The following is a 72,089-nucleotide window of genomic DNA, read 5'->3' as shown; positions in this document are numbered from 1 at the left end:
TAGGGCTCCCCACCCAACCCTCCCACCTTTCCAGTTTTCTTACTTCTTACTCCCTGACACATACTCTTTGATCCAATGGCACTGGCCTCTTGGCTATTCCATGAAAATGACACATTCATCAAGAGCTAGACATTGTCTGGGAATTGTATCTGGCTGTCTCCCATGCCTGGAACACTCTCCCTCCTTCACTCTGCCTATTGGCTTCTCTGGTACCCTCTAAATCCCATCTTCTGCAGGAAGCCTTTCCCAACCCCTCTTAATTCTAGTGCCTTCTCTTTCATGCTTACTTCTTATTTATCCTGTATGTAGTTTATTTGTACATATTTGTTTGTTTGTGTCCCCCATTAGATGTGTGAGCTCCTTGAGGGCAAGGACTACCTTTTGTCTCTTTTTGTATTTTCTGCACTTGGGGTAGTACGTGGAACATTTGTTCAGTCATTTCAGTCATGTTGACTCTTTGTGACCCCATTTGGGGTTTTCTTGGCAAAGACACTGGAGTAATTTGCCATTTATTTCTCCAGCTCATTTTACAGATGAGGAAGCTGAGGCAAACAGGGTTAAAGTGACTTGCCCAGGGTCACACAGTTAGTACGTGTCTGAAGCCAGATTTGAACTCAGGAAGATTCATCTTCCTGACTTCAAGCCTGACACTGTGTCTACTGCCTACTGCTCCACCTAACTGCCCTATGCCTGGAACATAATAGGTGCTTAATAAATGTGTATCAACTGAGGCAATAATTCCATGTTACTCTTCCTTGGTCAGGCTACTTGTAAAACACTATGGTCAGTTCTAAGTTCCACAATTAAGACAACATTGATAAGTCTCTAAAGAAGGTAAGCAAGTTTCTGAAGGATCTCCAGGACAGGCTAGATGTACATTGGTCAAGGGAACTGTGGGTGCTTGGCCCAGAGAAAAGAATAAGGTGGATGGGAGTTTTGGAGAGAGAAGGGGAAGGAGGAAGAGAAGGAAGTAAGCACTTATATACCACCTACTACGTACCAGGCACTGTGCAAAGTGCTACACAAATTTTAATCTTGTTTGAGCCTCACAACAACCCTTCAAGTTAGGTGCTGTTATCTCCATTTTACAGTTGAGGAAACTGAGGCAGACAGAGACTAAGTGACTTGCCCAGTGTCACACAGCTAGTATGTCTGGGTTGGATTTGAATTCAGATCTTCCTGACTCCAGTCCCAGTGCTCTATGTATGTGTGATGGGTCCCCTGCCTGCCCCTCACTGCCCCATGCTGAACATAACAAATTTCTTCACAAGAACCCTACAAAAGAGGAAATATGACTATTACAAACCCCATTTTACAGAGGAGGAGACTGAAGCTAAAATGAGTATTTGAATTCCACTGGCTTAGGTAATAATAACTGAACATTATATAGGACTTAAAGGCTTTATAATGCACTCTAAAAGGGCCTCATATCATTTGATTGTTCACAGCAACCCTGAGGGAGACACTAGGGATATTATCCTCATTTTACATATGAAGAAACCAAGGCTCAAAGACATTAAGTGACTTATCCACAGTCATACAGTCAGAAAGCATCACAGAGGGCTTCAGACTCAGATCTCTTCAGGCATTCTGTTCCTTCTGCTTCACTGGCTTTTTTTAAGGTTGAATTATAAACATTATATGATATTTGATTTTCTGAGCCTCACCATTCTGTATACACACCAAAATAAATAAATGAAAAAGCAAATATTGAAAAAGTAGCTTCCCTTAAAAAAATTAGTAAATGTTATATTTAATGATTGTTTGTTGTTGTTTTTTTTGGGGGGGGAGGGGGCAGGATACTGCAAAGGAAAATAGATTTCAAAATGTAGTGAAATGGGAAATGGATTTTCCAACCATTGGTTTGCATCTGATCCAGCATTCTAAGAGTTGGAAAGGTAGTAAGGCCCTTTTGAGGGGCAGGTAGGTGGCACAGTGGATAGAGTGCCAGACCTGGAGTCAAGAAGACTCATCTTCCTGAGTTCAAATCTGGATTCAGACACTTAATAGCTGGATGACCCGGGCAAGTCACTTAATCCTGTTAGCCCCAGCTTCCTCATCTGTAAAATGAGTTGGAGAAGGAAATGGCAAACCACTCCAGTGTCTTTGCCAAGAAAATCCCAAATGGGGTATGGAAATCTATCTTACCCTACAGGAAAATAAGGGGGGAAGGGGACAAGAGAGCAGGGGGTTGATAGAGGGGAGGGCAGATTGGGGGAGGGGATAATCAGAAGCAAACACTTCTGGGGAGGGACAGGGTCAAAAGAGAGAATACAATAAATGAGGGGTAGGATAGGATGAAGGGAAATATACTTAGTTTCTCACACCATGACTACTATGGAAGTTGTTTTACATGACTACACATCTATGACCTGTATCGAGTTGCTTGCCTTTTCAATGAGGGTGGGTGGGGAGGGAGGAAGGGAGACAATCTGTAACCCAAAGTTTTAAAAACACATGTTAAAAAATAAATAAACAAACAAACAAATAAATAAAAGAAAATCCCAAACGGGATCACTTGAAGAGTTGGACACAACTAAAAACAACAACAAAAAGCTCTTTTGAAGCAAGGTTGCCTTGTATTTGAAATAGAGGGGCTTAGAGTTAATTAGCTAACATGAAGTTGATGTGGAAGAGAGAGGTTGCAAAAACTAACACTAAGGGGAAAAAGTAAGTAACCTCAAATTCCTATTCCCTTGCCTTCCAAGCATTCTTGTGAAATATTTTCAAATTCGTTCTTGGGGGAGAAGGGGAAGACGTGGTGGGTGCTGGTATTTTGATATTTTGATATTTGCCTGTGTAATGAAGTGAAGGAGAAGGAGAGGAAGAGAAAGAAAAAGGTCAAACAAAGCTCTTTAGATTTTCTTCTTTTGTGGGTCTGTCTTAGTCCTTATTACATTCTATCTCCCACTGTGCTTATCCTTCAGTATTCCTTTATCACATTCCACTTTTCATCTGCAGCCCTCCCTGGTTTCAACTGAAACAAGATGCCCCTCTCAGGATAAGCTCATCACTTCTAAACTCACCACCATACTGCTAACTCAAGCCTTGATTGATACCACCTCCCTCAGCCTCCTCTCCTCTCTGGATGCTAGAGGGTGGCATTCCAACCTCCTCCCAATGCCTTTCTTTATAGAGGGCAGGAACTGGTCTCAGCTCCCTCCACTTTGCTTCTTCTGCTCTGTCTGCATTCAACTCCCCTAGAAAAGATGTCACTGCACCAGGCACCCCTTGGTGTCCTATCTCCCCCCTTCCTTTCTTTTCTCCTTTGTTGTGTTGCTATGCATCTTTATTAAAAATGGAAGTTCATATCATTTTATGCACCCATAAAGATGGGTGGTGGGGCTTTGATTGATTGCTCCACATACAGTGAACTTTACAGCAAATTGGACAGTGTAATTCAATTCCTATTTCTGTGGACTTTTTTTGTTGGTTAGCTCCTCGAGGACAGGGACTGTCTTCTTTTTATATTAAGCATATATCCCCAGCACTCAGCACAGTGACTAGCACATAGTAGGCACTTCATAAATGTTTATTGGATTGGATCACATTCTGTCTTATCATACTTATTTGTGTAAACATGTCTCTCTTAAGGTGGAGAGGGGCTTAAGGAGAGACTAATGTATTATGTTTTAATCAAATTTTAAAAAATAAAATAAAACCTCTGTATGTTATGTGTGTGATGACAATAATAATCATGTTAACTGGAATCTTAAGTGCAAAGTGGTTCCAAAATCACTAATTTCATCTGCCTTTTCCATGGTCAATTTTGGCTTCTTTCTTCCTTTAACCGGAGCCAAGCATTTGGTTACCTCTTGGATTCAGAAGCATGAAGTCCCAAGGCCACAAACCATAAAACTGTAAGCTCTTTGAGGTTAGATTCTGTGTTCAATTAACCTCAACAAGCACTTATTATTTGTTATTTATGTGCTCAGAACTGTGCTAGGAACTGGGGATATAATCACACATACACACTCAAAAAATCAGCTCCTGCCCTCGAGGTGATTACATTCTACTGGGCAGCACCAACAGGTGCACAGAAAGGGAAATATAAAATATGCCCAAAAGCAAAGTGGCCTTGGACTAGTCACTTCAATTCTCTGAGCCTCAGTTTCTTCTTCAGGGAGGTAAGATGGGAAGAGAACTTAACTTGAGTTCCAATCATGAGTGAATCCCTGATCTGCCACTCACTACCTATATCTGTAAAAGGCGGAGGAATAGGAGAAATGGGCTGGATGGTCTCTAAAGCCCCTTCCAGCCCTAAATCTTAAATGCTAAATGCCAAGCAATTTTTGTGGGAAACTAATAAGTAAAGAACTCAAGACAGGCCTCATGTGGCAGCTATCTCAAGTGCCTTGTTCATATTAAGCACTAAATATGTTGTTGATCTGAACTTTTCATAACCGACTCTTTTGCTCTATTCCCTTTTCCCACTCCAAACTCTACCTCTCCCCCTCTTCAACTGCAAAGTGGGATGGAGACATCCTAATTGAAATCACTGCACTACAGAAAGGTTCATGGGGCATTTTTATACCTCGAAGGTGAACCTACACAAAGCCCAGCATATTATGTCCTCTGAAATTTCTCCTGTTTCGAGATTCAAAGGGAGACTTCAGAGAAATATGGCCCCACATGAAAGAAGAGTCTTAGTAAATATGTCCCTCAAAATTTTCATTCCTAATGTATCAGTAGCTTTTCAGTTCATTATAGTGTTCTTAGTCAGTCTTCATAAAAATGCTATGCATCTTTATTAAAAATGGAAGTTCACATCATTTTATGTGCCCATAAAGATGGGTGGTGGGAGCTTTGATTAATTTCTCCACATACAGTGAACTTTACAGCAAATTGGACAGTGTAATTCAATTCCTATTTCTGTGGACTTTTTTTGTTGGTAGAAAATTGATATCATTCATATGTAATCATATTGCCTTTGCAAGAGATATTTAAGAAATAATATCCTGAGGTAATGATCGCATGGCTTAATTATTAATACCATACTTTCAGGCGAGACAGTGTGCATTCCTTTCCTCAAGCTTCACTCCTATCAAAAAATGTTTCTTCAGTCTAAACTCTTCAGTATGCCACCAATGTATATGCATATGTATGTATCTGTACATGTATATAGGAAGGAAGAAAAAGGGAACAAGCCTTTATTAAGTGCCTATGTGCCAGGCGCTGTGCTAAGTGCTTTATTATCTCATTATCTCAGACAAATATTATCTCATTTGATCCTCACAACAGCTCTAAGAGGGAGGTACTGTTATTATCCCCACCTGACAGTTGAAGAAATTAAGATTTTGAACTTATCCAGGCCCAGTGCTCCATCCACTGCCCCCACTCTAAGGAGAAGGGGCAATGATGTGTAAGAACTATCTTCTTTGGCTCACTCTTTTCTTGACTGTTAAGGTTCCATTTCTAGGGTAATTGTTTTCTTTTCGTTTTGTTTTGTTTTGTTTTTGCTTTTTGGTGAGGCATTTAAGTGACTTGCCCAGGGTCACACAGCTAGTAAGTATCATGTGTCTAAGACGTAACTGTTGGTTTTAAGAGGTGTGGCAACCTGACTATAAAAATCCAGGATTACTAGAAGGAAACTTGGTAGGTAAGGTTTAACATTCAGAGTGGCTTTTTTTTTTTAAGTCCAAATGTCAACCAAATCAATTGGGTCATTTTCCAATTATACAAATATAAACAAACAGAAGTTTGCTAGCTTTGGATGCTTTTCTAGGCTTGACTCATCTAACTAAATTAGCCTCATCATGTTCTCCATTCAAGTGGCAGAAATGCTTTGGTTTCTTCTTGAGGCCATTTTGGAACTACCCCCAAACTATTCCTCCGACAACCTTTTTTTTGTTTTATTAGAAATTTATCATTTCAGAGACACCCACGCTCCCAGGCATCTCCTCCCCGACCCTCCATGTCCCCTCAACCTTTCCACTTCTATAGCAGACAGCTTGTTAAAGCCAAGTCACAGAACCTGAGCCAGAGCCTGGGATCTTCCATTTACAACCTGTGTGACCTTGGACAAATCACCTTTCCTTGCTGGGCCTCAGTTTCTCACCTGAAAAATGAGAAGGTTGGCCTAGAGGACCCCTTAGATCCTCTTCTAGAAACTCCCTTTTGCTCTCCTTTCTCTGCTCTTCCCCCTAGGATACACCTATTTTGTTTGCCACGGCTGGCCCATGAAAATCAGTGAGACTTAAGGACTGATGAGATATATTTGGCAGCAGCTCGAAAAAGCAGTTCCTCCAGATGCACACCTCGTACGCTTGGCAGCCCTGAAAGGAGGCCTGCATTCTCAAGACCTACTGGACTGCTTGTCTTGGGCCTGGAACAAGAGATGGAGCTGGGCCCTCTCCCAGAAGGGCAGGAGTTTATCCATTGCTCTGGAAGAGGCTGATATCTTTGTCCCTTCACTGCTTCCCCCAACACACACACACACACACACACACACACACACACACACACACACACACTCTTTTTGGCATAGCTAGTTTGGGAAGACACAGTTCCTAATAGAAGTAAAAGGGGAGTTAGTGGGACCTACAGTTCTAATGTTTGGTCGGGGGAGGAGGAAGAAAGGGGGGTGTTGAGAGCCAGTATTCTAGTGTCACTCCAGGGAGACATCCATGACAATTATGGTTGGCTGCAAAGCTTATATGCCTCAGCACCCATGGAGCCAAATTTTAGATGAATAGACCCCTTAGTATTGATGTGTTCAGCACATCTGGCTCCCTTGGACTTTGGCTCACAGACAGTCAAGAATATATTGCAGTAACTAGAAAAAATCATGAATAAAAGATAGCTTGGGGAGGGGGGAATAGATTGATGAAGGACATGATTGTGTGTCCAATATATTTATACTACTGTTTTCTGGACTGTGGTCTTGGGACTCCATGCATCTGACTCCAGGAGGTAGCCAAATGCCTGGGTCCGGTTCAAGCAAGACAGAAGCCTAAACTGGTCTTGGGAAAGGGAAAGGGGGATAGAAGAGGTGATTTGGGAATCTCTTTCTAGTATGAGTTTTCCACTTAAGGTATTCTACAGTTAGTTTGGCCTAAGTGTTTCTCTCTCTCTCTCTCCACACACACACACACACACACACACACACACACCAGATTTCATTGCTATTTTAGTTAAAATATAAAATCCTGGTTGACACACTTACTAGCAGTGTGATCTTGGGCAAGTCACTTAACCTCTGTTTGCCTCCATTTCCTCATCTGTGAAATGGGGCTAATAACAACACCTACCTCTCGGGGTTGTTGTGAGGACCAAATGAGACAATATTTGTAAAGGGCTGGCACATGGAAAGTGCCACATAAATGTTGGATATTCTTAGTGGTAGATTCTTGGGCTGCTGCATTGGCAGCCACATGGGAAACAAGTACTAGGTCAAACCTGATTCCAACTCAATAGAGAAAAAAGGCAAAGTTCTCCACACAGGCCCATTGCACAGATTAAGCCAGCCGACAGGTCAGAGCTTTTGGGAAAAGGGGAAAAATGGACATAGCATATAGAGTTCAGAAAAACCCAAGGGAATAATCCCCTCAAAGGCAGCAGCTTGCAGTAAACCTCCTCACTTTCAAAAATCTACCATTATATATGCCTACTTCATTTGCACTAGGGACAGAATCCAGATGCTACAAAGTCATCTTCTGCATGGCCAATTATCTATTATTTAAAATCTTTAATGCCTCAATATCCGAGATCTTAAGTCAAACAGCCAGTGTCTAAAGTGGAATCTGAACTCAGTTCCTCCTATGTCTAAGTCTGGCACTCTACCATGCCAAGCTATCCCTTCTACACCAAATATAAAAGACTTTTGGATTCTTCTTTACTTTGGGGTTACCCACACCACACCGCCCTCTCCTCCCATCCCCCTTATAACACAATTGAAAGTTAGGTTGTACTTCTCAGCAGAGAGATGTCCTTCCTTTAGGAATGTCTATTGCCAGTCACACAAAACTCTGTAGGTAACACAGCATCACTGATTAATTCCCTAAGATTTCTCTGTTATTTTAAGCATAGGGAACCAGTTTCTTTTTACATCCACCTTAGCCCTCTTAGTTCCAGAATTAGCCTCAATGACAAGGAAACCTTGGCTTCATACCCACAAGCCACCTCTAGGCTATGTGAAGAAGAGATGAAAAATATTTCCTGCTGTTGTTTTTTTGATCTGATCTGAAAAAGAAAACAGAGCAAAAGTCCCAGGCTTTGGAAGGAAGTGTGGAATAGGTCTGTCTTGACTTTATTTTTTGCCTTTGAGGAATCAGCCTTAAACGAAGAGCCCTTCCTTCTGAAGCTCCTGTGGTAATGTGGCTTCTTCTGTGACTGTGTATGTGCATGGGTTTACAAAGTGGATTTTCTCTAACTCCAAATAATGGGCTTCCAACACATACAAAGATGTTGTGGCCATCAATAGGATACTTACTTTGATTTGTTTTTCCACTGATGGGGAAAGTTTGTTCTGATCCACCTATAATCAGGGCTCTCATGCCTGGATCCCTTAGAACAAATAACCACAATAGTTATACCTTGGGAGTACCTGGGATGTAATCTGTGGTCAGAGAATACAGTAAAGATGAAAACACAATGATGCCAGAAGATAGGTATACCAGGCAAGAAGCACCAGAAAGCCAAATATTTTGTATTCTATCTGAATGTCTTTCTTTCCCCTCAGTTTATGAGGCTGGTTATAGATCTGACTGGTAGCTAGCTGGAGCAGTGAATAGAGTGCCAGACCTGGAGTCAGGAAGATTTATCTTCCTAAATTCAAATCTGGCCTCAGATACTTACAGCTGGGTGACCCTAGGTAAATCACTTAACCCAGCTATTCTCCTGCAATCTCTCACCACCCAGTTTGCCTCATTTTCCTCATCTGTAAAATGAGTTGGAGAGGGAAATGGCAAACCACTCCAGTATTTTTCCAAGAAAACCCCAAATGAAGTCACAAAGAGTTGGACACGACTGAAAATGACATATGACTAAAAATGAACAATCTAGACCTGACTCATTGACAGTCAATCAGGAATTTTTTTTTTTGCCTAAAAAATGCTCTTCCTAGTAAGACAAGACTAGAAACAAAGGTTTTTCGTTTTCGTTTTTGTTTTTTTTAATAGTGAATCTGGTTTGGGTGTTTCGGTCATAGAACCACAGCTCTAGAGCTGAAAGGCACCTACCTCAAAGGACATTTAGTCTAACCCTTTCATCTTACAGATGAAGAAAATGAGGCCCAGGGAGGTTAATGATTTGTCCAAAGTCATACAGGTGGTAATCATCAAAGCTGGGATATAGATCCAGGCCCTCTGACTCTGGAATTGGTGCTCATTTGACTATACCACACCATTTTATTTTTTGCCATAATGTGTTTTTTTTTAATTAATTGCTTTTTTGTGTCAACATGGCCATGGTTCCTTGAATTTATCTGGCAGCGGCAAAAAATTAAATTCTGGACCCCCAAGCAAAACTTTCCAAAAGTGATCCCTTCCCCATTATTCATCAAAATATCAATGACTTTCCATTGGAAACTCTACCTCCCCTTCACTTTCGGACCCCTTTCCCACCAAAACATATATACAGGAGGTGCCTAGGAACTATTTATGGCCATGGCTGAAGCCCTTTAAGTGAAATTTTTCCCCATGGTTCTTTTAGATCATGATCCAAAGGCATTTCTTTTTTGTTTTTTATTGCTTTTTTTGTTTTTGCATCACAGCCATTTACCCTGCAACTGTTTTCCTCTACTGAACCCTTCCTTATAAGAAAGAAAAAATTTAATCAAAGCCAACCAGCTCAGCAATTGCATCTGACAACATAGACCATATTCAGTGTCATCCACTTTTTTTCTGGGAGAGGGGATGGATCATAGATCATCATTTTAGAGCTAGATAGGATCTCAAAAGCCATTTAGTCCAAAATCATCATCTTACAGATTAGGAAACTGAGGCCCATGGAGGTTAAGTGACTCATCCAAGGTTGAACAGGGAGTATCAGAAGCAGGAATTGAAAATAGGTTCTCTGATTTGACAGACTATGAGTCATCTTGTCACTGTTTCACATGGTTTCCTCATCAATTTTCTAAGATTGTTCATTGAAATTCATCAGGTTGCCTGCGGCGTAATAGTGTTATTTTACATTATTATAGTTATTGTACATAGTGCTCCCTGGATTCTACTTACTTAAATTTGCATCCCTCCATCCAAGTCTTCTCAGGTTTCTTGGAATTCTTCACATTCATCACTTTTTATAGTGCAGTAATACTCCGTAATATTCACAGACCAAAATGTGTTCATCCATTTGCCAACTGATGGGCACTCACTCAAAAGGCATTTAAGAATCTTTTTATGCAAGACTTCCTATAAAAGCACTTGACAGACTAGATTAGAATATTATATGTATCTAACAAAAAAACTGGAGAGATTCAGTGTTAGTCCTTGGCCTATGAGAGTTTACAATCAGTACAACACTGTGGGAAATATTCATGAAAGCTAAAAAAAAGTGACAAGTAAGCATTTGAATGAAATAAGTAAATAATTAGTGTATTAACATTAATAATATTACCTGAAATATTACAAGAATTGACATTTTTCAAAGTGCTCTCATGTACTTTTTTTTTCAGACTGTCGGTTGTATTTGTTCCATGTGCAAAGCCTGAGTGAGTTTTGTAAGAGAATGAAATGATGAAGACAAAGATAGCAGTGATAATAAAAAAGAAAAAAGTATCATTTGAGTTGAAAGAAACAAAAATGAAGATTGCATACATTTTTAAAATATAGCAATTTTATTTAAATTTTTTAGTCTGTCTTTTTTTTTTCCTTTCAAAGATATCTCATCTTAGAACTCTGGTCTATATTCAGGCCAATACAGTATATTATCAGCATGTGGTAGGTACTTAATACATGCTATATTGATTGATCATCTCCTTTCATCCAAACATCAATCCTGTTAGGCAAACAGGAAAAGGTATTATTCTCATTCTCCAAGTAAGGAAACTCCCAATTACGTAGTTTACCCAAGGCCACATAGATAGCTAGGAATAGAGTTTGTCCCTAGTCTTCTGACTGTACAACTAAAGCTATATGTGAAACCTTTGAGGTAGAGAATGATGAGGCATTGCATTTTTACACAGAGCAGGATTGGAAAACATGACCATCTTTATTCCAATTTATGAAAAGCTTCCTGATGATAACAGTCCCAGGTTATGAGCATACATGTTTAAAAAAGGAACCTTCATGAAAACTAATACAGCCATTAAAATATGTTACTTTATGAGTATCATCTTAACGGATGAGACAACTTAGGTTTTCCCCACCAAAATATAAGAACATTTACTCACTCTTTGTTTCAAAATAAAACACTCAGCCCCTCCATGATGACAAAAATCAAGAGGAAGTCAAATGTGTCCAACCACTTAAGTCCAAGGAGATGATTTAAGAATAGAGAAAGATTTTAGAGGACTTCTTCATGTGCTCAAAGCATCCTTTCTCATAAACAGCAGGTCACCTCACTTAACCAGAAGAGGAAATAAAAGGGTTGGGAAGGTCTTTGTGATTCCTGTTGTTTCCAAGGCTGTTTTGAAAGTCCAGCTGTAAACTGGCTATAAACATTTGCCAATTGCAAGGGGAGTGGTTTCCACTTTGGTCTTTGTGTTTATTGTTTCTACACTGGAAACAGAATTGAATTCATAGTAGCAGCAAAACAAAGACAGCTCTGAGTTATACTGTAATTCACCATGGGAGATTTATGAATATTATTTTCCTGTAAAATCCAGCATTTTTCTCTTTACTACTTGCAACCTGTAAGTGGCATAAAACTGTATACCTGGCAGGATTTCCTATCTCTAGGAGAGTCAAATACCAATGTTAGAACTGCATTACGTGCACATGTGGTTATACGGTATGCATAAATTGTGCCTTTATGTTTAACTTGTCTAATCAGCTCACCATATCAAAACTTAATAAGTAGCTGCTTCTCATTTAAAGGTCTAGTAAAACTGCAATTACTATGGCTGTAAGATGCCTTTGTTTCGAAAAGTGCATTAAATAGTTTTATAGATATGGTTAGAAGCACTTGTGTAGTTGTTTTTATGAAAGTGAATGAGTTCATTAATAATGGCAGTCAGAGACAGAAATACAAGTCGAGGAAGCCACTTGGGTCTTTGAATCCTGTTCCTGGACATAATTTCTCTTATGTCTGGACACCAACTTCCCTCTGACCAGGAGAAGGGAGGCGTGAATCCAAATGCTTCTCTAGTCCAGAATAATATACAAAGCATACCTTTGGAGGAAATGTTTTTGCCCTAGCAGGGAAAGGGAAAATCACGACTGGAAAGTCAGGTGGAGTGTTTGTTGGAAAATAAATAAATAAGTGAGAGGAAGCTTTTATGGCCCCAGAAAGTAATGAGCAGAGCCTCATACTGTGCATGCTTGGGGACTGGCATTTCTCTTCAAACCCGATCAATGAAAACAAGGTCACCAAGAGGGATGCTCTGAAGTGAGGTGGCTTCTCCATTCCTCCTAAATGACTTTAGAAAGTGGTTTGAGGTCCCAATTAAGATTCAACCTCCTCTCACATCCTCATGCATGGTGGTCCTATTTCAAACATTTAGACCAAAGACAAAGGAAATGGCTCTCTTAGAATACAGATGAAGAAGTACATTTCCAAAGAACTGATTTTAACCTTCCCTCTATCCATGTAGGCACTGTTGGCCAAACCTGTACATTTTTTCAAAAATGTATTTTCTGGAAAAAAAAAAAAGGAAATCTCAAATTTACTGTAAATGCAGACCAGGGAGGAAATAGCAGATGGGCAATGTTTAAGTTACAAACCTAAGGGAAGCTTTTTCATACAAAACTCTTAAACTGCAGCTCTTAAAATAAAGAAAGATTTTCTGTTTTCCATAGTGACTCACTAAACCTTTATTTAGACAGTTGGTAAAAACACCACATCACATATTTCACATGTTTTTTTTTTTCACTGCTGCAGTTTAAAACGGTATCTGGTTTTTTTTTTTTTTTCTTCCTTCTAGAGGGAAGCAAGAATATACAGTAAGGCATTTTGCCTTTCATTATTTTTTTAAAATGAAACCTAAATGTATTTTGGAATGGTTAATATTCCCTTTCAGACCCACAGCATAGCACCCTCTGGTGCACATATTAAGGAGAAGGATTAGAACTATTATGGGGGCTTTGTTCATTTGCTGTTCAACATTTCCCAGAGATGAATTTTAATGCCCATTCAAAAATACAACAAAAACATAATGATCTGAAATCCATCATCTTACCATTCAAGTACTTTTTTTGTATAGTTCTTGATAGGTTTCTAGTAAGTTTTATTGTGGCAAAGAAAAAACATTTTTCCTGTGTGAGCCAGTATTATTCACATGTGACAGCACATGTAATGTGAGAAAGATTCCATGAGATCCCATACATATCAAGTACCAGGATCGATGATGGTTAGCCATCTTGCCCTGGAGGTCTGGGGAAAAGAAGTCTCCCTACAGCAAGATAGCCTCTAAATGGCAGAAAATTGGCAGCTCTTTCAATATAACTCATCAGAAGGAGGATAGGAGCACAGAAGACATGAGTTTGACCTCATAGGAGTACAAATGCAGCACCCAGGAAGAGCCCAAGGTCCAGGAAACAGCTTCCATTGTCTAAGTTGGTGGGTATCACATTGTTCCATCTTTGATATCTGCAAAAGATGCATTTTTTTTCATAAAACAAATGCACCAGGATAATACTGGCAGCTTTGCTGGGGATGAGGGAATTCCCCTTGAAAACAGACCATATAAGAATCTTAAGGTGTTAGAGTTGGCAGGGCCTTGGAGAACATTTAGACTGCCTCCCTCATATTCAAATGGGGAAACTGAGTCCTTAACAGACCTACTGGCTTGTCTAAGTGTTCTGCATTCAGCAAATAGCCTACCACGTGACAATGACTTGCAAAGCACATTTGGTCCCTGCTCTTCAGGACTTGCTAATCAGTCTCTTCTTGCTTCAGAAAAGACCGGAAGTAGAATGGGATTAGAATTTCAGGAGCATTTTTCTAATCTGAGAAGAACAAACTTGGAAAATCGAGGTTTTTATTTAGGGATTGGTTAGAGTGGATGGCACAATAAAAGCGAAGGACTTCCAAATATCCTCCTTACCAAAAGGAAGAGAGAAACCTAATATTTATATGGTTAAAAAAATGATCAAGGGGGAACGAATAAGCATTTATATACATCTACTATGTACCAGTCACTGTGCCAAGTAAGCACTTCACAAATTTGATTCTCACAACAACTGTTTGTGAGACAGTAGGTGCTATTATCCTCCCCATTTTACGGATGAGGATACTGAGGCAGGCAGAGGTTAAGTGACTTGCCCGGGGCCACACAGCTCGTAAGTGTCTGAGGCCATACTTGAATTCAGGTCTTCCTCGCTTCAGACCTGGTGCTCCATCCACTGCACCACTCTGTGTGTCAACAATCAGTAACCCTTCATCACCCAGGGGAAAAATAAGCTATAACCTTGTCAAAGATCAGAGTTGAGGGAGAGAGGATGATGCTATGAATTAGACCTTTTTTTTAAATTTTTTTTTTTTATTTTTAGGCAATTGGGGTTAAGTGACTTGCCCAGGGTCACACAGCTAGCAAGTGTCAAGTGTTTGGGCTGAGGCCACATTTGAACTCAGGTCCTACTGATGTCAGGGCCGGTGCTCTATCCACTGCGCCACCTAGCTGCCCCCTGAATTAGACCTTCTACTGTCCATACATCTAAGGTGCTGAATTGCTGAACTACAGCATTCTGTTATATAGAAAAAACTATGTTAAAGGCTCCTCAGTTGGGGAAATACCACTAGCAGCAGCAGAAGCACTTTCTATCAGGATCTTTATCATCTTCAGTTCAACAATATGGGAGATTCACCTTGGTAAAAGGTTCAATGACTTGGTCTGGGACTTCTTTTTTTAGTGTTTTTTAGAAGAGAAGCGGAGCATTGTTTCTCTCATTTATTCTCCATTTTACTTTTGGAAGAACCTCTGCGTATATAACACATAAGCTACTTTCTTTGCAGGAAGCTCAGGGAAGGCTTTTCCTCACTAAGCCGTAATACATATTTGGCCCTGTTACGGCGTGTTCAAAACCCAGGAAAGAAATATTACAGGCTATTTAGTTGCCCCTCCGCTTTTTAGCTCTTTTCTTTTTCAAAACAAAATGGAGACCCCCTCAATGAATTCTGTACAAAATTCCCACACATAACAAAGTCTGAGATGTTTTCATGCACAGTGATTGCCTCAATGCCTTTCTAAAAATGAGTGACCAAAAGAGGGAAATATAATAATGATGATGATGGTGGTGGTGATGATGATGATAGCCAGCATTTATATAGGGCTTTAAGGTTTGCAAAGTGCTTTATATATGTTATGAATATGATGCTCCCAACAGCCCTGTGAAGTAGGTGCTGTGATATATAAAAAGTTTAATAGACATAGTTTCTGGGTAATTAATCATTTTATTAATCATGCTAGGAAGTAATTAATAAAAGGGGTCAGTGGCACTCTCCAATGCCAAAAACCCCTCATGGAACCCACTCAACACTTATGTGCCCTTGGAAGAGTGGATGTTTCTGAGGGTGGCAATCAACTGATTGGTTAACAATTAATGAGAAGAATAAATATTATAATGACAGGTGGATCCATTGTAATGAGGGGCGGGGGGGGGGTGACTTTGATCACTCTGGCGCTCAGACTACCCCCAGCCTTGGGAAATCTAGACAAAGGATCTACCTCTAGCCAAGCTGGAGTAGAACACAATGGGCTTGGGTGGGTCTGAACAAGATTGAGGAGAAAGTTAATCCAGTCTCATTATCAGCAATGTCCTTCAGATGCTGGTTTGGCCTAGTAGAGAATGAAGATCTAGGAAGGGAAAAATCCCGGATCTCCCCAATAATTGGTTATTTAATAATCATTTCTGTCGGTGTCATTATTATCCTCATTTTTACAGATGAAGAAACCTAGGAGGAGAGACGGAAGTGATTTGCCCAGGGTCTTACAACTAGTGAATATCTGAGGCAGAATTTGAATTCAAGTCTTGCTGATTCTAAATCCAATATTATAACCACTGTGCCACCTAAGGTCAGTTCAGTTCAATTCAACGAGATTTCAGTAAGCTCCAGGCTTCCAAAGACAAAGAAACAAAACAATCCCTGGCCTTAAGAAACATATACAAATTCCTTAGTCAAAGGGACAATGTTGGAAAGAAGCAACTTAAAATTCTTAAAGATTAAAAATGTCCATAAATAAATAAAGCTTAGCCCAGTGGTACAATGTTAAATCTGGGCATTTAGACTTTGAGAAGGAAAGAAGGTAAGTTAACCAGAGTCAGGATATGCCATACTGTCCCTTGGTTGGAAGGCAAAGAATTTCACCAAAAATAACATGCTTTGGTCTCATCAAGAGGCTGAGGCAGATGACACATGAAAGGCATGTGGCATAATGAATGACATGCTAAACCTGAGTCGGAAAGACCTGTATTCAAATTCTACCTTTGAAACATACTTGTTGAATGAACCCTTATTATCTCTGAGCTTTTGTTTCCTCATCTGTAAAATGGGGGTGCTAAAATTTGTAGTAATTACCTCACAGGCTTGTTGTGAATGAATGAATGAATGAATGAATGAATGAATGAATGAATGAATGAAAACCCATTTATTAAGTGCTTACTATGTGCCAAGCAGTGTGACAAGCACTGGAAATACAAATGAGAGAATGTATGTAAAGCTAACTATATAAAGATAATCTGTGATTGTGTCCAAGGAAGGTTCCAGTCAATCTTCCTTTGACCCAAGCTCAGTAGAAGCATAGTTTTGTGGAAAGTGCATCCATCCGGTTGTCACCAGCTAGAGAAATAACTTTGCCCAGGGTAAAAAGAGAAATTCAAGTGTATTAGGAGCTGGAACCTTAGAACATTTAAGAAGAATGCAAGTATATTAACCCATTAGCAGGCAACTCCTCCCTCTTTACCCTATGTTGCTTCTTTTTCCCCCCATTTTTTGATCCATTCATTTAAAAATGTTTAACTATTGATGTTATCGATTTTTCTCAGGGCTGTCATCCCTTTGCTTTAATGAGATACCTACTTCAGCATGATTGCCCTCTACTCATTTTTTTTTCTATGATGAGGCCTGTAGGAGGCTGTTCATGGCCATTATCACCTCAGCACAAATGGGTCAGAAACTGGCTGAGTTAATTCTGTGCTCAAACCTGAAGTGTTGTTGAGCCAGAAATTCTATAACCAGACCTTTACAGCTACTGTTCCCTCCAGCCCACCATGTCCCCCTATGACTCAGTAACGTACACCCCAATTCCTTCAAACAGAACTGTTGAGAAGAATTAGAAATTCCAGCCCACTCCACCCCACCACCACCACCACCATCACCACTGAGAGGCTTAAAAAGTGCTTTCTATGGTCAGGTACCTGGTTTAAGTTGCTTCAGGGCAATTCATATTCCGGGGGGGAAAATATTCACTAGGCCTCCAGAGAACAAGAATAGTTCGTGCTTCCTTGAAAAAGGAGTCAGCCATCTTATTTTAATAAATAATTTTTTAAAATAAATGTCAGAGCCAATCTTTATGTTTTAATGGAGGAGGGGGGTATAATTGAAGTCAGTTAAATCTCCAAAGAGTGTTTTCGTTATAGGACTTCAAATGATTAAATCTCTTTCAAGGTGTCACTTCTTGTTTTCTTGTGTCCAGAAAACTGTTTTTGTTGCATATGCAGTAGGGCTGTGACATGGGAAAGCTGGCCATTTTCCTTACTTCACTATTTTCTATAGGTCTACAATAGCCATCAGCAAACCACAGCCTGCATCTGTGCCTTTTCCTATGCTGTAGCATTAATCTGCACTACGTCAAAATAAAGAGGAACTTGTCCCTTGCCTTGAGTGTGGTGGAAATGAATCCCAAGTAGCTCCTAAAGTGCAGGGACAGGGCTCAGAAATCAAAGTGCTTTAGCTTCATTTCTCATAAGTTGTAACCCTCAAATTCAATGAGCCTGAGCAGCAGCTGCACAACTCCACCCATCCCCAGCCACCCCCAGCATTCTTCACCTCATCGTGGGTCATTCAGGAAGATCTAGACACCTTGGTGGTCAAGCAGAAAGAGCCCTCCCTCTGGGGTCAAAGGCTGTAGGTTCAATTCCTGCCTATGGGGCTTCCTGCCTGTTTGACCTTGGATGTTGCTTAACCTTCCTTGGCCTCAATTTTGTAAAATGAAGGAGGGAGTTGGATGAGATGGTCTGTGGAGTTCCTTCAAGGTTTATAGCAATGATCCATTGAACAGAAGGTAACATTTAATTCAACCCCAAAACTTTAGGAATAGAAAGCCTGGTTAGCTTCCTGGGACTTCACTCTTTTTGCTTTGTCCATTTTCTCATTTTTACCTCTTACTCTCCCTGTCCAAAAAGTTATTCCAAATTATTCCTTCATTTTTATGTTTGATTTTCTGGTATATTTACTCTGTTAGTTCTGAAGGTAAAAGAGTGAAAACAGAGTGATGTTTCTGTTACAGATATTACAGTATTGATGTCTGCCCAGGTATTATTAAAGGAGTTAACCTTAAACCCTTGCCTACCCCAATGAATTGTGGCCTTCTTGCCATCGTCAATGGTATGGACAAAGATTTAATCATCTACTATGATCTAGGCACTGTACAGGGGCTGGGGATACAAAAATAAAATGCCTTCAAAATGTCCCTGCCTTCAAGAAGTTTACATTCCATTGGAGCAAAACACACACCTATAATTAAATACAAAATCCATAAACAACAATGGTGGGAGTGAGGTGAGGGGGAGGACACAGGTCTAATATGAAGGATAGTTTAACTGTACACTCTCAATACAGCACAATGGATGAATGGAGGGATAGTGCTTATATAGATGGGTCACTATAGCCAGTGGCCAATGAGATTCTCCTCTCTCCCTCTTCGTGTTAATAGATATGTCATGCTTTAACTTGACTGTGCTAAGAGCTACTGGTTTCCCATTGTTCTTTGGAATCCACATGAAAGTTCTTAATGCACTGTGTTAGAGAGATCAGCTTTATTTCCTATCTCCAGCATGAGCAAGAGGTGTGAAACAGATACTATTATCAGAAGCTCTGTTGAAGGGGGGACATGGGCCTTTTTCCCCCATACAAAGCTAGTGGAGTGGCTGCTCTGTACTGAGTAAAGAGCTTTTGTCACTCACTGGAAGCCTGTCACCCTACACTGTGACTCTGCAGTGGCCTGCATGACAGGTCAGGCCTAATGAGAAGAATGACAGTGTGGATGTTGCAGGGACAGCAGCACGGAGAAGCAGCTTTTGTTTCCTTTAGGGAAATCCTTTCATGCTAAGGGTTCCTGCACTTTCGTGCTGCTGTTACACAGAACTGAAGGTAGGGAGTTGAAAGCTCCAAATGCCAGAGCATGGCGAGACTCTTCAACATCTTCCAGCAGGCCCAGAAGGTACGAGGCTGAGAACAGTGTGGGTGCCAAAAAGGCTAAACGCCCAGGGTCAATGTACCACGTGCAACTTCCTGCAGGACTGGGCCCTTGCCAGGATCCCCTCAGCTGTGTTTCTGGAGGGCAGAGGGGCAGGACTGGCTGAGTGGCTGATGGGATCCACCTGTACCTCCTGTGGGGACTCAGGGATGCTGTTGAACCTAGACTATCCCTGGGACCTCTAAGCAGCAGCCTGACTACTCTAGCCATATCTACAAAGGCAGCTTCATCCTGGCCCATCCTGGTCGCCTCTCTCAAGGGGACAGAGGCCATTGCCTGCTTCAGACTATTTCAGAGCGGAAGGTATATGTCTTTATTGGCTTTGCATCTGCTCACTCCCCCTCGAAAAATACATGGGGTACCCGGTGCACAAATGCCTAGGTACACAACAGGCTGGATAATTGATTTTTGGTCATTTTTATTTAGTTTGATTAGGTGGGGAAAGTATTCTCTCTAATTGGATCTGGTCGTAAAAATTTGATGGGGATGGGGGTGAGGGAGGGATAGACCCTGCAAAGGAAAGGAGGAGGAAAAACAACTGTATATCTTGCCACAGAAATACCTAGTTACCATTTACTCTTCCATCAGTTCCCCTCACTGCCACCACTTGAGATGCTCACCATATCTTCACATGCCAAAGCAACAGAATCCACCTTCTTAAAGACATGGAAGACTCTCTTAGGAGTCTTCTAGCTCACACGACACACTCAAGAGCTCCAATTTGCATGCGGCATGATGATGCTCACTGTCAAAAAGTCTGCTATTGGCAAATTCCATAAAGGCTTCTGGTGACTCAGTTCTCTTGCTCCAGATCTGTTCCAAGAGTGTGCTGGTAAATGTTTAACAGCTGGCTCTCAGACAAAAACATGTACATAACACACTTTTAAGTTTCATCTGCATTATTAGTCCATTACTTTCCTGATTGTCTAGAGCCAATCAACAAGACAGTAAATCAAGTCCTGATTTGTAGTTTTGACAGTTTCTGAAATGGAAATTCCCACATTTCATATGGTTTCTGAGGTCTTCCAGCTCAGAGAGGATAATTTTCTGAGACTATTCTGGATATTATTAGGACATAAAGTGAATTCAGTGTACTGTTTCATGGGCACACCCCAAATCCTACTCTTGCAGTGAAAAGACCACAACTATTTCTTCCCCAGATAATCATTCTATTTTTCAGGTACTGGAGAGTCACCAAAGTTGAACTTCTCTGGCTGTTTCCATGGTAGAAGTTCTAACACCTTTCTATCTTCCTGTGAGCTCCTATACAGGAGACATGGATTATCAGGGTATCCAGTGATTGAGCCCCAGTTTCCTGCCTACAGGACTCAGCCAATACTTGGAACAGCCTGGAGTTGGTCCCAATCAGTGCTGCTACACTTGAGATGCTCACCACGTCTCCAAAGGCCAAATCAATAGAGTCCACCTTCTTAAAGACATCCAAGATTTTCTTTTCTGGAACTTCCAGCTCACATAGATGTAGATCAAATGTGAATATCACCTGGGATACAGAAGTCTAGCCCTTACATAAGGTACGGAGGAATCTTTTGCAAATTTCATTCACAATATGATCAGAATACAATTTTCCCTTGAGGACCACTTCAGGGTGTCCAAAATAGATTCTAAGCAAGCCCCCAAAATGTAGCACCTGAGGTATTCAGACTCACATATGGTGCCCCCCAAAAAACTACCTCAGCTTTAAGGCACTCAGTAGGTCAGTAGCTACTCAAAAACATAATTCACAAGCCCCTACTGATGTTTACCAGCCACTCAGAGGGTAAATTATTTCAAAATAAAAGACATTTAGTCAAATAACATGGAGTGATGAGAAAAGACTGCCCCCCCACACACACATGGGGCAAACTCTTCTGTATGTTACCATACTAGTCATGGACAAAAGCACAAATGCAGACAACAGTTGTGACCAAGGAACATACAAGGAGAAAATGTGCATAAAAAGGTAAATGTTATATAAATCTGTTTGACTAGAGCACATTATTGAGGGTGAACTCATAAAGGACACATGTAGTCAGGGCAACGCACACCTCCACCGATACAAAAAGGCTTGCCAACATCCTCTACTGATAATATGATGCTATTCTCCTGCAAGTCCCATTTCTGTGCTGGACATTGTCTCTGTTCTTCACAGAGCATCTTTGCAGGTCTCATGACGGTTAGGTTCTTCTTTGCTAGCATCTTCTGAGCCTTGGTTCTTCAGGGATATCTACTGGGTTCTTGGTTCCCAGTTCCGAGGTGACATCTGCTAAGGATGCTGTGACTAGAAAGTATCTCCCTGATAATAGCATTCTTATAGCTCTTTAGTTCATGAGCTACCACATTTAGCTAGGGGCAGTTAACAAAAGCCAGCCAAAGTACTCCCAAGACAAGATTGTTCAGTATTTTGACTACCTATGCCTGATGTCATATTGGACAGCTAGGTGGTACAATGGATAGAGTGACAGACCTGGATTCAGGAAGCCTCATCTTCCTGAGTTCACATCTGACTACAGACACTTATTTGCTATGTCACCCTGGGAAAGTCACTTAACCCAGTTTGCCTCAGTTTCCTCATCTGTAAAATGAGCTGGAGAAGGAAGTGGCAAACTACTCCAATATCTTTGCCAAGAAAACCCCAAATGGGGTCATGACAAGTTGGATACGATTGAACCACAATAACAATTGCTGGGTGCTGACTAGAAATTTGTACATCAATTGTGTCAATGACACAACTAGGGGAACAACTCTCTGATTTAGGGTTACAAATCCCTCCTACCTTTCATCCTGTGCCCCACAAAGCTGAATTCAGGGGCTTTACAAACAAACAAGCAAACCATGGGAACTGTGTGTTGTCTACGGCTAGAATAGGAGTTAGAATCAAAAGGGACCCTAGAGGTCATATAGTCTGAGTCCTTCATTTTAAGATGAGGAAACTGAGGACCAGAGACATTAAGTGATTTGCTAAAGAAAGTCACACAGGTAATAAGTGAAGTCCACTTTACTTCTCAGCTGATGTAAATGTAAATGGCATATAAATGAAGACTAACAAGAACGAAGCTAAGAGAAGAGGCCAAGGTTATTGCTCTATGCCTCCCTGGTCCCCGTTTCTGCCTTTATTACACACATCTGCCAATAAGAAAGTCCTTGATTTTGGTGATGTCTTCTGACAAGTCAAAACCAGGCTATCTTTCAACAAAAGTCTACACACGAATGATCTGCTCTTCTAAATTATAAGTCATATCAAGGCCAGGGGCTATGACTTTTCCTTTACATCTCCTGCAGCATGTAGCATAATGCCTTCACTATGGCAGAGTCAGTTCAGCTTCCGACTATTATATTTGCTAGCTTGGACTCCACACTAGAGTTCAAAATAAGTAAACACTGTTGGGGCAGCCAGGTGGCGCAGTGGATAGAGCACCAGCCCTGAAGTCAGGAAGTCAGGAGGACCTGAGTTCAAATCCAGCCTCAGACACATAACACTTACTAGCTGTGTGACTCTGGGCAAGTCACTTAACCCCAATGGCCTCACTAAGAAAAAAAAAAAGTAAACACTGAAACCTAATTATATTCCCCTCTCAGGTGGGATTGTAGATATCAAAACTCACAGGGGGGAAAATGTGGACATGTTTCCTTAGTGCAGTGGTGGGGAATCTATGGCCTTCTAGGTCCTTGGGTGCAGCCTTTTGACTAAGTCCAAGTTTTACAGAACAAATACTTATTAAGGTCTAAGGGATGCACTTGAGGACCTAGAGGGCCACATGTGGCCTTGAGGCCACAGGTTCCCCACCCCTGCACTAGTGTATCCAAAACATGTGAAAAGCATAATCTATTTATCTATTCCATACCACAGGAAATGGTATAGAAATTGCCAAGACCTTCTGTGTCAATGATACAACCAGGGGAAACGAAACAAAGGTTGCTCATTCTCTTCCATCTCAGTGCAAATAATCAAAAGACATTCCCCTGCTATGGTGACAACAGAAATAGGTCAATCTGTGCTGGCGTTAGATTTTCAAACCTGATGTCCAAGGAGCAAAGCGCGGAGGGGCGATGGGCAAGGCTTGTCCCCGTCAATCCCTGTAGCCTGTTCGCATCTGGCTGAGTCTTTGCCCTGACGCTCTCCCTAGTGTCTTAAAAAGACTTGATCTCAAGTATTAGTCTCTGGGAAGACCAGTTTTTCTCCAAAGCCACAGTATGGACCATAAAAGAGATCTAGGACAGCTGTAAATTACTCATTTTGTAACTGCAGCTTTGTCAGGTTCATAGTAGTGTCCTTGAAGGAAAACCTCATATAACTGATTTGGGTATATTTCCCTGCCCTCTTCCTTCCCTCAGAGACCTGGCCATCTGTTATTAGGCTTCTAAGAGTTGAAAGGCATGCATACTACCATGCATTTGGGATACAACATGCGAAGGAAATGTGTTTGGTGCCCAAGAAGGCCTGGTTTTTCCCTGTTCATCTTGTTAAGGGATCTGAGGCATTGCAGGTCTATGCTCCAAGCTGAACTTGAGAGACCAAATAGGATCATTGGATTATACAGCTAGAGCTAGAAAGGAAGTAAGAGCTCATCTGGTCTAACACTCTCAGTTTATGGATGGGGAAACCGAGGCACAGGGAGGTGAAGCAGAGGGGAAGTCAGCCAAGGTAACACAGGTTGTAGAAGTCTCAGAAACACTGGTTCTGTGACAGGGAGCATCCAATGGGCAGACAAAACTCAGTCTCCCTGAGCAGGAAGCGTTGCTTTCTCTGGAGAGGTGATACCCAGAGAGAAACAGGAAGAGGGCAATGGTCTCCCAGCTCAGGCCAGGTTGGGAGGTCAAGGTCCAGTCCAACTCTATGCAGCAAACGTGGTAAACAGCACATCTTATCCTGGGCCTTGCCTTCTGATTTTTCACAGATGTTTTCGATGGGAGAGCAGGGTTAGAAGAGAGACTTACTTTCTTCCCTGACCAATCCAATCAGTGATTTACAGCCAATCCTTGGATCATATACAGGTCTCCATAAGCTCTTTTGTGAGTCCCTTGTGACTGATGCTGAATGACCAACCCAGAACAGGATTTTTACAGTCATTTCTTTACCACACGTAACATAAACCATCCTAGGAGCTCTGATGACCATTATGTAAGAAATAAACAACGCTGAACTGGAAATGGCAGGATCCGGTCTCCCTGGCTAACCTACAGCGGTTCTGACCGGTAAATGCTTTTCAGGCCACATATTAACAATGGATTTGTCCCTCCAGGACTCATCTTAATCATAACGGTTCTACCCACCAATTGTGCATAGCTGGGGAATATGCTATGGTGGAAAGAATCATACAGTTGCATGGAAAGACTGATCTCTGGCCTGTCTTTGGCCACTCCATGTTCATGGTCATCTCAGTTTATTCTTTTATACTCATTTACAGCCTCCCACCTCCCCCCTCCAAAAAAAAATTGACCCGCTGACATTTTTTACCTCCTTCTATACCCTACTAGTGTTTCCGGTTCTACTCTTTCTGATATCAATCACCACAGAGCCAGCATGGTGGAGCAAATAGACCACTAGGCTGGTAATCTATGAGGTACCTCGGTACTGTGGAAAGGGCCCTGATATCACCATCTGAGGACCTAGGTTTAAATCCCACCTCCAACACTTGCTGCCTTTGTGATCCTGATCTTCTTCTCACCTAAAGGATATTTCATTCTGATTATGAGAAGAGTGGGAAACTATTTGTTCCTCTTTGTAAAGCTTTGGAGGAATACTGACGTGTATATATGTGGGTGCGTATACACTCAACACATATGTGTGTGTTGTTGTTGTTCAGTCATTTCAGTTGTGTCTAACTCTTCATGATCTCTTTTGGGGTTTCTTGGCAAAGACACTGGAGGGGTTTGCCCTTTCCTTCTCCAGCTTCCTGACTTGAGGCTTGGTATTCTATCCACTGCTCCACCTAGCTGCCCTTACACCATCTCCCCACCAGTGTATAATTCCCCTCCCTTCACTATTCTTGGGTGAGAAAATAGAGTTTTAAAAAATATTATCCATTTTCATTAGGCTAAATACTCTCAACTCATTTATCTTTTCCCAATTTCAGCTCTTCTAATCATTGTTGATTAGAGGTCCTTTTGACCCTTTCCAGTTTCTCCACGTTTCTGTTTCTCTTCAAATGTGGAGTCTGAAAATGGGTACAAACAATACTCTCAAAAGGATCAGACTATTTCCTAGTATACTGGAAAGATTATTTACTAGCTTTAGCTATAACACCCCTATCAGTACTTTCATGACACAGGCTAATTTTCCCAAAACAGTACTACAGCGATGAGAAATTTTCAGTTTGTGGTCTATTAGGACCCCCAAGTCTTTTTCAGATATATTCGTACCCATCTAGTGTTTCTTCCACTTGTATCTATTAGGCATGGGGTGTAGGGGATAATCAGGAGGACTAGCCCAGCACCTCTGATGTGAGGGCTTGCTGAGCCATTTTCAGGGCTGCCCACCCACTTTTGGTGTCCACCTATCACCCAACTCTCACCTGTGGCTCCAAGAAGCTGTAGCATGTGCAGCAGCCACAACCCAGTTAAACAGTCTTGGCAGACAGGCTAAACAAGGTCAAGGGCCTCAAAACCTGTTGGTGAGTTAGGGGTTGTCTATCTACCCCAAGCATGTGAAGACTTCCCTTGGTGGAATGAGTGGATGAGAAATGGGTCAATGAGTTCCATTGGCCATATGGGCAGGCGGCTGAAACGAGTGCTGTGGAGGGCTTAGAGCTTGGTCAGACAATGAAGACACCAAGGTCATCCACTGCATCCTGGGCCATCGCCAGTCGTCCTGACTTTTGTCTTGCCACTGGACTTTGATGACTCCAGGAGACAGAGTGAGGCTGAAGACGTTGTGCAACTCTGCCTCACCTAAATCCAAGTCACACATGAGTCAAGCCAACACCCTATGACATCATTGGTCCTCTTCAAAAATGAAAGACAAAAGGAGCAGCCAGGTGGTGCAGTGGATAGAGCACTGGCCCTGAAGTCAGGAGGACCTGAGTTCAAATCTGGCCTCAGACCAAACACTTGACACTAGCTGTGTGACCCTGGGCAAGTCACTTAACCCCAATTGCCTAAAAAAAGTAAATGAAAGACAAACAATAACAATTCATTATGCTTATTTTTTACCTTAATGATACTTACCGTCTGTGTGACTGCATAAGTTGCAATTTCTCAGTATACTGGGTGCCTCTCTAAAACCGTAAATTGCAAAGAAAGGCTGAGCCGCTGGTAGAGGAAGATTTCTCAACTGAGAGTTCTCTAGACCAATAAAATCACAGAGCCAGTCCCTATCACTAACTTCAAACTATTTGCTGCTAGTGGGCTTTTTCCTGCTTTCAAAAGGCCATCTTGCCCACCACTTCTCAATGTCATTTTAAATTCTACTCCTGCCACCAGGCTAGATCTCCAGGTCAGCGATAGACAGGAGAAAAAAAATCAATAAAGGACCACAAAGAAGTGAAAACTCAATTTAGCTGGTTAGTTTTTGGTTTTGAGAGAGACATACAAGGTTAAAGCTCCAATTTTTAAAATTAAGGTTATAAAGCAAAACAAGAATCTATTCAGTAATAAGTACAATTTTGAAAACATATACTTCAATTCTGTAACATAGCCAGTGGGAAAGAAAGAAGGTGAAAAATAAAAGAAAAGGATAGTAATTAACATCTGTATGTAACTTTATGCTTTATAAAGCAATGGAACATGTTCTGGACTTAGAATCAGGAGATTTTGATTCAAATCCTGGCTCAGACATTTATTAGCTATGTGACCTTAGTAAGTAATTTCATCTCCCTGAGCCTCAGTTTCCTCATCTGTAAAATGAGTATGATGATGGTCATGCAACTGACCTCTCAGGGGTGTTAGGAGTGAAGCCCCACTTAAGTTTTAAATCAGTATACTGTGTAATCTTGATGTGATCCTCTCAACAATCTTGTAAAGTACAGGCATACCTTATTTTATTGTGCTTCACAGATATTGCATTTTTTGTTTGTTTGTTTTACAAATTGAAGGTTTGTGGCAACCCTGCATCAAGCAAGTCTATCACAGTCATTTTTCCAACAGCATGTGCTCACAACATGTCTCTGTGTCACATTTTGGTGATTCTTATAATATTTCAAGTTTTTTTCATTATTATTATTATATCTGTTGTGCTGATCAGTGATCTTTAATGTTACCATTGTAATTGTTTTGGGGCACCATGAACTGTGCTTATATAGGATGGTGAACTTAATTAATAGATGTTGTGTGTGTTCTAACTGCTCCACCAACTAGTCATTCCCCCATCTCTCTCTCTCTGTCTCTCTGTCTCTCTCTCTCTGTCTCTCTCTCACTGTCTCTCTCTCTCTGTCTCTCTCTCTGTCTCTCTGTCTCTCTCTCTCTTGACTTGGGCCTCACTATTCCCTGGGACACAACAATACTGAAGAATATTACATAAACTCAGTTGATAAAATAGCAGCAGGGTTTGAGAGCATTGACTCCAATTTTGAAAGAAGTTCAATTGTGGGTAAAATGTTATCAAACAGCATCACATACTACTGAGAAACCTTTCATGAACAGAAGAGTCAATTGATGCGTCAAACTTCATCATTGTCTTATTTTAAGAAATTGCCACAGCCACCCCAACCTTCAGCAGCCACCACCCTGATCAGTCAGTGGCCATCCACACTGAAGCAAGACCCTCCACCAGCAAAGAAGATTACGACTCCGTGATGGTTGTAATAGAGAACACGTAATAGAGAATGGTAGAGTATAAACATAATTTTATATGCACTGGGAAACCAAAAAATTCATATGATTCACTCAATTGCGATATGTGCTTTATTGTGGTACTCTGGAACTGAACCCACAATACCTCTGAGGTATGCCTGTTAGTAGTGCAAGTTTTATCCTCCCCTTTTTACAGAGGAGGAAAACTAAGGTTCAGGGATGTTAAGCAACTTACATAGCTAGTAAGTGACTAAAGTCAGGACTCATCACCAGATCTTCTGACTAAAAATCCATTAATATTTTTACTCTATCCAAGAGAAAAAGTGACGGTAGGGGAGAGATACAAAAACAAGGATACAGCCAGAGTGGTAAAGAGTGTTAGAACTAAATGGGCCTTTACAATTATCTAGTCCAAGTTCCCAGTTTTATAGACAAGGAAACTGAAGCCCTGAATTAGAGAAAGGAAGGGCAGCTAGGTGGTGAAGTGGATAGAGCACTGGACCTGGAGTCAGGAAGACCTAAGTTCAAATCCAGTCTCAGACATTTACTAGCTGTGCAACCCTGGACAAATTACTTAACCTTGTTTGCCTCAGTTTCCTCATCTGTAAAATGAGCTGGAGAAGGAAATGGCAAACCACTCAGTACCTTTACCAAAAAAAACCCCAAATAGGTTCGTGAAGAGTTGGACACAAATGAAATGACTGAGCAAAGGGAAGGGACTGAAGTAGAGAAAAAGAGAAGTGGAGAAAAAGGAAGAGACCCAGCAGGTACTTCTGGCAGCTAGATGGTAGTATAGTTTGAATACTAAACTTGAGTTGGGAAGATCTGAGTTCAAATTCTGCCTCATACACTCATTAGCTATATAGCTTTGTGTAAGTCACTTAACCTCCTCTTTATGCCTATTTCTTTTTCTCTTTTTTATTGTATTTGAATTCATTTTAAACTTAAATACAAAATAAAAAAAAGAAAAGAAAACATTGCCATGCACACAGCAGAACATAAGAGAGGATTCAATATAAAGCAATAAATTTCCATTTCAAGAAAACCTTTATAATAAATACTACACATTATTTTCAAAGTTGTCCATCTTTTCTTTGCTTCCTTGTATGTTTTCTTTTGTCCTCTGCTGTGCACATTTCACTTTATTTTTCCCCTTCTTCCCTCCCCCCTGAAAGCTGCAATTAAGCAAGGAGATATAGATATAGATATATATGTGTGTATGTATGTATATGTACATGCATTACACATATATTTATATCTATATATGTATGTGTGTATGTATATACATGCATATACATGTACATTAATATCCATAAACATGCACTTATATACCCATATACACTCAAACGCATATCCGTAAGACCACATTATGCTTTTTTCTACTTGCTATCTGTTTCTCTATAGGTGGATAGTCTCTTCTTTTATAAGTACATTTCTTTCCATATTTTTCTAAATCTATCAGCTTATCTTTTCCTACACCGCAACAATATTCTGACCCAATCATTCTATCTGGGAGATTGTCTATGGGAGTTTTTTCCCCAATTTTTGTGCATTCCCTCTATTCTTGGCTACATACGTTTTATTTATGTGGGAAAATTTTAATTTAAAATAATCAAAATTATCTATTTTATACTTCAACACTGCTCTTACCTTATAATATGGTTTAAGGTCTGATACTACTGAATCTAGTTCCTTCATATCTTTTTTCCCGGTTTCCTTGAAGTTCCTGACCCTCTGCTCTTCCAAATGAACCCTGTTATTATTTTTTTCTGACTCAGTAAGCTATTGTTTTTAGTAATTTAATTGGGATGGTATTACATAAATAGATATGCCTATTTCTTAACCCACAAAATCAGAAAAATAATAGCACCTACCTCACAGGGTTGTTGTGAGGATAACATATGTAATGTACTTTGTAAAGCTTTAAATGCTATAAAAATGTTAACTCTTGTCATTATTATTATTACTTATCCTTAAAACTTCTAAGATTCTGCTCTCATTGAAATAGCCATAGTGTCCCTTTAGAGTTCAATAACTCTTTGGGCAGCAGAAGTTAAAACATGACTATGAAGGTTGACTGAAATGCAGTCAAGGGCCAGAGTTTCCAAACCCTTGTCTGGGTGGCACCTTCCTGGTTTGCTGATGAGACTATCCCAGGGAATGTGATCAAAAGCCTTCCAAGAGGCCAGAGAGATTTCATCTCTTACCTCTCTCCTATCTTCAGGTCTTCAGGGTTTGTCACCCTGTCATGGGAATTAAATTGGTTTGGCACAATTTGTTCTGAAACAAAGCCATGCAGGCTATGACTGAGAGCCAGCCTTATGATCTTCTATGTGATGGATTGCTCAGGACAATTTGTTCTAGTATCTCGCCCCAGTATCAGACTGAAGCTGAATGCTCTGAAATTTCCAGGATTATCCATCTCCCTTTTCTAAAAGTTGTTCTCTACAATTGTTCTCTCTTTAGCAGTCTTCAGGGTTTTACAGGGTGCCCACTGCTTCTCTGAAATGGTACCTAATGACTCTGCCATAATATCCATCAATGCTCTAAGTGCCTAAGATGGCCGCTACTGGGCCCTGATGTTTTCAGTCTACATAGCCCTAAAGAGCTATTATAAACCCCCACCATTTTTTTCTGTATCTTGGCAGATTTTTCACACACTGCCCCCCCATAGGTACCTCTTATTCTCATTATCAGATTACAGTTAATCCTTGTTACATTCACAGAGGCAAAACAAAAAATGTTAAAAACATATTCCTTTACACAGTCATTTGCCATTTGCATCTCTCCTTTCCCTTCCTTTCAGTCTTCAATCCTATTTCACTGACATGTTTCTTCTTCTTCTTCTTCTTCTTTTTTTTTTTGCTAAGCAATGGGGTTAAGTGACTTGCCCAGGGTCACACAGCCAGTGAGTGTTATGTGTCTGAGGCCAGATTTGAACTCAGTTTTTCCTGACTTCAGGGCTGGTGCTCTATCCACTGTGCCACCTAGCTGCCCCTACCATGATGTTTCAAAGATACTTTTTATACCATTTCAAAGATTTACTTCTTCATTTATTCTCTTACTAAGCTAGCATATATTGAGTACCCAAGTTTAAATCTCTAGTTTCTCTCTCCCAGTCAATCCATCTCTTGAAGAGTGGTCACATCAGCCTTCATTTCTGGACTCAGAGAATTATCAAGAAGAGAGTGATCAATAGTGTCAATGGCTGAAGATAAGTTAAGAAAGATGAAGAGTTAGAAAAGGTCATTAGAGGACAAATGATTACAACAAGTAATTATAAGACATATAACAAGTGCTTAACAAAAGTACAAAGTACTATTTGAGTCTGAGGAGGGAAAGTTGCATATTCATGGACTCTTAGAGCTAGAAGAGATATTAAGGGTCATCCAGTCCAATAGTCTGGTTTTACAGATGAGAAAAATGAAGCTTTAGAGAGGTTAAAAGAAGTCTTTGCTGCACTGAATCATTCAAGGTCATAAAGCTAATCAGTGAGGCAGATTTAGAACTGGCAGGAACTTTGAAGATCAAAAACTCCCTCATTTTTGCTGATGAGGAAAACAGGCCCAGAGAAGCTGTCAATCAACAATCAACTGACAAGCAGATATTAAGGATCAACTGTATGCCAGGCACTGTGCTAGGCACTGGGTGTACCAAGACAAAAATGAAAAAGTGCCTGCCGTCAAGGAGCTCTCATTCTATAGGAATTCTATTTTCAGGCGAGTGTACTAACACTGTACATTCAGGGGAGGGCATCTTAAAGAAGATGGCCAATGAGCTGAGCTTCAAAGAGGAAGAATGGAGGAGGAGGTATATTCTAGGCACTTTGGCCTGTGCAAAAACCCAGAGATGGTTGGGTCCTCCCCCATGTCCCCTGCTCCAAACATTGCTAGTTAGTATCTTCCCTCTGGGATTAGGATGTTCAGTGAAGACCAGCACCTCTGGTGTGAGAGTTTGCTGAGACCTTTTCAGGGCTGCTCATCCACCTTTAGTGGCCACCTATCACCCATCTCTCATCTGTGGTTCCAAGAAACTGTATGCAGCATTGCAGCAACCATACCCCCTATATTGTCTCAGATGATGGGCTCAACCAGGTTGAGGGTAACTGACAGGCTTCAAAACGATCAGTGAGTTAGGGGGATGTCTACCCGTAGCATATAAAGACTTCTCTTGGCGGAATGAGCAGATGAGAACACTTTGCTTCAGTGACCATGAAGGTGGCTGAAGCAGGTGCTGTGGAGTTCTTGGAGCTTGGTCAGACATCAATTATGCCAAGGTCATCCACTGCATTCTGACCATCACCAGTTGTCATCACTTTTGTCTAGCCACTGGATTTCGATGACTCTGAAAGAGAGAAGCTGGCAACTTTGTGCAACTCTGCCTCACTTAAATCCAGTTCACTCACAAGTTAAGACATCACCCCGTGATATTGTTCTCTTCAAAAATAATGGACAAACAACTTCCCATTTATACTATCTATATCTTATATGTACGTAGTTGTTTGTGCATTGTTTTCCTTGTTAGACTGTGAGCATCTTGAGGACAGGGACAGTCTTTTGCCTTTCTTTTGATCCCCAGTACTTAACATAACACTTAGCATATAGTATGCACTTAATAAATGCTTTATTATTGATGGATTGATGTGTAAGGTACAGCAAGAAAGCTTGTTGGACTGGACCAGAGAGGAAACAAGCCCGGAGGATAGGGCAAGGACAGGCTGTAAAGGGCTTTAAATGCAAAACAAGAGTTTAGACTTTTCCCTAGAGGTGAAAGGTTTATATTCCCTAATGGAGTTTACTGAGCAAGGGAAAGATGTGGTTGTTTCTGTGCTTTAGGAAAATGATATTAGCAGCTGAGTGGAGGATAGACTGTGGATACAAAGGAGAGTTGAGACAGGGAAAGCAAAGAAGAGGCTGTTACAATAGTCCAGGAGATAGGTGATGAAGACTCGGGGTAGAGTGACTGTTATGTGCGTAAAGACAAGGGGAGGGAGGGGTAGATGAGAGATGACGAGGTAGGAGTGACAAGATTTGACAACTGATTGGAAGATGAAGATCAAGGAGTGCAGGGAGATGTTGAGGTAGAAGGATAGTGGCGTTCTCTGAAGAAATAGGAAGGTCTGATGCAGATATGGGTTTGGAGGAGGAAGGGAGATAATTAATTCATTTTGGCCATGTTGAGATGAAATATCTATAAGAATTCAGTTCAAAATGTCTAATGAGGACTTTTGGTCCAGGAGAGACACTAGATCTATAGATCTGGGAGTCATCTTCATAGAGATCATAATTGAAAACACGAGAACTGATAAGGTACAGGATGTGGAGAGAGAAGAAAAGAAGGCCCAGGGCAGACTCTTGGTACAAAGAACAATCTCTTTTTCAGAGACTGAAGTAAAGGAGAGAATAGGGAATGATATAAATGGATTATGGGATATAAAGTAGGGGAGAAGTTCGTCGTGAAACTCATAGGGACAAACTCCTATATTTTTTTCAGTAAAATATGAAGTGAGGGTCTCATGGGAAGAGGGGTAAGAGAAGGGTGGTATAGGAAGCTTAATAAGAGAAGGTTTAGAAAAGCTGTTAAAGGGAATATAATAGAGAATGAATTAGAGATGAGTACAAGGCCAGTTGAGATTGGTGCCATTCAGGATGTTTGAGTAAGAATAAAAGAAGTAAATGGTGGGAATAATTCAGTGTGAGAGAAGAGAGCCCAGTATAGAGCACTGGGGTATACTCATATATAGAAGCCTTGACAAATATGATGATCTTGTCAATAAGACTAAGAAGGAATAGTCAGAGAGGTAGGAAGAGAATCTGAAGAAAGCAGTGTTATGAAAATTAAGGGGGGACAGAGCACCCAGGAAGAAGCAGTAGTCAACAGGGTTAAATGCTCCAGAGAGGTCCAGAAGAATGAGAACTAATGAAATTGAATTTAGAGATAAAAATTTTTATCAGTGACTTTAGGAAGAGCAGTTTCAGCCAAGTGGTGGCAGTGGGTTGAGAAATTAGTGGAAGTGAGGAAATAGAAGTAAGAAATATCTGTAGCCTTTTCTAGGAAAAAAAGGTGGCTAATCAAAGGGAGGGAAAATGGAGGACAAAGGACATCTGGTTCAAGTAAAGTTTTGGGTTTGTTGTTGTTTTTAATAGATGGCAGAGACTTTGACACATTTGTAGGCAGCAGGGAAAGAACAAGCGGACAAACAAGAGTTTGAAAATAGGGAAACAATAGAGAAGGATTGAAGGGGAAAGCTCTCAGAGGTTGTGGGAGGGTATGGGATGAAGGACACTTTGTATTTTACTTCAATCAATTCATAAACTATCAAACAAGTAAGCGTTTATTAAATAAACTAGCTTAATCAACTAGCACTTATTAAGCACCTGCTATGTGCCAGAAACTATGCTGAGCAATAGGGATACAACAAAAAGGCAAAAACAGCCCCTGCCCTTAAGGACTAGGGGATATTAATTCATGTCTAACTGGAGGACCTGTAAATCAATAGGGACATATAAGATGCATACAAAAGAGATGGAAGCCAGGCTCACAGAATCACAGATTTCGAGTTGGAAGACACCTCAGAAGTCATTTAGTCCAATCCTTCTATTTCACAGATGAGGAGCTTGAGGCCCAGAGAGATTAAACATCTTACTTAAAGTCACACAGGTAATCAGCTATCAGAGGCAGAATTTGAACACTGGTCTTCTGACACCAAATCGGGTGCTCTTTCTACTGCAGGGCATTATTTTGAGCCAAATATCTTATCGATCCAAATAATTTGCCCTTCCTTCTTCCCCTCAACCACTGCACAATTGAGGCCATTTATACGTATTTATTGAAAAATAATTCCTGTCCACCATGACCCCATTTTGGAGACAGAGAGTGCTTATAGCCCATAAATTGAATAGGTTTTTAAGGGGGTTTTGTTGTTCAATCGTGTCCCACTCTTCACGCCCCCATTTGGGGTTTTCTTGGCTAAGAAACTGGAGTGGTTTGCCACTTCCTTCTGCAGCTCATTTTTCAGATGAAGAAACTGAAGCAAAAAGGGTTAAGTGACTTTCCCAGGGTCACACAGCAAGTCTGAGGCTAGATTTGAACTTAGGAAGAGAAGTCTTCCTGACTCAAGGGCCAGTACTCTAATCCACCGTGCCCACCTAGCTGCCCCTTTTATGGGGTTAGAAGAAAGCTAAGACACAGAAATACTCACATTCTCTCATTTACTGCTGCCAATTCAACTCCTAGGGAAATCATTCAGCTGCAGATTTGGGAAACTTTGCTCCTCTGTGGGTACAGTGGCCTGTCTCCCTTGCCTCCCTGATTTCCTGCTCCATGAATGGGCATCAATGCTGTAGTTGGGATCAACAGACCTGGGTTCATCTGGCCCCCAATAAGAAGGGATCTCCTGGGAATTCCTTCCAGTCACCCGCTAGAAACAGTCTCTCTGGCTTCAGGGATTTAGTAGGAGGGGTTAGGGGGAAGGATAAGAAACCAGAGGGGAAGGTGTGCTTTGCATGAAATTTTCCTCTCTAAAGGATTCGAGGAAGATGTGAAGATAGTGGTTTGCAGTAGAGTATGCAAGCTAAAGGTATCTGTTTCCTTAACTCACAGAACCTATGCCAGGTAGACTTAGTTCAAGCTCTTCCGACATGGGTAAAGGCCAATGGGTAGCAATTGTTCCTCTATGTCTGTCTGAGATACTGAGTGCCCTTAGAAGCTTCATTCAGGTTTTATGAAAGTCAAATTGGGAGAAGGGGAGAGGAGAAGAAACACAATTTGTAGTTGGACCAATGAGATGCAACCAGTAGATGGTGCTGTCAAGCAGGGTTTGGTTGTTTAAGTATTTAAGAGGGAAATAGCCCCGACACTTTGCAGCTTGTTTGTGTTTTTTCCCCTGAGCATTACTTTTCATCCTATTTGATACCTTCCTCTTCTCACCAGATGGTGTAGGAGACATGGCCTCTATTTTAAGTCACCTGAATCTTATGCATTAATGACTCCTTAGCCTAAGGGTAAATGGTACTTAGTCATGTGGTTTGTCTTTTTCTACTATTCAGGAGCTTTAAAAGGTTTATAATAAAATCAAAATCATAAATTTGTCTCTCTTTTGGCTTAGTCTCCATGGTGGAGGGTTGGAGGATGGGGGAGAAGCGGCAGCTCCTTTCCCCTGCTACTCCAATGATCAGACAGTAAATGGGTGTCCTCTATTTCTGTACAACCTCTTCCTCCATTGCAATTTCACTTTATGCCATTAATTAACAGACGTGAGTCACAAAGAAGTTATGATTGATCATAGTTTTATATGATACAAATCGGGAACTAGAAGCAGCTTAAATAGAGAAAATTACGTCGAAATTGCCTGGCAGTTGCTGGGGAAGAGGAGTGGGGGTGGAAGGTAGTTAACCTTCACTGTACTTTTGCTGATCTCAAAGGAAAGGGCGCAGCTAACAAACCTAGTCCGTTCTAACAACTCCATTCAAGATATTTTTCCCCTAAAGTTTAAAAAACAATAATGAATAAAAGCTGGGCCCCTAGAGTCAAGACTTCAACTCCCAGGCTCTAGTCTCTGAACTCAAATCAGAAGTTACCTACAAGGGCTTATCCACCTCCCCTCACACATCTAATCACCATTAAGCCACTTCTACCTTTATTCCTCTCCAAAACCCAAACTCCACCTCAACTCTACGCTTATACTCCACCTCCTTCCAGCTGAGTGTGTCATTGCACAAACTTCTCTAAGAATTCCTTTTTTCCTCCAGAAGCAAAGAGAAAACAAGTCTGTTTGAGACTACAATTCCCAGAATTCATATAGTTACATTCAAAGCCTTTTTGAGATCACAGGGAAAAACCTGAATACTTGATAAAATTTGCAATACAGAGACCTCTCTCAACTGTTTGCTCACTATCAACAAGTTAATCTTAGGGCAGCTAGGCGGTGCAGTAGAGAGAGCACCGGCCCTGAAATCAGGAGGACCTGAGTTCAAATACAGCCTCAGACCAAACGCTTGACACTTACTAGCTGTGTGACCCTGAGCAAGTCACTTAAGCCCAATTGCCTAAAAATTTAAAAAAAAAAATTAAAAAAAGAAACCAAGTTAATCTCTCAAATCCCAAATTAGTTGATTGGAATAGCTACAAATTACCACACCTTCTTCTCAAGGCACATGAGCATTTCCACCCAGGAAAGCAAGAAGGAATTGACTCCAAGTCCTTATAAAACAATATACATACAATAGAATGCTTATTGCAGCACTTTTATTCAGTAGCAAAGAACTACAAACAAATAGTTGGAGCCTGGTTAAAGAAACTGTGGTTCATGAATGTCATGAAATATTAGAGTCACACATTTAGAGCTGGAAGGGACCTTGCCATTGTTGCCATTCAGTCATTCAGTTATGTCCAATTCTTTGTGATGCCATGGAGTCAGGCCCTCAACTTGAGGAGCTCATCTTCTAGTGTCATATCTTTTAGCATTTTCATGGAATTTATTGGCAAAGATACTGAAGTGGTTTGCCATTTCCTTCTCCAGTAGATTACCTTCTGTCGAAACTCTCCACTGCAACTGGTCCATCATGGGTAACCCTGCATAGCATAGCTCCAAGTTTCATTGAGCTACGCAAGCCCCTCTTCCATGACAAGGCAGTGATCCAGGAAGGAGGAAAGGATCTTAGAGGTCACATATTCAACTTCCTCATTTTATAGATGAGAAAATTGAAGCCTAGAAAGGTTACGTGATTTGCCCAAGGTCACAAAATAGCAAAAGCAAGATTTGAACATAGGTCCTTTGACTACAATGCCAGAATTCTTTCCATTGCACTACGTGGACTTCATATTATAGTGCATGCTATTAAAATGATTAATACTGGGGCAGCCTCAGATACTTACTAGATGTGTGAACCTGAGTAAGTAACTTAACCCCGTTGCTTCCCAAACAAACAAACAAAATATGATTAATATAAAAAAAATCGCAGACATGTGGGAAGACATCTGTAAAATGGTTCAAAGTGATACAGAACCAGAGCTATATGCCCAACTTCAGCAAAATAAATGTAAAGAATAACAACAACAAGAAGAAACTGACCATTATCTAATTACAGTGATCAAGCTTGGCCCTGAAGAAGGAATTAAGGAAACAAATATTTATTAAACACCTACTATGTGCCAGGCACCATGCTAAGTGCTTTATAAATATCTCATTTGATCTTCACAATAACCCTAGGAGGTAGGTGCTATAATTGCTCCCATTTTGCAGATGAGGAAACTGAGGTGAATAGAGAATGGCCCAAGATCACATAGCTAGTGTCTGAAGCTAGATTTGAACTCTGATCTTCATGACTCCAGGCCTAGCACTCTATCTACTGCACCACTATTTCTTTGCAGAGGTGGAGGATTATTGTTACGGAGTATTGCATATTTTGTGGGACTCAGCTGACAATTGGGTTAGTTTTGACAATATGCCTTTTTCCTTTTTCTTGCTTTTTTTATTCCCTGTTGCAAAACATGACTCTCTGGAGAGGGGAGGGGAAAGAATATATTTGGAAGTGGAGGTGATATAAAACCAAAAAAACAACAATTTTTTAAACAAACAAATAAGTTGCTAGGGGAAATGGTTTCATGGCAATAGCATTGGAATGTGTTTCTGTGGTTACTTGAAAATGGGGAGAGGCATTAGTTGAATGGAAGTTAATTGTTTTTAAATGAAAATTACTGTGTCCTATCACTATCCTGAAAATAAAAGACCATGTCCTATCAGTATCCTGAAAATAAAAGACCATATAAAAGACTGAGTTTCTCTTTCAGAATATCCATATGATTCTGGGACTCCTAAAAGTGTTGAAGATGGGTGAAACATGATTGTATTTTTAAAATCCTAGAATTAATTTTAACAAGGAGAATAAACTATCATCAGGCCACTCTTTTCTAAAGGGTTGCTGATGGTAATATATAAACCACTGAAGTAAAGTTCAAGTGGCGTGTAAATGTCACCAGGACCATGATATTAAAAATACCACTCAATGGCGTGCATGGTTTGGGTAGAGTTCATTATTATTAAATCTCGGGTATCAACAAACAAATGCAGGATATTTCATTTCTGAATAGGGTCACTGCAACAAGAATACATCCTAGGGGAGGGCAATTATACAGTTAATTTGGCATTTATCCATTTAGTTAGTTAAGACATATAGTGAATATCAGGAACTCTTTGCTAGGCACCATAGGGAGCAAAGTAGAAAGACAGGAGTTTTGTTTCTCCTTCTGAACAAATGACACCTCTCAAAGTGACAGTTCTTCTTGGCATGTCCTGATGCTTGTTTCAAGTGGCAATTTGCATAAAGGAATGGAAAACGACTGAAAGCTGTTGTCTGAGCTGAGTAGTTTATCCCAATTATATATCATATCTCCTTCCTAGATTACAGACCTACCAAACCTTTTTATTTCATTTTCTAAGCTGTTGGTTCACTATTCTTTTTTGAATACAGCTAATTCACCTACTGAATTTATACTTTGAAAGTCAGTAATGTGGATAACCTCAGGCTACTTCTTTTTTAAAGGAGAACATAGAAAAAATAAAATATCATTCTTATTTTGGATCAGACCTGTGATTTCATCGGCATGAGGAATTCCCAGTGAGGAAATCCCTCTCAACACAAATGAGCACCTGCTCTGTGAGACTTAGAGACTTAGAGGGTTGCCTAGGGCACTGAAAGGGAAAACCACTTACCCAAGGTTATGTAGCCAGTATGTTTCTGAAGCAGGTCTGAACCTATGTCTTTCTGTCTCCAGGACTACACACATACACACACACAGGCAGCTAGGTGGTATGGTAGATGGAGAGTTGGGCTTGGGGTCAAGGAGAGCTGAGTTTGAATCCTGTCTTAGACAATTACTAAACTGTGTGAACCTCAGCAACCCACTAAAAAGGGGATAATAGCACCTACCTCCCAGAGTTGTTATGATGCTCCAAAGAGATAACCTTTATAAAGCACTTTCCAAACCTTAAAGTGCTAAATAAATGGTAGCTAGTATTATTATACTTTGCCATGCTGCCAAATTAAATAATAGCTCAGTTACATAATACTTTAATTGCAAACTCGATGACTAATAAAATCTTGGGTCTAAAGAAAAACGTGAGTTCCTGGTCATTGACCAGTCCAGTTGATGTTAGATTAACCCCTCCAAAGTCAGGGAAAGTGAAACAGGTCAAAGGGGTGATTTTTGCTGCAGCTCGAGCCATGAGATGGTAGAAAGGATACTGGACTAGCACTCAAACAACTAGTTTTGAGTCTGGCTGCCAGTATTTGCTGTGTCATCTTGATCTGATCACAGAACCTCCTTACGCCTTCTGTTCCTTATCTGTAAGATGGGAACAGGAATATTTGTGCTAACTTACAGTCTACAAAGTCCCGTAGAAATGTAAATATATAAAGTGGTAATGGTCATAATAATAACAGTAAGGAAATCGTAGTTCTGTCTCAACATGAGTGCTATATGTAGACCAGACCTTATTTGTAGGGAGTCTGGATTTATTATTTCATCAATGTAGAGAGCTCCTGGTGAAGAAACTCTCTCTCCCAGTGTATATCAGCCAAGTGTCCTATAACTTACAGTCTTGGAGACACTGCCTGAGGCATTGAGAGGTTAAATAACCTGACCAGCACCACATAGCCAGTATGGGTCAATGGTAGGACTTGAACCCAGGGATAGGCTCCTATCCCCTTAGAGACTTTTTTATTTCTATCATCTCCTTTGTATCTTTTCCTTTTATTCATGTAAAATAGGAACTCTTGGTTATCACAACAATTTCTGAGATTCTTCATTGCAAATAAGAATGTTTTGAGTAGAATTCTGCTCAGAATAACATGTTTTATTCCATGGTTACAGGTCACATGCCCCTTACTTTACATGTGATGCTGTGAATGGTTGTCATTTGTGCAGCTATACATCAGGCCCACATGTATCATTCAGTATGTGAGGTGCAGTCAATTTACTTAATAAGGCTGTAATTCCATCAGAGTCTTCTGGTAACATTAAGCTACAAAGCTGCCTCTGTCATTAAAACCAATAGATGGGATCGCAGATTTGTCTCTGGTGATGTGGTTTAATTTTTCTACTTGACATGAGCTGTCTTGATGGGCTACAATTCTGAATCTCCTTTTTTCCAGTGGAAACTGATAAAATCTTCATGTAAGGTTGTTTGTGGTAAAACAAACCATCTTTTGGGGCTCACGAGAGAGACGCAATCCATTTGTGACACCAGGGCCTGGTTCTCAGTTTCTGGTATTATCTTCTTTTTCATGGTTTTCAGAGACTGCTATTGAAAGAAAAACTTCTAGGCCTTCTCCTCTTGTAGTCCACAACCTTACTCCCACCACAAGCAGTTCCTTTGGACCAGTCAAATATCCCTAACTCTTAATTCTGTATTACACTGGTTTCCAACTTGAATCCTGTACTGAAAATTTGCCTGGGACATGATAATGTGCCTTGCTTAGCTTTCTCAATAACAACGTGAAAGGTCAAAGCTGCCACAACCACAGGTAAGAGGTCCTAGGAAACATAGGCGACTGAGAGTCTGCTCTTAAAATCGACATTTGCTCAAAAGAGGAGCCGTCCTTGGTAAAAGAGATGACATTTATTTTTATTATTTCTAGTTGTTGCATGATTCGTATTATGGTTCAGTACTGACGTCAGTAATAAACAATAATAAGATTGTAAACTACTGCTCTTTATAATAAAATTATGCTTCTTCTATGTATTATAAATCTAATAGCTATTACATCAGCACCCATAAATATATATCACTGCTTACCTTTTAAATATACACAGGGCATTACAATGGCGCAACCGAAACTACCAGATTTATTGTCCCTAGTTAGCCCTGGTCTTTATTACATCACAAATGACTAATAGGTAAAAAACCAAGGGAGATGCTGTTAATGGGATTATATGTTACTTGGCTAGAGGAAGGCAGGAAGTGACATTTGGGTGGAGTCTGCCCAGAACTGTTTTAACTCTACCTCTAGGCTTGCCTTTCCCTCCTCTGTTGGGTCTGAGTATAAAGATGGGTGACTATTTCTCAGGTGTGCTTGTGCCACATCCTAAAAGCTCAAGTAACTCAATCTACAACATGTGGCCAAAAGTAAAAATAAGTAGATTCCAAATAATGGTGATTTTTCTCATTTCACTTGGAAAAAAAAAAAAAAAAGCCCTTAGGGCCCATGGTTCCTTAACCTGGGGCAATGTCCAGCCCTCTAATTCATATAAAGAGGATTCAACAGCACCACTCACCCAGACTTGATGCCTCAGGGTCATTCCTGATTCCTCCCTGGGTTTCCACTTCCTGTCACCTGCCAAAATTTGTCAATTCTGCTCCTTAAATATTTTGCATATTTGTCCCCACCCCTCCCACTTCCATTTCCAATCCTTCGATCCCTCACCATCTCCAACGTGACTATTGCAATAGTGCGCCTAATTGTTTTCCATGCTTCCATTCCCAATTTTTTCTTCCCCGATTTCTCCTTCACATTATTTCTGCCAAATATTTCCAAAGCAATATTTCTAATGAATGGGGCTGAACACATCACTTTCCTACTAAAAACTTTCAATGGTTTCCATTTCCAAAATAATATCATAAAAACTCCTTAGCCTGACATTCAAGGCCTTCCAAAACCTGGCTTTAATCTAATTTGCCAGTTTATTTTGTGTTTCTTCATTCCACATTTTCATTTTTTTAACCAATCTGGACCACTCACTTATCCTGTCTGCTTCTGTCTGTGTCCCTTATTTTCTGTGGCCAAAACTGACTTCTCCTCTGATGCTAATCTGCACATTTTTTATGTAGTTTCCCTTGCTTAAGGTCCAGTTTAGTACTACTTTCTCCAAGAAGCCTTTCTTGTTTCTTCCGGGAAGACAATTAGTTCTCCCTCTCACCCTCCCAGAATCTCTCAGGTCACTCTGTGTCACTCTCCTATGCACTTAAGCATTTTCTAGTTTATATCATAGTCACATATGAACATCCATGTCTCATGGCAGAGGAAGCACGGCATAGTACATGGAATGCTAAGCTTAGGAGCCTGAAAGATCAATATTCAGATTGTACCTTGAACACGTACTTGCCTATGGGACCCTGAGCAAGTCACTTAAGAGCTTTGTGCTTCTGGCAACAACCTAGACAGGTGAGAGGGTCTCATATCTAGAGTTTCATATACTGATAAGATCACAGATTCCTTCAGATAATCATGTCTCATTGTAGTTCAGCCGTTTTTCTAGTCTTATCTGATTCTTTGTGACCCCATTTGGGGTTTTCTTGGCAAAGATATTAGAATATCTTGCTGTTTCCTTTTCTGGATCATTTTACAGATGAGAAAACTGAGGCAAACAGGACTAAGTCATTTGTCCAGGGTCACACAGTTAATAAGTGTCGAAAGCCAGATTTGAACTCAGGTCTTCCTGACTCCAGGTCTGGCACTCTATCCACTATGCCACCTAGCTGCCCAGTCATGTCTCATATACTCTATAAATGGTAAGCTTCCTAAGTGGAGAAATGATGTCACTTTTCATTGTATTTCTAACACCTTGTACAGCAGACGGTACAAAGGAAATGCTTGATAGATGTTTATTAAATTGAATTATTGTTTATTTCTGCATATGGAGCTAATAATAATAGCTAGCATTTTTATAGTGCCTTAAGATTTACAAAGCACTTTACATATGTTAACTCATTTGATCTAGCATATATGTGCTTTCATTTAGTGTGAAATAGGCCACAAGATTAGATATTTCAGAAAAACCAAAAATATTCTAGTAAAAATATTAAACTGAAAAAATATTAGTAACAATGTTTACATTTCTGAATCCCTTCCCCACCCATCCCTTATTAGAAATGCTGAAATGTTACAATGACATGCTGCAAATTGTGCTTTTTTAATGTTCCAATTAAATAAAAGAGGAATGTCTATTGCCAGACTAACTTTGAAAATGAAGCAGAAAGATATTGGGACAACTATACCAGTCTACCTCTCTCTCACCCCTCCTCCCCATGAGTAACAGAAGCAAAATGTTCCAGGTCTCCTGCCCTCTCCATCTAGTAGACAGATATCTTTTTTTCTTTTTTAAAAAAAGTTTATTTATTTTTAGTTTTCAACATTTACTTCCATAAGATTTTGAGTTTCAAATTTTCTCCCCATCTTTCCCCTCCCCCCACCCCAAGATGGCATGCAATTTGATATAGGCCTATTTTCACATTAGTCATGTTGTAAAGAAGAATTAGAACCATTGACAGAAATCACTAGAAAGAAGAAACAAACAAAAAGAAAAAGAAGAAGAAGAGAGGAAGAGACAGAGAGAGAGAGAGAGAAAATAATATACTTCAATCTTCATTCACACTCCATAGTTCTTTTTCTGGATGTGGACAGCATTTTCCATCATGAGTCCTTTGGAATTGTCTTGGATCCTTGCATTGCTAAGAAGAGATGAGTCTATCAAAGTTAGTCATCACACATTGTGGCTGTTACTGTGTACAGTGTTCTCCTGGTTCTGCTCATTTCACTCAGCATCAGTTCAGTCAGGTCTTTCCAGGTTTTTCTGAAATCTGTCTGCTCCTCATTTCTTATAGCACAACAGTATTCCATTACCTTCATACACCACAACTTGCTCAGCCATTCCCCAATTGATGGGTATCCACTCAATTTCCAATTCTTTGCCACCACAGAAAGAGCTGCTATAAATATTTTTGTACATGTGATAGACAAACATCTTAATGGATCACAGGATTTGAGAGCTTGAAAGCCTTTGGAACTCCATGTTACAGGAGTTCTTAAACTATCTAAACTTGTTTTATATATTTAAATTATGAATGTATATATATGCATATATGTGTGTACAGATATAATATACATATGCACATATATGTGTATATATGTATGTATTATGGATAATTGTATTTCAATATAATTAATTTCCTTTGCAATCCTATGTATTTTATTTTATGCATTTAAATACATTATTGAGAGATGGGGCCTATAGCCTTCAAAGAATACCAAACAGTTCTATGGCATTAAAAAAAAAAAAAGGTCAAGAACCTCTATTCCTCCAACCCTCTCAATTTACAGATGATGAAACTCAGGCCCAGGGAAGTGGAGAACTTGTTCACGAGCACCCAGCTAGCGGCCGCTGCCCTGCCTCACTGGGGAGTTGGAAAGATCAAAAGAGATAATGTACGTAAAGCGCTACTATGCAAACTGTGTAAGTCACAGCTATTGATATGCTTACTCCCTTTCACATAGAAATAAACGGCAGAGTCTCACCGCAGCTATCGCTATGGCTATAGTTGGCCCCTTGGAAAACTTGGCCCAGGCGATCAGCGCCCACTCGCCTTCCATTCTCCAGTCTTAGGGCACATTTGAAGCCTGCCGGAGTTGGCAGGAAGCTCAGCACTTCTCCCGATAGACTGACGGACAGCATCTTCCGCCCTGCTCCAGAGCCCGCTAGTCAACAGCGCGCTGCAGTGGAAGGACCGCTGCAAACCTGGGTATTCGAATCCCAGCTCTTACTTCCTACCTGTGTGACCCCAGGCAAATCACCTAATCTTTCTGAGCCTCACTTTACTCATTTGTAAAGCGAGAGGTCTGAATGATCTCTGTAGGCCCTCCTCCAGACCGGCTCTAAAACTATCTCTCACAGAGGGCCCAGAGTGGAGGGCAACCAGATGACCGCCGTTTTATTTTGTTTTCCTTTATTTAAACCGTTGCTCTCTTCGGTTTCCCACCTTTGGTTGTGGCTGCACACGTCCTCTTTGGAAGGTAGTCGCTGGGTTTTCAGTGCCTCCCCAGGGCAAGCAGAAACGCAAACACTGCCATGATCCACAGAAATGGGCGCACCGATTCTGTAAATAAGCCAGATTTTCTCCTTTCCTGCCTTCTCCTTTACCCCTCCCTCTCTCTCTCGGCCTGGCACTGACTAATGTACTAAATTAAACCTTTAAATGGCCCCGTCCAAAGCCGGCTTTCTCCCTTCTCTTAAATGCATTAAGGGGAGGTAGCTCGTTGGAAGCCGAAGGAGCGCAGGGGGCCCGGGGAGGGGACCAGTGTAGGGGACGTGATCATGTGGGATATGTTGGTTTTAATGGGAAAATTGCATTGTGTCGGCTCTCCTAGACTATAAAATCCACAGAGTGAGACTTCAGGCTTGGCACCTGCTCCAGAACCTTCTTGATGAAAAAAAAAAAAAAAGGTTGTCTTCATTAAGAGCATTAATATTCATGCGGCATGGTAATTTTGACACAGAAAAGGTCTCTGTAACCTTTTCTTGTGTGAGAATTTTTTACTTCTCAAGGAAATTACAGTCCAGCAATGACTTAATTAATGCTGGGTTTCTTCAGCAGGTTTTGAAGAGCTGTCAGTTTGGGCTTGCAGAAACTGTCAAATAGGGAGAAGTCTCAGGCTGGGGAGATTGAGGAGAAGGAGGGAGAGAACCAGGCACCCTCTGTGCATCCAGGAGGCTGGGGGATCCGGCACACCTTCCCACATTAGTTTTAATTTAGCAATCTGCTTTCCCTAATGCTGGGGTCATTTATTATTGGAATGGAGGGCACAGCTTCAATTAATAATCCATTTTTCACCTGGCATATTTATTCTTTTTTATTATTACTATTTCATTCCTATTCCACTTGGTTCTCATTTCTATTGCCAGTGAACACCTTGGTAGGTTTGGGGGCACTAGTGAAAACAGTTTGGAATGCCTATAGCTGCCACTGAGTTGCCTCTGCAATCAATGGCAAAGAGAAGAGAAACACAGTTTTTCTTTTAAAAGAATATATCACATGTGCCCCTGATGAAAGGAGAGGCAGTAGATCACAAGAAAGGCTATTTTGCAACAAGGTTGATACTATTTCCTTGCAATGGCATTTGTATTTGGATGTGGCACATTTAAGACATTATAAACTGGGTAATAGGTGGAACTGGGGGCCTGTACCAGGGCTTGGGGAGGCTGGCTTGCTGAAGGGCAGGAGCACTTGGAATAGGCATTCCTCCTGTGGGTGTTCGCAAGGTTCTTTTCTCATTATATGTAAGCTTACGCACATTTCTTTGACTTCCTGTCTCCAGACAACAGCAAACTGTTGCCTTTAGTTACCAAGCCCTAGGAATTACTATATGTGCTTCCCCTTTTTGACCCAGACCTGTTTTGTTCAGTCCATTATGCAGCTGTGAGGTACAGCAAAGGGCAATCATATGGTGGAAATAGTGACGTTAACAGACTGCTGCTCTAGGGAGAAGATTCTTGTCTGAAAACTGTATCAGACCTAAACAAAGTAGATGCCCATCAATCAAGGAAAATGGCCAAGCAAATCGTGGCAAATGAGTGTAATGGAATATTATTGTGTCATAAGAAATGATGGAGACTTCAGAGAAGCATAGAAAAACTTCTCTGAACTGGAGCCTAGTGAAGTGGTAGTTCTCGGGAAACATTCTTCACAATGACTCTAACACTACAAATGGAGAGAACACACCCACAAAAATGAAATTGAACACTGTGTAATTATAATGACCAAGCTTGTTCCCCTCCCCAGAAAAAAGATGAAAAAGCACCTCCCTCTTTTCTCTAAACAAGTGAGGGATTATAAGTATGGACTATTGCAATATATGGTTACACTCAGTAGATATGTTTTTTCTTTTTTTTCTTTCTATTTATTTATTTATTGTTATTGTTACAAGGGCTTTATTGCTGCATAGAGGAAGGGGAAGGCTGTATTTGAAAATTAAGATGATGTAAAAAAAACAAAACCCAGTATCAATAAACTGTTTTTTGCTTTTGTTTTAAATCAGTTCTGAACTTGTCTTACCTAAGTATTAAGTACTGGAAAGTTGCAAAATGAGCATGGGGCAGATGATCCATTTCTTTTTATTCCACCATAATGCACATATACACACAATACCTACATAGGCACGCTCTCCAAGGAAGATTTCGTTGTTGTTGACTTTTTCCTCTTATTTTTGTTTCTGGATGCACTGAAAACATCTTCGAACATCACTCTACATAAATCAAAATGCCAACAATGAAATATCTGTACTGTCTTCAAAAGCCAGCAGAACAGTTTAATCTATCACCAGAAACAGGGCTCCATTTGCATAGGAAACTCCCATATCATTTCCTCTATCTGGATATCTTGCTATCAGGACATCTTGGATTAGAGCCTTTATTCCTTGCAAACTGGTCCAAATGGGGGAACCAAAAAAAGAAACAAGAGCAAAGACATAATCACATCTGAGGCAGCGTGATGCATGGATTTGGAGTCAAGAGACTCAGGTTTGAATCATGGAACCAGTACTTACTATCTTTGTGACCTTAGGTGAACCATTTCCATCTCTAAGACTCAGTTTCTTCAGTTATAAATGAGGAGAGCAACACTCGTCCTACCAGTGTAAAAGAGTCCCGAACTTGAAGGTCCAAGACCTGAGTTCATATCTCAGCTCTGCCACTTACTCCCTTGGGCCGATCACTTAATCATTCTCTGGGCCTCAGTTTCCTCGCGTATAAAATGGGGGCGGGGGAAGAGGGATTGGGCTAGACAATTTCTATGATCCCTTCCTGTTCTAGATCTTCAACCTTATCCCACAGGAGTGTGAGGAATGTGCTTTGTAAACTTTAGAGCACTATATTAATATTATCATAATCCTTATTATTATCTGGCTTGAAGGAATAAATCACATGTATTTCTCATCATTCATCCAAGGTCCAGGCACATATTCAAAACAATCCTCTGGCTTTGTACTTGTCTCATTGAATATATACTAATATAGTAAACCTACTAGTCAAAAAGATCTAATACCTCGGGAGAAAGAAAAACAACACTTTGATGATGTGTGTTTTGAAGTGCTACTTGCCTTGTTGTCTGGTCTAGCTCATTTGAAAGCAAGCAGAAAAAAAAAGAAAAAGAGCCAAACCACAAGGAGAAATAATGGACCTAGTAGACAGAAGCAAGGGGCATGCCAACCATGTTGTCATGGAGTCATAGGCCATTAGAGCTAGAAGGCACCTTAGAGACCATTGAGTCTAACCCCCCTCTGGGAGGTGACAGCCACAGGCCAGCAGCCTTGTCAATCAAACTGTGCCAGGCAGTGGAACACCAACCAGCAGGCCGCCCTCCAGCTTAGGGGCTTTGAAATGTCGCCCATGCTGACTGGTAGGGACAGACCTGTGGTAGAGTTGATACAACCTCAGCATAAAAGCTGATCTGTTTAGTTCTGCATCCTTATATGGCAATCTCTGAGCATAGGCCTTTCAGTTCTTCCAGAGAACATTGGCTTCTCAGGAGACCTCACTCTATTCTTAAAATTTGTCTTTTTATTGTGCGATGAAAAAAATCTTATGGGACAGAGGAAAAGATGAGTTGGTGCCCCTCCACCTGTTCTAAACTCTCCAGTTAACAAAAATCATCCAAGCACCAAAAGCTTGATGAGTGCTTATTGCTACAGGGCTGCGGAAGAGCCCCAAAGAAAGCCACAGAGTGCTCAAGATAAATAATACATTGTGTATTTTTAATATCGTTACATAACGAAATAAAATAAATATTTTATATTCCTTGTGCATAATAAAGTAAGTCATTAGCCAACATGGCATAATGAATTAGCCAACTGCTGCCAAGCACAGTGTCCACAACAGAGATGCAAAATTGTACTCAGACAACATGGAGTACTCTGGGGTTCAGAGCAAATAAACAACAGCTCAGGAACCGTCCTCAGATTGTCCAAATTCAAGAAGAACAGATGAGAAATAGGGGCATCTGTTTTTAGGATTGAGTAAATAATGTTGGATTTAGACATGGAAAAAGACAGTGAAGATGGAGATACTTCTTATAGCAGGCAAGAACCTAAACATACTAAACAACCCACCACAAACTATGAAATTTCATAGTCCTCTGAGCTTTGGGATGAGATTATCCTATATTTGAACCCAAGGTCCTTCTCCATTACTATTATTGAGTCTGAGAATGTTAGAGCCAGAAGGGATCGTAGAGACCACCTAGTTCAACCCCTTCATTTTGCAGATGGGGAAACTAAGGCCTCAGAGGATTAAGTAGTTTGTCTGTGTGCCCTCAGCTGGTTGATTGTGATACAGTGCCCTTTCCCCTATAGTATTCTACCTCAAAACTGCATGAGATAGGTCTGAATGAAACACCCCCTCTCCCCCACTAAACCTTTTTCTCTCCTCCAAGAGTAAGAATAGAAAAAAGGAAGGTGCTATAAGGATAAAACTCATTTTCTATATAATATTATATTATAACATATATATGTGTATATATGTATATATACATATACATTCATACACATGTGTGTATATATGTATGTGTATATATACATACATACATATATATATATATATGTATATATATCTGTTCTTTCCACATTGTGGAGATTAGGGGCATAGGGGCATGGTGGACCCACAATCTGGAAAATCCATATAAAATTCTTTGGCCCCCACTTTGTACCAGAGAAGAAGTCTGAATTTTTTCTTTTTCTTTTATGGGGTGTTTACAGTACCTTATTGTAAAATTTTATACATTTCTGAGATTCTAAATTTTTTCTGTGTTGTCTGCTGGCCTTCCCGTATCAGCTGTGGCTTCAACAAAACTCCTCAAAAATTTCCATTTAACTTCCTATGTTGACCAGCAGTGTATCGAAACCTCCATGGGGAAAGTCACTATGTGGAAGGGATAACTATATATAAGTATAATAAATAAATAAATGAAATATTGTATATATGTGTATATATATATATATATGAGGAATGAGGAAAGTGAACTGGCCCGTGAGGACCCAATCTTTGAACATGCTTGGATTTGCCCTGTCTGCTGGATTAAACAGAAACTGAACAGCTGTTCTCATGAATCATTAGCCATTTTAGCTCCAAAGCCAATTGGAAGACTTTTCATCATCTCATAACATTAACCCTTAGTCATCATAAACCAAAACAAACAGTTTCTGAAGCTTCACATGTTGAATTAGAAGCAGGCAGGGGATATCTGTATGCTCTGTATAACCCTCCAGGAAAGCAATGCCAAGCATGCTGTAAGGGCTGGGCCCTCATTGACCACCAACCAGAGAAGAGAGAGAGAGATTTGGCTTATTCATGCCTCTTGCAGTTGTAACAATTAAAAGGCTTTTCTTCACCACACAGTAGGCGGTCAGTCAGTCAACAAACATTTATTAAACACTTTTTGTGTGCTAGACACTGTACTAAGTACTGGGAATACAAATATAAGCAAAAAGAAAGACAATCCTGCCCTCAAGGAGCTTACATTCTAATGGGAAGGACTACACTTAATAGGAAGTTAAAAAGTGACTGGGGGGGAGGAGAATGAGAAGGAGGAACAGACAGAAAATAGTCACAGAATACCTACGCAGGCTCTAAGGACAGTGGCCCCATTTGCCAGTCCTTCATCTCATTTTGTCAGGTCAAGGCTTTTTAATGGTATCATACAAAGAGTGCTAATTTAGGAATACTAGGTTAGAATCATGACTCTAGTATTGATACAATCTGTGCAACCTTGGACAAATTACTTAATCTCTCTGGGTCTCAATTTCTTCAACTGTAAAATAAGGAGGTAGTATATTAACTGGTCTTTAAGGTTCCTTCTAACTTTAAATCCTATGATTTGGTGATTTCTTACAACTCCCCTCCCCTCCCCCACCCAAATTCTTTTCAATCCCAACAGGTGCTAATTTTGCCCAAGAGTTGGGTCTGCCTAAACCATGTCTTTGGTAAATCTACTTACCTCTGTGACCTTCACTTTCCTCATCTATATATATAGATGTTTGTACATCTATATAATAATGTTTGTACTAATGTATCTCATAGGGTTGTTGTGAAAACACTGTGTAAACCATAAAACACTACACAAATGTGAGTAATTATTATTGTTATTTCTTTATCAGCCATATGGTCAATCAATTTGTTTGAGTAAATATCAAAATCAATATCAAATTAGAAGAGTGAATAAGATGATAATATGTGGCATGCTATTAAAACAACTTTAACTTTTTAAAGTGGGGGAATATGATCTAAATTAAATGAGCTAAATTAGATTCCAAAAATAGTAAACAGGTAAAAGAACAGACAATGGCAGGGATTATCATCATTTCCCATGGAAGTTTAACCAATATATATTAATGGAAGAATAAAAGACCTTGAAACCACCTAAGCCAGCAAACGATTGGTATGGAATATAAATTTGTTTTTATATGGTGATGGTGAAAAACGATGGTAAAAGATTCTGAGCAGTATTGAAACAAGAAGTGGTAGAGCTAAGAATGAGTTTGATAAAATCCAGTTATGCCAGATCCTCTCAGAAGCATTTAAAGATGAAACTGGAAAGAGGGCAACAAATAGACAAAAAATGGGAAATATGGGTCATCATTTCTATAACAAATAATTTTTTTCATTGGTGATAGTGGAGTTGCTGTATTTGGACACTAGCCTAACAGTCTTCGGTGAAGAAGTAGAAATAGTATTAAAGAAAAAAAGATTGAAGAAACAACTGCACAAGACCAAGCACCAACAGTGAACACATGTGACACATGAGAAACAACTTTGTGGAAGGAAAGAAAGTCTAAGTTCTCAAAATAACTGAAAGGGGGGAAGATACAAATGGCAAAAACAAGTGGAAAAAATAATGGACATTATTACCTCATAAAAAGTTATCAATTACATATGCCTACTACCTCATCTCTAAAAACTCTTAAAGATAACAATTTATTCGTATATTGAGGGTTGGGTATGGAAAGAAAATTGTTGTTGTTCTTTGTCCTTCGTTCTTAAATAGGACCGATGACATCAGGAACATGATGTCTTGACTTGCAGAGAAAAAGCAACAGATGGTACAGAAGGGACAGTAAGACATCACTTGAGAACTTATCTCCCACTGATTTATGGAAAAACAGACCTGAGGAAAAGCAAGAAGATGAGTGTCCATGTCTTTACATCATTGGTTTGAGCTCAGAAGCCTTGGCGTAGTAGAAGAAGGAAGTGGGACGTAAGGCTGGTGAAAGGCATGTGGCTAAAAGATAGCCAAATGAGAGAGTGGAGAACAGCCAGGGAAGGGAGAGGCAAACCAAATGATGACTTTGAAGCCAGGGTTGGAGAGGTTGATTATTGAGATATACCTGATGCTCTACCATATTAAGAGCTATGAGAAAGTTAGGGATATCTGAGAAATGTACTTAACAAGGAGTGATTGCTTATATGGTAGAGAGTTAACCTCTTCAGTCTTAAATCATTGAAGACAGACCAGGGTGCCAAAAAGTAGCCTTGTCTACCTATTAATGACATTTAGCAGGATGAAGGTTTCAGTACAACACTACATCTTAGGAAGGAAAAGCTCCTCTGAGGGGCACTGAGGAATTCTCATTTCACGTCTACTGAAGCCTAGGCCCCCGTCCTCAGATAATCCACCCTCCTTCAACCTCATCCACGTCCCTGAGAATGTGCTACACAGGTGAGTACCAGATTGAGCTTTATGAAAGAAACATTTTTTTAATTCTCTCTGTTTCCATGAGGTCAGGCACTCACATTCATTTCAGAATATTGATTTCATTAGGAGGGAAAATATTGAGTCTTTCCTGCCACTCTGGGAGTGTCTGAAAGGATTTTTATTTATTTTCATTTTGTTGGCTCATAGTTTTATTATTTCTCTTTCCAAGAAAAGTGCAAATAACTGTGCTTCCAGGAGAATAGAACTAGTTAGGAGTCTGCTTCTCAAATCCCAGATTCTTTTTCTTCTCCCTTAAAGATTACACTGACTTTCCTCTCTGAGGTGCCTTTATTTTTGCCCATAGATCATGTGACCTTATCACAGCCAAGCTCTCACTTGTCAATAGTATGAAAACGTAGCAACCTACAAAGAAGAGTGGGCACCTATTCTGGGTCACATAACCCTGTCTCAGTCAAGAGAGCAAGTAATATCAAAAGGAGGTATATTAATACATTGTGTACATACACATCTCTGACAGAACGGGCTTTTTTTTTTTGCTTAACTATAATAATAATTCCCTACTTATGTCATAACTAAGGGGTTGTATTTCATAGCTGTGACATCTTAGCCATGAAATATAATAATACCTTGTGTGTATATGCCATTTTTATTTTCAAAATGCTTCCAGATACATTATCTTACTCCTGCCTCAGAACATTCTCGTGAGGTAGGTGGGATGATAACAACCATGTTCTGGGGGACCCTAAAAGGAAGAAATGGAAATTAGCTCACCAGGTAGAGACCAAAGGAATAGTATACAGCCCGAATTTCCATACCAAAGGCTGGCCATGAGACTCTCCTAGTCTATACCATCATAGCTAGGGCCTTCTTCATTTGGAGTGCAGGCTTGCTCTGGCCTGGCTTTGATGTCTGTGCAGCCTTCATTGGGAGGATGAGGGGGAAGAGTATGGAAGAGGGGAAGATTTGAAGTAGAGAAAGATGTGCTCCTTGCCTGAGACAGTCCATGGTAAAGAAGGTAGGTCATTCTCCTTGCTCCCTTCTCTTATGGCCATTCTCTCCTCGTTGCAAAAATTTGGAGTACCTTTAAGTTCTGGCTTGAGATGGTCCCCAGATATTTTGTAAACTCCGAAGCAACTCCAGATTCGCATGGAAGATTAAAAACTGGTTCTTCATAAAACTCTATGGGGGCCTTGCTTCCTAATCAGAATTTGTAGTTTTGAGTAATCAGGGAAGTCTCCTAGAGCTACCCTCAGGCACAAGAGAGAGAGGAGAAGGGTCCCCTGAAGCATAACATTGCCATATGTTTTCACAGTATGTTACCTGGGGGTCCTATGGCTATTAAAGTCATTCTGACCCCTATGCCACAAGAAAAAAAAAATTAGTGGGCATCGATGTGTTCCCCGTAGGGCACAAGAATAGAATTACCTCTAATTTATAGATAAGGAAACAGGAACAGAGGTTAATTGATTCTCCCATAAATGCAGTATCCTCTCTTCCCCCTCTGACTTACTTCTTTCTCCTATCTCCTAACTCCTTTTCCTTCTCTTACCCACTAATATAGATATTTCCCCTGCTTCTATTCTCTAAATCCCCTTATGTTTTCTCTATATATGCTCTCCCTTGGTGATCTCTCTATTCCTACATTTGGAAATCTTACTTCTACAAGATGACTTTCAAGTCTCTCTCCAGTTGATGGACCCCTTTATCTCCATCTATATGTCTTGCTGAGCCTCGAACTCAAAATCAGTCTCATCTCTCCTTCACCTAGGTCCTCCTTTTGATTTCCCTGCTCATAGTACCACTATTCTCCAATACCCCCTCTCCCAGCATCCAACCAGTTGCCAAGTCCTAGTGAATTTTAAATTAAAATAATTGTCATATCCAGTGGTGAATTAAGACCTCCTGTGGACCCTAGGCATCAAGGCTTTGAGTGTATTTATAATTGAAATTTAGTTTAAAAAACCTATGACATCATATTGAGAACTGTTTTTTTAAAGACGCAACTCTTAAAATAGAAAGCAAGCTTTTTGAAGCTATTTTTTTTGAAAAGCTGTTTTTAACATTTTAACTTCTATTTTAAGATTAAAACTGAAATTTAAGAATAGCTCATTGCCGCCTTATTTTAATTTTCATTTAAATTAAATTCAATAAACATTTATTCAGCAGTTACTATATACAAGTTACAGAAGTAGGTGCTAGGAATACAAAGATAGCTATGGCACAGATGCTGGGGAGTAGAGATGAGTGGGAAATGTACATAAATAACTTGTGGTATAATAAGACAAGTATTGGAGTTGGTGTCAGAGACCCGGATTCAAATCTTGTCTTCACCACTGTGACCTTGGAGCTTCCACTGGATCACTGAACAAAAAAAGACCATTCCAAAGGACCCATGATGAGAAAAGCTATCTACTTGATGAACTTTGAGTGCATATTGAAGCATACTTTTTAAACTTATTTATTTTTATTGTTTTGTTTGTGTTTTCTTTTGGCTAATATAGAACTATGTTTTGCATGACCTCACATGTATAACAAATCAAATTGCTTGCTTGCTTTCTCAGGGTGGGGTTAGGGGTAGGAGGGAGGGAGAGGATTTGGAACTCAAAATTTTTAAAAATAGTTGTTAAAAAATGTATCCTTGTCAGGGACAGCTAGGTGGTGCAGTGGATAGAGCACTGGCCCTGAAGTGAGGAAGACCTGAGTTCAAATCCGACCTCTAGACCAAACACTTGACACTTACTAGCTGTGTGACCCTGGGCAAGTCACTTAATCCCAATTGCCTAAAAAAAAACGTGTCCTTGTCATTGGGAAATATTTAACAAAATAAATTCTAAAAATATATTTTTAAAAATCCTGTGATCTACCACACAAGGAAGAATATAGTAATAAACATCTGTATGCAAAGTAAAAGAAGGTGCAAACTGAGTTAAAAAAATACAAAAACGCTCTCATTTGTAAATTGAATGAAACCACATTAAATATAAAAAACAAAGCAAAAATCTCATGAGATTTAGAGCTGGAAGGGATTCAAAAGCTTTTATTGTCCATCTCTTACATTTTACATTTACAGATGAGGAAACTGAATTTTGCAGAGAGATTAACTGACTTTCTCAGGGTCATATTGGTAATAAGAAATAGAGATGAAATCTGAAAGAAGCTGACAACCATTAGATGAAATTTTTCAAATTCTGACAAGATGTTATTTTTTTTCCCCAAATAATACAAGAATAACTGTTTCTTTTTTTTTTAGGCAAGCATAACTGTTTCTTATCTTAAAGATGACAATACTTAGAGCCTCCTTGGAGGGCATGGCATATGAGAATGGGGCCAATAAACCTAGAGCTGCCCAGACCTGGGACCCATGTAAACTACATTGCATTCAGGCTTCAAAGAGGGCATGGTTGCTCAGGGCTCTTAATATCAGGAAATATCTTACTCATCCCATGTCACATCAGGACCCAGAAACTGGGGTTCTCAGAAGGGAGAGGAATACAGAGGGCAAGAACATTACCAACATAAATCATGTGATGAGATGGAAAGAGAAAGAGCACTGAATTTGAAGTCATGGGATCAGAGTGCAAATCTATCTCTGCAACTTATGTCTATGTTACTTTGAGCAAGTCACTTACTGTCTTAAACCTGTTTCCTCACCTGTGAAATTAGGAGGTTAGACCACATGACACTTGAGATCTTTTCTAACCCTAGAACTATGACTCTATGAAATGTGTCCTGTGCATCAAGGCTTTCATAAGCAAATTTCACTAACTTTAGGCAACTCAAGGTTATGTGCCTAGTGATTCTGTTAGGAAATCTAGAATTGCTCCTATCTCCTCCTTCCCATTGCTATTGCTCCTGCCCTAGTTCAAGGCCTCATTACATCTTGCTTGGTCTACAGTAATAGCCCTTTAACCAACATCTTCATCCTCAACATTATCCTCCTGTCAATCTATTCTAGAAACCACTGTCAGATTAATTTTTCCTTGTGCTCTTATCACAAAAATTCCAACCCCTGGGCAATCTAGGTTTGACCTCAGTCATGAAGTCATGGTTGTCAAGCTGAATTGTCATGACATGTTATCAATGCTCAATTCACCTCTTAGAAATATACTCTATGACCTGACTCAGGGGTGGCACAAAGCTAGTCTGTGGATCACAGAAGACACTTGAGTGAATATATTCATACATACATAAGCTCCTGGCTTCATTCCTCGGAATATAGCAGCCACGGTATTAAGAACAACATTGAGGGAAACAGAAAGAAAAACCTAGGTTACCATACTTACTAGCTCTCAGATCATTTCCCTTCCTCTCACATGCCAACTTTGAAGGCAACAGAAAGCTTAAATACCAAGTATAATTGGGACCCATGATGTTCATCATCACAGCATGGACCCAATTGTGTTTTTTCCCTCTCTCCCCACTTCCAAAACTGATTGCTAACAACTTTCAGAACATCACTCCCTTATTCAAGAATCTTCACTGGCTCCCCATTTCCTGCAGAATATAGTTCAAACTCCCTACTCAGTCACTTGAAACCCTACACAATATGACTCTGACCTGCCTTTCTAGGTACATTGTTCCCAGTAAGGTTATAAACCTAGCTCCTTTGCCTTCTGGAATATCATATTCCAAGCCTTCCATTTCTTCATAGTGTTAGCTGCTAAATCTTATGTGACCCTGCCTGTGGTTCCACAGTATTGAACTCTTTCTGGGTGCTTGCAGTATTTTCTCCTTGACCTAGCAGCTCTGGAATTTGGTTATTATATTCCTGAGAATTTTTGTTTTGAGATTTCTTTTAGGAGGTGATTGGTGGAATCTTTCAATTTCTATTTTGCCCTCTGTTTCTAAGATTTGACCAGTTTTTCTTTATAATTTCTTGAAATATGATGTCTAGGCTATTTTTTAAAACCATAGCATTGAAGCAGTCTAATAGTTCTTAAATTATTTCTCCTTGACCTATTTTCCAGGTCAGTTGTTTATCCCATGAGATATTTCACATTTTCTTCTATTTTTTAGGCTTTTGACTCTGTTTTTATGTCTCTTTTACCAAGCTATTAATTTTCTTTTCATGATTTTCTTGAATAGCTTTCATTTTTTTCCTTTACCACAATGACTTGATTTTTTAAATGATTTTTTTTGCTTTTTTTTAAAAAATCTCTAGCTCTTCTAGAAATTCCTGTTGAGCTTGTGTCAAATCTGCATTTTTCTTTGGAGCCTTGCTTGTAGATGTTTTCAAGTCATTGTCTTCTGAATTTGTGTCTTGAGCTTCCCTGTCACCCATAGAAGAGTTTTATGGTCAGGTTCTTTTTTTGTTGTTTGATCATTTTTCCAGCCTACTTCTTGACTTTGGACTTTATGTTAGAATTGGGCTCTGCTCACCTCTCTTGTGGTGGGTGGGGGGAGAATGGCTGACCTGAGTTTCTGTTCTTTATATCCTTTTTGCTTTCATACTTTGATGTGGGGGACCTGTAGGTTTTTGGTGTTTCCAATGTGCTATGATTGGGGAAAGGTCTGGTTACTGGCTTCCTTGGCACTCTGGTCCTTATCCAAGTAGGGACCCTGCTCCTTTGTGATTGTGAGCACTCTTCTCCAGCTCAAAATAAGAAAGACTGGTCCTGTTAGGGGACACCCTGAAAGATAACACTTGGTAAAATCTAAAGAAATCTGGTCCTGTTTATGATGAAAAATGCTATTTACTCCCAAGACAGAACTGACGGTATCCAAATACAGATTGAAGCCTATTTTTTAACTTTATTTTTTTTTAGTTTTTTTTTATCTGTTTTCTTTCACAACATGACTATTACGGATGTGTTTTGCATGACTACACATGTATAACCTATACGTGTGTTGCTTGCCTTCTCGATGGTGATGGGCTGGGGAGGGAGTAAGAGAGAGAATTTGGAACTCATGGTTTTAAAAATAAATGTTAAAAATTGTTTTTACATGTAACTGGAGAAAAATAAAATACTAAATAAAAAAGAAAGAAAAAAAAAGAAATCTGGTCCTGGCTATCTTGGGGTTGGGGGGAAGCTCTCTAGAAAAGTTATGCTTCCAAAATGACTGATCTTTCAATGCAAGGCTAGTAGGTCTGGTTGCCTTAACTCAATTCCTGTAAAGTTTTAAGAAACAAATTCTTGAATGGACAAAAATGACTCTAAATTTCCTCTCTCCTATCCCAAAGATGATGCGTTTTTTAGCTATGGTTTGTTGTATAGACAAACACACACATACACACACACACACACACATACAGAACATAGATGAGTAAAGTAGAGCTGTAAAGATAGGGTTTTTCTCTGGGTCATATAACTTTTACTGAAAGAGTTGTGCATGATCATTAGCCCTCTTAGTTTCTAATCCTGGATCATTCCAATTGGAGATGGCACAGAAAAGGTTACTTCAACATGGCAATGATTCTATGACATTGTACATGTGGCCACCCCCTCCATTAGTGTAGAAGATAGCCTAGCTATGCCCTCTCAGGTTTCAGCAACCCATTATACAAACATAAAGTTATTTTAAAGAAAGAAAAAAGCAAAGGGACATGCATGTGCTTTGCAGACTGATGAGCATACCCTCTCCCACTTGGTTGTCACCCAATAGTAAGAGATGAAATGTTTATTGCTACAAATTTCTCATCTTGGTATTTAAAGCCTTCTACAAGCTGGCTGCCACCTATCTTCCCACTCTTATTTCATATTATTCCCATTCCATACTGTCCTGCTAACTATTCTCTATCACAATGTTCCATCTCACCTTCATGCCTTTGCACGAGCACTTCCCCACATCTATATAATATTTCTTTCTCTCCTTCAGGTTGTATTAAATGCCAGTTCCTACATAATACCTTTCCTAACTCTCCCTGACCCCACTCCTATTGTTATTACTCCTTCCTTACTAGACGTACTTTGTATTACTCTGTGTCGACCGACGTGTGTGTGTGTGTTGTATCTGTCCAGAAGAGTATAAGGTCCTTGATGGCAAGGACTGTTTTGTTTTTGTCTCTCTAGCCCCAGTACATGGCATGTGCCTGGCAGATAGGCCATGTACTGCTAAATGTTTGTTCCATTGACTTGACTAGAATGGCATTTGAAAGGATTTATTAATAGCTTTGTGTTTTCTAAATGCTGGGGATACAAATAGAAAATTGAGAGAGTCCTTGTTCTCTAAGAGGGGAGGGAGGGTTTGTGTTCATGTTCAGTTTATGGAAGATGGAAAGCGCAGGTAGTACCTAGGGAGGTAAAAGAGCAGGGCAGATGGGTCCTCATCAGGGGGTTGGTGGCTTCAAGGGATAGAGTGGAGTGGCACTCTGAAATACCTCCTGTGAAGGTAGGGATGAGGAGATCAGACATCTGACAGTGGACATCCTGAACTTGGAGGGGACTGGGCAATGGACAACAAAGTTTGACCGAAGAAGAGAAAGGTCCACGACTCCCCTCAGTGACAGGAGGTGGTGCTGATCAGTGTTCCCGATGGTCCTTGTTGGGCTAGGCTAGGATGTTGAGGAAGAGGGAGGTCCCAACAAACAGCTTCCTCAAAAGGTTTGGAAAGGAAGGTATTCCTCAAGATAAAGCAAACCAAGTGTATGCCTATAATTTTTATTTCAGCCATGTAGTGTCATATTTATATACTGTTTTCTAATTTCTTGAAAAAAAATTAATCTGTACCATTCCCTCTCCTGTTCACTCTCTGTTGGCTACCCTAGGCTCTGTGGTGTCTGATTTCTCGCTTGCTGATTTGGATGCTAGTATGACACATCCAACCTTTTAAATAAATCATTCATTTTTTTAAAGGTTGGCTATGTCACGGTGTGTTTGATGCAGCCAATTTGAAAAATAACTGTTTATTTTGATGTCAGGCACATCACACCTAAAAAAAAATAACTGTGATTTGGCAGAATTCATTGCAAAAAATCTGATGTTGAGGGGGTTAAGTCGGCTCAGTCAATTGATTACTAGAACATTTTGCCCAGAGCCTGGATGAAACTGTGGAATGGACAGAAACCATTTTTGGATTCCTCTTTCCCCTTCTTTCACCCTTGCCTTTCTTGGTGGCACCCTATCTCCCCTCAGTTGCCCAGGGTCCACCAGCCCTCTCCCTTTTCAAGAAAGCGTGAATAGAAAGCCTTAGATTCTGAGGCAGGAGATGCGACTTTGAAATCTACCTCTGCTACCTATGAGACTTTAGGCAATTAACTTCACCTCAATTTCTTTGTAAAATGAGAGTTTGGACTAGTTTGTTGCTAAGGTTTATTTTGGCTTTAAATGTTAAAAATCTTCTCTGTGCCTAGAAAAAAAATTGCTCTCAAGAAAGAATCGGAAATCACACATCTCCTCTCCCTGGGGCAACTTCATGTTAACCCTTACCTCTAATTATGAAATGAATAGCTTTAAAGGTCCTCCTGCCTGGCTTATACCCCAGGGAGTTCAAAGACAGAAAGGGAAGTCCCATACACACCAAAATGTTCACAGCAGCACTTTTTGTGGCAGCAAAGAATTGGAAACAAAGTAGATGACCCATCAAAGAAGGAACAGCTAAACAGATCCTGGTACATTCCCAACACACTCTCTTTCCAAACTCTTTTACCTCCCCACCAGCCTTGCCTACCTCTGATGGACTGTCTGGGCGTGTTCTGATTGGTGAGACCCTGGTCAGGCTGGCTATATCTTAACGAGTTCCGGTCATGGTCCCTTAACTGAGTCTCAGCTGCTCCACCTCATCAGCTTCACTTTCAGTGGGTGCTGTCCCTTCTCTGCTCCCTCTTTCCAGCTCCCTGTTGGTAAGAGGTGATTAGTGCCATGCCCTAGAAATAAAGTAGTGGCCATGTAAGTGGAGAAGAGATGGACTCAAGAGATAGTGCATCTTTTTCCTCATCAAGCAGAATCATTAAGACTTGGCAACATTTTCGATATGTGTTATGAGAAAGAGTGAAGAGTCAAGGCGACCGTGAAGGTACAAAGCTAGATGGTGGGAAGCTTGGTGGTTTTCTGAACAGATGTAAGAACGGTCTCCGAAGGGTTTGTGTAGGAGGAAAAATAATGAGTTCTGTTTGGAGCATATTAGATTTGAGGCACCTTCTATAAATCCGGGTGGAGTTGTCTAGCAGGGAATTTTTGAGGTGGAACTGAAGTTGAGGAGAGAGAGTAGGCTAAAGATGTAGATTTGGGAGTCATCTGCATAGAAAGGATAACTGAACATATGGAATGTGAGAGTACCCAAAGAGAAAATGTAAAGGAAGAAGAGGGCATGTACAGAGCCTTTTGGACACCAGAACTTAATGGGTAGGAGATGAATGCTGGTTCAGACTGTGAAGTTAGAAAGTTTCTATAACAGGAAGCAGTATCACAGAAACCATGGGAGAAGAGTGTGTCCAAGAGAAGAGAGTGATTGACTGTCAATATCTACAGAGAGATGAAATAGGATAAGACTTGAACAAAGGCCATGGAAGTTATCTTTCTTTCTTTTTTTTTTTTGAGGCAATCAGAGTTAAGTGACTTGCCCAGGGTCATACAGCTAGTAAGTGTCTGAGACCACATTTGAACTCAGGTCCTCCTGACTTCAGGGCCAGTGCTCTATCCACTGTACCACCTAGCTGTCCAGGCCATGGAAGTTAAAAGAATATCGGGAGGGATAATACAATGGTAAGAAGTATAAAGGGACATAAGGAAGGGAGTAAGAGATGAAAGAGAACTATAGATCCATCCCTGTGCAATTCATTGGTGAACAAAATAAGGAATAATTTCTCTGATCTTTCAATAAGCTATGAGAGGGAAGAGGCTAGGAAGAAAACAAGCATTTATTAAATGCCTTCAGTGTGTTAAGTCTCTGTGCTAAGCCTCATTTGATCCTCACAACAACCCTCTGATGTAAGTGCTATTATTATCACTGTTTTACAGTTGAGAAAACTGAGATAGATAGAGAGTAAGTGACTTGCCCAGGATCAAACAGCTAGTAAGAATCTGGGGCTGGATTTGAAGTCAGATCTTCCTGACTCAACGCCTAACATTCCATCCCCTATGCTACCAACATGCCTGGATGGAGTGGCTACTTCTGATCAAGGTTCCTAACATTTCTATCTTCAAGGTTACTTTACTACTTTTTTTGTTCAATACATTCTTTTCTAATAAGATAAACCCTTCAATTGCCATATTCCATTTTGGAATCATATCACGCCAAGTATCAATGATATCTATGAAATGGAATTGGCTTCATTGTGCTAAGATTTTTAGTTTACCTTGTATTTTTCCCATATTCCACAAATATCTGAGGCCATGAATTTTATTACTTTTCTTCTTGTTGCATAATAGTCTCTTGGGAATTATTGGTCCTTTCTATTGATATCTTCATGAAATTCTCTGGTATTTGGCTTAGTGGAAATACGTTGACAATTTTCTCTGTCTTCCTCCATTTTCCAGTTAACAGCCTTCTTGATCAGATTCATCTCTAGGTTTAATAAATGCTTGTAAAATCTAAATTTTATGTTTGAATTTTCTGAATTTTGGCTTCCTTTTTCATTTGCATTTGTGAATAGACATGAACATTTGAATGCTCTTAAAGCTAAAAAGGTTCACATGAGTTGAGTTCAAAATAAACTTCATTCCAGGAAAAGTAAATTATTTCACAGGGGCAAAAGAGGTATCTCTCCTCTGCATAGGCACACAAAAAGCATGAGCTAGGAGTGTCAGCACAATTTGTCCTAAAGGCAACGATGAGGGCTAATGGTAATGCTTGGCCAGAAGGTACTGGAACACTGGGCAGCCCACAGAGTATGCTCTATGCATGTCTATGCTACTTTGATAGATTTAGCCTATTTATTATTGCTATTGTTTTTTTTTTCACTTGCTAACATCAAAATGTAATCATGACAAAATCAAAGCACACTATAGAAGTATAGAGGCAATATAGTGATGTGGAAAGTACAGGATCTGTAGTCAAAAGATCTGGGTTCAAGTCCTGGGTCCATCACTGATTATGTATATAAATTCAGGCAAGTCACACTGAAGTCCATCCAAACCCATTCTCTCCCTCACCTCCCCAGTCTGGTTACCCAATTTGTCTGGTTATTGCAGATTGATTTATATTGGATATGGGCAATGGAGCATAGGGTCCTGATTGTAGTCTCTTTCAGATTTTAATCCTCAACCTCCTCCAAAAAAAACTTGGCAATGTCCATTATGTATTCTCTTTTTTGTTGTTCAATACCTTTGAATACCTTGGGCTTCAGTTTCCTCATCTGCAAAATGAGGGGGGTTTGATGATGGTCTGTAAGGTCCCTTCTATCTCTAATTCTATGATTCTATGTATACCAATTGTGAATTTGTAGAGCATTTTCCCTACAAGGAGCTCAATGTGCTTCTTGTTTGTATTCAAACCTCCCCAATCAGGTAAAAAGTTAAGCAGTGCAGAACAGTGAGTTATAGTCCCCTTATTTTAAAGAAACCTGAGAGAGGTTAAATGCACAAATCTCAACTACTCAAGTAGCCCAACTGAATTAAACATTTTTTCCCAGATACTATACAGAGAGTTGCTAACATGCATTTAAAAAAATAGTTTTATTTATTTTTTTAGAATAGTGTTAGAATATCAGCTGATGTTATATCAAAGGAAACAAAGTCAGGATGTCTTAAGTAAATTGCATACTGCCTGGGAGAGGGAGTATAATGTCACTACACAGGTTCTGATTCTCAAAACTAGGAATTTCCCATAAATATAAGTATGCCCAGAGCTCTCTCTCTCTCTCTCTCTCTCTCTCTCTCTCTCTCTCTCTCTCTCCCTCCAACCCCTTCCATGCACACACATGTGCACACATACTCTTCTCATGCTCAGACTTCAACCTGCAAAGACACAGTGGTAGAAGTGATGACACATGCGAGTTGCTCGTTTGCCCAGACTCAGAAATCTGACAAGCTGAAGTTTGTTAACATTTAACCTTGCTTAACCCTTGACCTTAGGCTCCATTCGGCCGCCCCAGCTGACTGATAAAAGACTCAGTGCTGCATCTCTAATTCTGGGGGCACATGCGAGGAGCTTCCGAGTGTCAGATCCAATCCTGCCTGGCTAAATCAACAAAGATATGATATGATTCCCTTTATTGTTCCTTGAATACGTTAGATCTGGAGATACTGGGTACCTTCAGGCCATTATTTCGTTTTTTAGAAGTGCAGAAGTCATTCTGTCCCCGTCCTCTCCAGCATGTGGTTCCCCTCATTCCGATGTCTCATTTTGGCGGGCACACGCACAGCTGTAGATCTATGCTATGGATATGAAAACCATACACAACGCCAAGCCAACCCGATATAATATTAAAGCCGGGTTTTAAATTTACAAGGTATCTGACTTTTTTTTTTTGTAGAAAAAAAATCATTTTACAACGATCCCATGGAGCAAATGCAGTGTTTGCCCCACCATTAAACCAGCCACAGAAACACTGTCCAGTGAGTCAATGTTTAAACCACAAATCTCCCTGAAATCCTGGGGGAAGCCAAGGGCGGGGAGGAAGGGAGGGGGCTTTTCTAGTTTCAAAATGGCAAGATCATATATCAGAGGTGAATAATAATGTGCAAAAATATGTTCCAGTGAATACTATAAACTGAAAGAGAAAAGGGGGGAGGGGAGGGGTGGAATGGGGCAAGGGGAGCTGGGGCACTCTGGGGAGATGGAGATTTCTTTAAGTGTAAAGGTGACCCTTTATTTTTTTTAAATCACATGCACAAAGCAATGGTTTCAAAAGCAGAGGCTTGCATACTCCTCGATGAATGGGAGTGAACCTGGGGGAAAAATAATGTCCTGAATTTAGGTATGCAAATGAGCCATCACAGCACTCCATGTACTCATGGAGACTGTATATTCCATGCACCAGACAGTTAAAAATTTGAACATAAGGTAGCATTTCCTTTATCATATCCCATAAAAATAGCAATTTGCTCAAGCCCTTGTAGCACAGTATGGAAGGTGGTGTATTTTACTGATAATGTAGAGATGACAGATAGTCCTATACTAGGAGGTTTCAATGGTGTCTGACTGCATGGCATAATAAATTGTGAGGAGCAGAGACAGAGGACAGTACAGGCGCTGCTCCACCTCCAGTAGCCAAATAATTCAGCCCCGGCTCAGTAATTATGCTGTGTGAAAATATGGGATTAATTAGACTGGTACACTAACACACTGTAGTCTCATTAAAGGCTCAGCAGCATTTTCGGAGATACTGCCACTTGAGCAGGGCTGCTGCTAATGTGAAGAGACAAAGTCTTTTCTTTTCACACTCCTTGCTTATTATCTTACTTAAGGTCACTTAGGCAGGCTTCCCAAGGCAGGACAGGTGGAGAGTCCTTTGTCATATTTATTTCTGGTTTTTTTTTACCTGTATTTTTTTAAAAAGGCAACCCCCAAATATGACTTGTCAATAAAACCATCTGTTTGTGGCCTGAAACAGAGCTGAGGCAGGAAGAAGGGGAAAAAATGAGGAGGATGAGAGAGGCTACAAGCCGAACTCTCCACCCCCACCACACTCCACTCTGCCATATACCCTCACCCTACATGGATCCTTTATTTTGGAGCTTGGCTTAAATTTAATCATCTAAGTCTGTCATTTGGGGCAGAAAAAAGCTCATTGTGAGCTATTGACACCTGAGTTAAGGCCCATGCCTTCATCACAGAGCCCAGATATCCCTGTGACAGGATAAGATTCATGCTCAACTGTTTTTATTTTATGTTCCTTTCCTAAGACAAAGACTCGTCTTTGGTTACTCCAAGCAACTGGAAAGATTCTCAGTCCCCCAGCCAGTACAAATGTGGTTACACAGAAAATCAGCCCCATGTCCTGGCTCCTACCGATCGCTCTTGGAAATCAAACTTGGGCCAAAGGCAATGTGACAACACCCAGTACCACGCGGACAATGAAACCCCTTCAACCAAACTGATCTTGGCAGGAGGATGCTGCCATTCAATGTCAATTAAGCAAGGAAATATTTTCTCAAGGAGGCTCCCACCCCCTCTCAGCCCTGAATTCCCTGCCGAAGGCCCGAGGGGCAGAACATCCCCATGCTGGGCAGGTATTGCCTTGGGATTTGAGAGACAGGGCCAATCCTGCTTTCAGCTTGTGGATCAAAGCCACTGAGTAAATCCCTGTCCTGACAGTTTATTCTCTCATCACTTCTCAGAGGCTCAGCAGTGCTGTATTTATTTTATTGGGTGTACTCTCTTTTAAATTCAGCTCTGGGTGTTAATATGGACTCAGAGGAATCCTGAGAGAGCTTAAGAGCTGTCCAACATCCCCCCTCGCCCCCTCCACCATGGTTCCTGGTGTTCTGTGAAGGTATTAATGTTGTACTTTGGCTCCTGCAGATCAATGGAAGAAAGAGCTGTAACTAGGAATATTTTCACCTTGAGCAAAAATAGTTGAGGTAGGGGTAGGCTCCGCTGGTTTTGCACAAAGAACAGTTTAACTTTCAGCTCTGCAAGAAGTGAAGGCAAGGTGAACCTCCTGAGAGTGGAGAGGGATGGTTCTGTGATAGTTTCACCACCCAGAGGTGTGGGCCGGGAGAAGAACTCAAGCCAAAGTGTGGGGGACAGTGGTGAATATGGGAAGGAAGCCCACTTTCCCAGGGAGGAAGCTGCATACTGCCCCCTTGTTGACATTCTGGTGAAAAGTCCCATTTGCTCCATTCTATTCTCCAGCAGATTGCATCCTCAGTCATCTCTTCTCTTTCCCAAATCTTATCATTATCTACTAGCTTCTTCCTTACTGCTTCCAAACCTACCCAAGTCTCTTCTATCCTAAAAAGCAAACCAAAATAAAGCAAAAACCTTCACCAGACTCTACCATCCCCTCAAGCTATTGGATCTCCCCTTCTGGGATAGGACCAGGGGATACTGATTTCCCCACAAGAAGGATTAGTTTTCCTTAAAAGGAAACAAGGCTGTCCCCAGGACCTGATTGGAACCTAACTCCCTTAATGCAACTTTCTTATCTTAAGGGCATAAAAAGTCCTGCCCACATAGAATCTGGTAGATGTCTGTAGACTACTAGAGTCACGATACTGGATCCATGCCCAGTCATATTTCCATATGGAAATGAGGGAGGCTGCATCCAGAAAAAAAAAAATACTAAATGCTACTATCCTTGTTGCATATCCTTGCTGGGTTAGGATAAACTAAACTTTCCTTTGGTAACTGTTCAATGACTTAAGAGTGCCTCATTTCACCCCCAAAACTGGTGCTAGCATTAGTGCTTCCCCTAATACCTTTTCACAGCCAAATTCCATGGGGGGAAAAAAGCCTACAATGTCTTCTTCTCTCGCTCCTCAGCACTTTAAAATCTGTATTCTGACCTTATCACTTAACTAAAAATGCTCTATCTAAAGTAACCAGTGATCTCTTAATTGCCAGACCTAATTATTGTTTCTCAAACTTCATCTCTTATTATCAGTTACATTTAACAGTATTGACCACCCTTTCCTCCAGGGTACTCTCTTCTTTGTGGGTTTTCATGACACTTCTCTCTCTTGTTTCTCCTCGTACTTGACTGAAATTTCTCAGTCTCCTTTGCTGTCTCATCATCTATATCAGGCCCCATTAATTGTGGGTATTCCCAAGGCTCTGTCCAAGGTCCTCTTATCTTCTTCCTCTATTTTCCCTCTATTGGTAAGCTCATCAGTTCCCATTTGGGTTTGACTATCACCTCATATCCAGCCCCAGTCTCTCACCCAAGCTTTAATACCATATCACCAATTGTCCATCAGATATTTCAAACTGGTTGTCCTAGAAACATCTCAAACTCAACATTTCTAAAACTGGGCTCATTGTCTTTCCCCTTAAACTCTTCCTTCTTCCAAACCTTCCTGTTTTTGTTGAAGGCAACACTATTCTTCCGGTTGCTCAGCATTATTCTCAACTCCTCACAGTGCCCCTTGACCCACATGTGCAATCATTTGCCAAATCTTGCTGTTTCTCCCTTCATAACATCTCTCCCATCTGCACTCTTCTCCCTACTCACACAGCTACCCCTAGAATAGGCCTTCACCACCTCTCACCTGGAAATTATTATTGTAAATCCCCCCCATTGTTCTCCCTATCTCAAGACTCTGTCCACTCCAACCCATTCTACACATTACTATCACAGTAATTTTCCTCAAGCGCAGATTTGAACATGAGTTCTCAACAAATGCAGGAGCTTCCTGTAAAACAGAAACTTCCCCTTTTAGCATTTAAAGCCCCACACAACCTGCCCCCAACAGACATTTCCAACTCTGTGAACCAGCTAAACCAGCTTTCTCTCTGTTTCTCACACAGGACTTTCTATCTCCTATCTATGTTCCCTTGTGCTGGCCATTTCATATGCCTGGAATCCACTCCCTCCTCATCTCTGCTCCTGAGTCCTTTTCTTCTTCTAAGATATAGCTTAAGCACCATCTTCTGCATGAAGCCTTTCCTTTTCATGCCTTCTTTTACAAACTGCCTTACATTTAACTACTTTGCATATATTTCTCTTTATTCACCTTATATTTATGTCATATATATTTACACATGCACTTATTTTTTCCCTTATTAGCATCTAAGTTCCTTGTGCACAGTAATTGTTTCATTCTTTGTACTTGTATCCCTAGTACTTAGTACGATTACCGGCACATAGTAGGTACTTAATAAATGCTTTTTGATTGCTTGCCCTTAGATACCCTTCAGTCCACAGGTTCTTAACCAGATATCCACAGAGAGATTGGGTTGGGGGGAGGTGGCAGGACAGCAATTCCTGTAGAGCATCTACTCAGTCTTACAGGGGGCTTTCAATTTACATTGGCAGTGGGAAAACCCCACCAGTGAGATAATATATCATCTCACATTACAGAAGCAGGGAATGAGAAAGATGCCTATCTACTTGAGCAAGGAAAGAGTCTAGAACAGGCCTCAAGGTCACATGTGGCCCTCTAGGTTCTCAAGTGTGGCCCTTTGACTGAACCCAAACTTCACAGAACAAAATGTGTGGCAAAGGAGATACAGCATTGGGCCTGGAGTCAGGAGTTTATATCCTATTTCAGGTTCTTATTAGCTGTGTGACCCTTTGCAAGTCACTTAACCCCTTTCAGCCTCAGTTTCCTTGTTTTTAAAGTGGGAATACTAATAGTATGTGACTCCTAGTGTTGTTGAGAAAATCAAATGGCATAATATATGTAAAGTGCTTTGCAAACCTACATTAATGCTAGCCATCATGAGGATGGCAGTGATGTTACTGATGACAATTAGGAATGGCATCCTGAGCTGGCCCCTGAAGGAAGGGAAAGCATACAACAAGTGGAGATGTGGAGAAAAGCCATTCCAGGAATAGAAGATAGTGAAGTGAGAATCTAAAGAGAAGAAAATGACCAAGTAAACTATGGAGGCTTTGTCTTAAAGTGACTTTTTCTATTTTGGTAAAAACAGAAGACTAATAAATATCCCAGACAGGAAGAGGCAGTTGTTACTCAGCAGCCCAGAGTTAGTTCTGTGACTTGGAAAAAAATGGGGAGCCAAAAGAATCATCAAGAGTAAGGGAGACAGACAAGAGAGACTCAGAGATAGAGATGAGAAACCCATAGAGACAAATAAGCAAGATGAAGGCTCACAGAAACAGAGTCAGTTTGAAAAAGGTTCTAAAGTATGGATAACTAGCAAAATTAAAGAGACTTTGAAAGGGGAGAACTGAGGCTTAGTTGAGCCAGACAATAATTGGAATGGTTTTATGCTCATGCATCTGAATCATGGAGGGAGAGGGAAATACTAAGTTTACTTGCTTCTTTCTGGAGGAACAGATAAAGGTCTCCTGCCAATTTATTCCTGCTGGGAGGCTCTTGGGGAGGCTCTGGGGAAAGGTGACTCTTCTTAGTGAAAATGTCCCTTTGGAGAGGTTTGATTTCTATTCTCAGTTCGATTCATTTTTAAACCAACTCAGTGATTTCCGCACCAAGGACATCTGGCTTGGCATCAAGAGACACTTTTCCCCAGATTTTGTTTCCTGTTTTGTTCAAGAATTGAGCTACTCTTTGAAAGACTTTGTGGTAAAAGTTTAAGAACAAGAAAAAAAATCATTAACTCTTCAATGAAACCGATAAATGTGTGTGTTAACAGGTTAGTCATAAGAAATTCATTTAGCTTATACTACATTCATCCACTCCTAATTATAATGATCAAGTTAACATAACTTGCTAAATATCAATATAGGAAGTAATAACTAGCACTTATATAGTGTTTTAAAGTTTGCAAAACACTTTAGATACATCAGTCTCTTTTGAGCCTCACAATCTCCCTGTGATATATGAACTATCAGTCAATCAATTGATTGCCTACTATGTGCCTGGCAATGTGCTAATGAGAATTGCCTTGCAATAGGAGGTGGCA

Source organism: Vombatus ursinus, unplaced genomic scaffold, assembly GCF_900497805.2.
Source record: "Vombatus ursinus unplaced genomic scaffold, bare-nosed wombat genome assembly UNPS02009573.1, whole genome shotgun sequence".
Taxonomy (NCBI): domain Eukaryota; kingdom Metazoa; phylum Chordata; class Mammalia; order Diprotodontia; family Vombatidae; genus Vombatus; species Vombatus ursinus.
Note: the sequence above shows the minus strand (reverse complement) of the source record.